Genomic DNA, 72,089 nt, shown 5'->3' with positions numbered 1-72,089 from the left:
AGTTCATTATTTGTGAAAAGTGCAAGGTTTAAGTCTTGATATCCCATAAGGGATTATAGACACAAAGCACTCAATTATCACAATAGCTATCACAACAGATTAGTTTATAGGCAGAAAGAACACGCACTACAATACGGATACATCTCCTTTACACGAGGGTATACATAAAGTGAAGTAGCCTTCACTTCCCTTGGGCGTAAGTGGGAAAGCTGGTTAGAATTACTTCTAGACTTTTAGCTTCGGACTGGAGCGTCTTCATTCCTTGAGGTGTCTGAGTGGCTGATTAGATCATTCTTCTGAGGTTGAAGGGTCTTCTAAGGGGATGAGAGGAGGGAAAGCATCATGTTTTGGCGGTGGATGAGTCAGAGGGAGAATTTCTTCCCTCGGTAGAATCCGTGCCAGAAGTCCCATGGGAGACTTCTATAGGCGGGGGTGCTGGCAGGGCGTCCATGAACTTCCTTTTGCCTTTTTCCATCGTTGCAACTAGGATTCCACATAGTATCGGGCACTCTGTGTCCTCCAAGGCAAGGGTCCTTCTCTTGGCCCTAGTGACAAGGTAGGCATCTTTCAGCTGTTGAGTGTGGCGGTCCTCTACTTGTTGCAAGGATTCAATCGCAACGGCCTTATAGCTCTCGGCTTCAGTGGCTTGGGCCTTAGCCTCTGCAAGTTGCACGCAGAGTCTCCTGATCTGCTTATCAGCTTCTTCTGCCCTATGGATGCACTTTGTCAGCTTGGTTGCCTACTTGTCGTATTGCTCGTCTAGGGTAAGCAAGTACCCGGACATGAACACCACAGCCAGGTCATCTTCTCATAATTCAGGTCCTTCCAGGTCTTCATCTGGTCCATCCACTAGCGGTTCCTTACCAAGGGTGGAAAGAACCTCATGGGTGTACGACAGATGACCTTCTCGTATATCTAGCACAGGTATCTCAAAGCCTTGCGGGCGATAGCCTGGTAGGTGTCCTTGAACTGGAACCCTGTCGTGGACACCCTCCACGGCTTTATGTCAGGGAAATCCTTACTTGCTCCGACATGAATGATCACTTCACGCCGTTTTGTGCCATACTCTTTGTACTCTCTGTCCACGTATTCCAAGTGGTCCAGAATACCATGTCGTACCATAGAGGCATACAGGAGCTTGGGAAAACCTTCTATGTTCAAGCAGTAACTGGTGGTCCATCATTCTTCTGCCATCTGTGAGAAAAAGGATGGGTAAAAAAAAATTCAATAGATAGGAGAGGGTAAGAGTTTTTGGAGGCTCTCACCGGCTGCTCACCTTGCCGAGGGTGTGGCCGAAGAGGGAGATCGGCCTGGCGGCAGAATTTATCAGTGTGAGCTAAGGGAGAGAAACTGGAGGGCTGAGGCTCGATGGAAAGGTAGTGGAGTTGGGTGAGCTTTGGGATGGCCGGGGAGCTCCCTAGCATTGCATTTTATAGGCAGGAGGAGGGAGCAGGGGCCTCGCGTATGGGTCATTGCTGATGTGGCACGTGCGGTGACCATCAGTCTGTGTGAGTAAAGGAGCGGTAAAGGTGGGTGTTGGGGCATAGTGACATGGGCGGTGGTGAGGTGACAGTGTGGCAGCGATGGTCGGATGCGGAAACGGCATGCTCTGTGTGTCACGATCACGCGTGCGTATGTGTAAGATGTGCACAGGTGAGAGGACGTAGAAGATAAGGAGAGGGAGGTGGAGTTAGGATTGGTTGGTGCGAGCTAGGCTGGCCCAAGAGAGAAGAAGTTTGAACATTTTTTGAAATTAGATTTTGAAATTAGGTTTTAGAATCGGGTGACTTTTGGAAAGAAAAACATTGTACTTGTTTTTAATCAATTAGAATATAATAAACCATGTACAATCTCATACAAAATGTATGTAAACTAGTTTACTCTTTTTTGCAAATTATGCACATACAATAACTAATTGGTGCCCGCGCTTTGTTGCGGGTGACCAATTGGTAAAGTTAGTTTTATTTACCATATCAAGTGAAAGGGCATGGCTAAACAATATTTACCTCATACCAGAATTAATGTTGAAAAACTTGTTTATAAATGAATGAATAAAATGGAAATTTATCTATTTTTTAGTTTAAAGTTGCAAATAAATCATTTCGAGTTAAATATCAGCTAACTCACAGACATACCTATATATTATATTTATTTATTTAGTTCTAACCTCAAGTTAGTCGTTGCACAAACAGAAAATATAAAGAAATTAGCCAACACATCTGCAGATATCAGGTCAATAAGTGTACCCACTCACTATGTATGCCTACCATGTGAATGTGTGGCAGAACATCAGTGGATCTGATAACAAGGTTCAATATAACATGGGCCAATAGACCTAGGGTTCACAGTGATCGAAGCACTTTCCCCTTCCTCTTCCCAGTTAACCCAACAATCTCTTTCCCCTAACTTCATCCCCCAGATGTTGACGATTAAACCAGTGGTGATCATGGGTGCTATGGGCACAGGTAAGACGAAGCTATCAATTGATGTATCCAAGGTGATTAGTGGCGAAGTGGTGAATACTGACAAGATGCAAATCTATGTTGGGCTTGACATCGCAACCAACAAGGTCCATCTGAATGATCAATATAGTATTCCTCATCACCTTCTTGGGGCTATTTTAGCAATTACCGACGATTTTTCTGTATCTTTCTTCCGATCTATTGCAACAATTACTACAAAATCTATTGTAAGGCATGGTCGTGTACTAGTTTTGGTAGGTGGGTCATACTCACTGATCCATGGATTCTTTGTTGACCATTTTGAACCCTCCCTTGTTGATCCTTTTGCAATCATGAGGTATCGACCAACTTTAAGGTTCCAAAGCTGCCTCTTGTGGCTCCATGTTCATGAGTTTGTTATTAACGAATATCTCAACTATCGTGTTGACGATATGGTTGATGCTTATTTTGTGGAGGAACTCAAAGAATTTTTTAATTCTATGTCCATTCGCAAGCTTGCCGAGCACACTGGGCTAGCTAGATCAATCGATGTGTCAGAACTAAGTGAATATTTTGCTAGACGCAGAGACTTTGTGTTTCCATAGATGAGATGAAAGCCAATACGCATGCTCTAGCAAATGCACAGATTGCAAAGATTCAACATGTTGCTAATGTTTGGGGTTGGCTTGTTTGCTCCCTTGATGCCACATAAACCATACGTGCGCATCTCACTGGATCAAACTATACTGCAAAGGCCATAGCATGGGAACGCAATGTGAGTGGTCCTGCACTTACTACAATAAATGAGTTTTTGAATAGCTGATGTCTAGGTTGGCTGCTCTTGTGAGTTGCTTAGGGGTATTAATACACATAGATTAGGTTGCATATCAGTATCTATAGTGTTATTGTATTGATTGTAGTATGCATTGCTATTTTGAGTACCTCTTTCCAGACTTGTATAAGTATATAATATGAAAACCTCCTACTTACCACGAATGTATCCTATGTATTACTCCCAATGCTTGATATAGTTTTATGTACCTTAACATCATCCCTACATTATTCACTAGAGATTGAAGTCTCCAAATCTTAATCATCAGTTCATATGCCAAAGTTATAATTGGACACTCAGTTTTGGGTGTGGGAATGTGAGGTTGTGCCTATAAACTTGGTGCTATACACAAGTGAGTTTGCCCATAGTGTCAATGATGGGTGGGCTGGATTTATTCTGATTTGTCGCTCAAATTTGATAATAGATTCTGTTTAATAGATGCATCAACTCATGTAGTGTCATTGACTATGATATTTATGATGTTTGAATTCTACTCCTTCCAACTAAAATAGGTCCATGCTATTGTTTTGAACCATGGTGGTGCGTACCTAAGGTGAATATGAAAGTAAACTAATTTTGCCGTTTAATTGCTTCACCAAGCGTGCCGTAAATTGTTCCTCCATTTAGGTAATCTTGGTCATAGGTAAAGAGCGAATGTGTTCTATTGCTATTATTCATATTATCAAGGATAGCTAAAACTAGGTATTAGGATGAATTGTTCATATTATCATAATTGATGGCAAAAAAAAACACTGGAGTCCTGCATGCTAAGGTAGCATCCTGGCCATGGGAAAAACAATTTTGGATTTTATAACTCTATTAGATATGGGTAGTAAAGTATGTAAGCAAGAGCATATTGCACAAGTTGTATGGCCCAAACTACTTTGCGTATCACTATACGATAAAGTGATATTGGAATAGGTGACCTGGAGTACCTTTAGTAAAAGGGGCAAAACTTTTGCATGCGGACTCCGATTTTGATATTTTTTTCGTCTATGGATATCTACAGAAAAAGTTACATCCGATACTACCCATCTTCATTGGGTTTGGAGAATTTTGGGTATCGGATGTAGCTTTTTTTGTAGTTGGCCGTAGAAAAAAAACGTCAAAATTGGAGTCCATATGCAAAAGTTATGCCCCTTTTACCAAAGGCACTCTGGGTCAGCTATCAAATTGCGATCGTATGGGCACCATACTTATCTATTTACTATACTTATATGTCATTTTCCTCCATTAGTGCTGACCATGCTCAGCCGACCAATACACATGGGTGCCTAAGCACCTCAGCCAAGCCTGCAGATGTGTTGATGTGATGAATGTGAAATGTGTGAACTGATTGATGTGAACAATTGTGATAGATCTGGATCACGAATCAAGCAGGACAGTTCAATGCAAATTTCAAGATTCCAAAATATATAACACCTACTAAACTACATTGTTCTGGTGATTGGTAAGTGCAGCTCTAAAAGGTTTTGCAATGCGGTGATGCATGTATCGAGGGAGCATACAATAAGAACATGAGGCAGGAAAGGAACAAAAGTCATAGCATAGTGAAGAAACAACACTTGCTATTTAAAGAAGTCTTGTTTTTTTTTCAGAGCAACTTTCAAGAAAGGTTGATCATTTTCCTAGGAAGTACAACAATTCTATGGTCTTTCCTACAGTTTCATGAGGAAAAAGAGCTAAAGCAAATTTATACAATAACAGATGTGTTTAAGCACATATTCATGTGTTCCAAAATCTGTGCTGCATATAGGATCCCCCATATAGGATCGAATTAATAGGATTAAGAACATACATTAGAAAAGCACAAAAACAATCATGCAATTATGACAAATGGTATGCACTATGAAAAGCACTATTATCCAATCTCTGCACTTACATAGTTGATGACAACCAAACATCAAATAGCCATTGAAACCAACGAACAAGGGCCTACAAACTATATCTTCTTAGTTTAATGCCTTGCATGACTAATAGGAAGGTACCACTTATTACTACATGAAGATTATGATACCAACACATACACATACAACAGTCACTATTTTACTGAAAGCGGAGATGTAGTAGCAGATAGCTGATGCTGCTGTTGGAGCAAGAGTTCGTCTTGCCTCAGCAAGTACGACGAGAGATTCTTCTAAGGAGGAGATTCAAGCTTGGAGACGAAGTTTAAGAGGAAGGAACACCACAAATATATTGATGGTAGAAAAAATGGGTCAATCTGGGAGAGTATCACAACATGACTTGGTGTTTTTTCACCTATATGTCTTTCTGCCATCTAGCCATGTTTCTTGCCCAGGAGACCAGGGCTCCTATTTATAGGGCCATGCATAGCTTAGCGTACAAGTTATCACAATATACAAATATCTGGGATCTGACAGAATTACTGGGCCTTATCCCGGATAACTACTTTCTACCCTTCCTAGGAGATAAATATCCACGTAGTAACTATCGTGGTGCCTGCCCCTTGAAGGAGGCGAGCTGGTCGCCAATTGCGACTCAGCGTTGCACAGTCAGGGGTGTCAGGATAGCCTCCATTACACCAGGGTATCAGAGCGGCGTCTACCAGCCTAGGCATTTAAAGCCGGTCACTTCCTTGCAGGCAAAGCATGACCGGTGCTCCCCTTCTGGTAGATCTTTCCTAAGGCTTGCTGACTCACCCTGTAGGCTCCGGGAAGCCAGCCCGAGCAGCTGGAGACGGGGGCCTCGGGAGGCATGGCTTCGGGAGGTGAAGGCTTCGAATGGCAGGACTCCGAAAGGCTGGGGCTTCGGGAGGCCGAGGCTTTAGGGGACTGAGGCTTCGAGAGACTGAGGTCTCGAGGGGCCAGGCTTTGGGAGGCTGAGCCTTCAAGACACCGGGCCGGTTAAGTCAAGGGAAGGCTTCGGAGGTACGAAGAAGTACCGCGAAGGAGCCCGATGACTTTGAAGGTTGAGCCTTTAGCTGAGGGTCCAGACATCAAGGCTCCGGAGGGACCTGGATAGTAATGTTCAACCATTATCCTTAGGTTAGTTTATTTTCTCCCAACAGTACCCCCTCATTCTTGGGCCCTGATGTTTCGGAGGGGGGAGAGGATGTGGAGGATAACCAACCCTAGCCTGGTATAGTATCAAGGATGCCCGATGGCAATTCTCTGTCCTTAAGAAGTTTTTTTCATCAGGAACCGTGGGCGTGGATGGCGAGGCCCAATGCTAATGGCGTACTGGTGGTGGCGATCTACTCCAGAGCTTGTTGGAGCTGGCATGCATGGTGTTAGGACCCCAGGCTAGAGGGGCATCAATGGATGTGGTGTACTCGGAGGTCCGTGCTGAGGCCGATACAGGTTATCTGAATTCCTTTGGTAATGGTTCTTCCTGCCCTTTGAGGTCGCTGGAGTAGAGGTTACGTGTAGGATTGGGGGACCCTACGCGTTTGCCTGGCAAGATGAGACATGCCACTGCCGCAGTCTGACTAGACAACATAGGGGGGCGTTTAGGGTCTTGTGCCCAACCCCTTGTCATGCATCGAAAGGAGTATGGGTTTTTAATATGATAGGATGTCCGTGCGAGAAAACGAGGCATTCGTCGTGGAGTGCTGCCATGTGTTAGCGGAACGACCAGGGTATGGCCATGATCCCCTTGGGCATTCAATGGGGGACACCGCTGCATCGGTTCCGCTTCATCTCCCGAGGTTACATGGCTGCTTGGCCTGGGTATAAAGTTGGGGTCACCCGGCTGGATTCTGCACAGCCCTACAAGCGAGCAATTAACCTTGACTTGAGTATGGCGTCGTCATCCTCCTTATCCTCTTTGGAGATGTTCATGATCTCAATGGCTTCTTTGGGAGCTGGACCATTTCGTTCATTGGCAGAGGCATCGGTGGCAACACTGCTTCCATCTCTGCAGGGAGGCGGCTGCCTGCTGCTCCGACCCGACCCTTGACTTGGGAGGCCACGCCCATCGAGATCACCGATATCTCTGATGACGATGAGGAGATTGATAGGGATCTCCTGCGAGGGGAGAGTGAGCAGGCGTCTGCGGAGACGACGGCGACTTTGACGGCGAAGGAGGAGGCCAGGAAGGCAAGAGAGAAGGCCCCGTCGGTGACCTTTCGCAGAATCTTCTTTGTCCTCTGACAGCTCAGGAGCCGGCTACTGATCGGCTTTGGCAGCGGCAAGCCGCAGATGATGTGCATATGCTGCCCCATGCGTGGCCCCTGCTGGGACCTGTAGGAGGTGAATGCGGTCTTCTGGAGGGAGTTCTTGGTGAAGTCATGAGGCATTCATGTCTCACGGTTGACCATGGCCTTGCTGTGGGCCCATGGCTTGACTTAGTTACCTTGTACTCTTTCTCACCCTGTTTTGCTCTGTCGGGGTCTATCTTCTTTGTAGCAATTTTTGTACTGTTGCTTTTTTTGTGTCCTCTAGATGTACTAGTTGTTTAATAATATAATATGGACCTTCGGGGACGGTCGTGTCTCTTTCTATATTGGAGTGCAAGGGGATCTTTCAAACGGGTGACCGTATGTGTGTGTGCCTTCGTCCCTTTGAGCCGCACTTCTTCGTCCCCTTCATAGGTGATGGCTAGTTTTTCAGATGACCGAGGTACCGAGCCTTCGCATATCGCCGGTTTTGTTTCTTGTGGGGGAGAGGTGACCTCGGGAATCTGGTGGTAGTAGATACATAGGGTAACTAAGGAGCGCAGGGTGAAGCAGGGGTGACCTTGTTGTTCCTGGTTATTGCGTACTCCTCAGGCTCGGCACTAGTAGGGCCTTCTTCCAAATTTGTTCCAGATTTTTGACCCAGCGAAGTCCATCTGGAACCTTTGGAGATAAGCTTCAGAGGTGTTCCTCGACCCTTCAAGTTCCTTAGCCACTACCCGACTTTGGAGGCGATCTGTTTAAAGCATGGCAACAGTGTTGTTGGAGGCGAAGTTGAAGACTAGGCGGGAGAGGTGGTCCGCGACCCCCTTAGCCCTTAGCTGCTGCCTGGCTTCGGCGTACTACGTCTAGAGCCTGGCGACAACATGCGGAGGCAAAGCCGAATGGTAGGTGGGAGAGGTGGTCCGCGAACCCCTCGGCCCTTAGCCGCTGCCCGACTCTGGAGGTACTCCGTCTGGAGCCTAACGACGGTGTGTCGGAGGCGAAACCAAAGGCTAGGCAGGAGAGGTGGTCCGTGACCCCCACGGCCCTTAGCCACTGCCCGGCTCTGGAGGTACTCCGTCCGGAGCTTCGCGATGGTGTGTCAGAGGTGAAGCCAAAAGCTAGGTGGGAGAGGTGGTCTGCGACCCCCTCAGCCCTTAGCCGCTGCCAGGCTCCGGAGGTACTCCGTCCTGAGTTTGGCGACGGCGTGTTGGAGGTGAAGCCGAAAGCTAGGTGGGAGAGGTGGTCTACGACCCCCTCGGTCCTTAGCCGCTGCTAGGCTACGGAGGTACTCCGTCCAGACCCAGGCAATGGTGTATCGGAGGCGAAGCCAAAAGCTAGGCGGGAGAGGTGGTCTGCGACCCCCTCAGCCCTTAGCCGCTGCCCGGCTCTAGAGGTACTCCATCTGGAGCCTGGCGATGGTGTGTCAAAGGCGAAGCCAAAGGCTAGGTGGGAGAGGTGGTTTGCAACCCCCTCGGCCCTTAGCCGCTGCCTGGCTCTAGAGGTACTCCATCCGGAACATAGCGACGGCGTGTTGGAAGCAAAGCCGAAGGCTAGGTGGGAGAGGTGGTCCACGACCTCCTCGACCCTTAGCTGCTACCCAGCTCTAGAGGTACTCCATCCGGAGCCTGGCGATGGTGTGTCGGAGGCAAAGCCAATGGCTAGGTGGGAGAGGTGTCCGCGACCCCCTCAGCCCTTAGCCACTGCCCGGCTCCGGAGGTACTCCGTCAGAAGCCTGGCGACAGCGTGTCAGAGGCGAAGCCGAAGGTTAGGCGAGAGAGGTGGTCTACGGCCCCCTCGGCCCTTAGCCGCTGCTCGGCTCCGGAGGTACTCCATCCGAAGCCTGGCGACAGCATGTCAGAGGCGAAGCCGAAGGCTTGGCGGGAGAGGTAGTCCATGACCCTCTTGGCCTTTAGCCGCTGCAATGAATTTGTAGCTTCTGCAATGGACAATCGAGGGTTACACTCTATGTCTCGTGCCATGCAGCGTGGGCTTTTATTAAATGTCAGTATAATTTTCACAAAATGACGTATGAAATATGTCTTTTAAAGGAGATGGTAGGGTAATGGTTTTACCTTTTACCATACGTGTTTGAGTCACGCGGGTCATTCCTTTCCCTGTAGGGACAGGGATTTTTATACCCCTTTGATCTGTGTGTTGTGCCCTTTGGAGGCAGCGGTTTCATACCCCTTTGGCACGAAGGCATTTGCCTTCAAGATGCCAGGGTACTCTTCCCGTCATGTCCTTTCAGAACCTTTCCGCCTGATGGAGTTTTTGGAAAACATCCCCATTTCGGCAGAGGTTTTGGTATGGCTCTCCATTGTGTGGAGGTTTTGTTAAAGCTCTCCGTTTTTGCTGAAGGTTTTGTAAAACTCTCCGTTGTGCTGTGGTTTTGTAAGACTCTCCGTTTTTATTGGAGGTTTGGTAAGACTCTCCATTTTTCTCGGAGGCTTTGTAAGACTCTTCATTTTTGCCGAAGGTTTGGTAAGACTCTCCATTTTTGCCGGAGGTTTTGTAAGACTCTCCGTTTTTAACGGAGGTTTTGTAAGACTCTGTGTTTTTGTCGGAGGTTTTGTAAGACCCTCCTTTTTTTGTCGAAGGTTTTCTAAGACCCTCTGTTTTTGTCAAAGATTTTGTAAGGCTCGTTGGCATGTATTAATGCCGAAGGCCCTAAGCACTATCGGAGCTACGCAATACCTTCCAAAAAACCTAGGCAGTCTTGCCTTCCAGGTGACCAAGGCATGCTACGTGCGCGGTGTGTAAGCTTGTTGTGCTCCCGAGGAAACGCCCGGGGTGCACCGCAGCACTATCCACCAAGGATGTGCCCTAGCGCATGGTATTTATATGACTAAAGCTATGCAATACCTTCCAGAAAACCTAGGCTTGATGCCTTAGTGGTGACCTAGGCATGCTGCACCCATGGTATATAAGCATGTCGTGCAATGAAGATTCCTTGCGATAGCATTCCTCAGAGCACTGCATCCTCACACCAGGGTAGTGCCCTGATATGCGGCGTCCACACACTATCGAGGCTACACAATACCTTCCGGGAAACCTAAGAAGTCTTGCCTTCTAGGTGACCTAGGCATGCTACGCCCGTGGTGTCGGGGCTCCACTGTCTACCAGGGCAAAGCCTACCCTCCGGGAAACCTTTTCAGGTGACCTTAGGTTTAGAAAAGCAATGCTTACTGGTGCGTGGCCCTGTCATGCCTCCGAAGAAATCCCTCGGGGCCGCCGTAACACATTACCAAGGAAGTCCCTTGATAACCGACATCTACACACTATTGAGGCTACACAATACCTTATAGGAAACCTTGGCAGTCTTGCCTTCCAGGTGACCTAGGCATGTTATGCCTGCGGTGTGTAGGCATGTCGTGCAATGAGGATTTATTGCGACAACATTCCTCAGAGCACCGCATCTCCACTACTGAGGACATTCCCCGAGGTGTGGCTTCGACACCCAAGGCTATGCAAATGCCTTCCAAGGCACCCTGGGCATAATCTGCCTTCTAGGTGACCTAGGCATAAGCGGCACCCATGGTGTGTGGGCCTCATTGTCTACCGAGACTACGCAATGCCTTCCAGAAAATCTAGGAGTCTTGCCATCTAGGTGACCTGGGCATGCTACGTTTGCGGTACGTGGGCTTGTCACACAACCCGAAGATGTCCTACGGGTGGTGCCGTAACATAGTCTATCAAGGAAATCCCTTGATACGTGGCAACTACACTTGCGAGGCTGCACAATGCCTTCCAGGAAACCTGGGCAGACTCGCCCCCTAGGTAACCTAGGCATGATGCATCTGCGGTAGTGTAGGGATTTTGCATGGTTATACTAGCTAAGTTTTGCAGTCCACAATTGGTAATAAGAAGCTGATTGCAGTATAAAACATAGCTAAGTTATATAGCTATTCAGGCTAAATAAGGATATAACTTAAGTTCTGCTGCTTCCACCTAGTGGCTATCTATTGCAAACGACTTCTAGCAATAAGGTTGGAGGCATCCAACACACTCTAATCGCCACCCCTGCGACGCTCCTCGCGCTCCTTCTGGCACCGCTCTATGAGGCCCTTGACCGATCAGCACTCAGTGAGCTCGTGCCAGTCAGTTTGGTGGATTTCACAAAAATTTCCTGGCTCAAGCCTCGCGGGAGCGGGCTTATTGTCGAAAGCCGCCCGACGTGCCGGCCTTCGGGCAACACCCTCCACCGGCAAGACAGGGGTAGCATCGTACTTCTTCCTCTTTCTCTTTTCCCACTTGTCGGAGCTGGAAGGACCTGCCTTGTCAGCAGCGGATTGCTCAGGGCGCGGGACGTGCCACGTCCGAGCCTCCACCGCCTTGGCGCACTTGTCGGCCAATGCGAAGAGCTCCGTGGTGGTCTCGACCTCATGCGTACCTAGCTTCTCGAGCATCCGCTCGTCGCAGATGCCCTGTCGGAAGGCGACAATGATGGCATGGGGGGTGATCCGCGGGATGGTGTTGCGGACCTGGCTGAAACGCTGTATGAAGCGCCTCAACGTCTCCCCCTCTTGCTGCTTAACGGCATGGAGGTCGCACTCCAAGCCGGGGCGTGTGAAAGTGCCCTGAAAATTAGCCACAAATTGGTGACACAGATCATTCCAGGAGCAGATAGATCCTGGGGGTAAGTTCATAAGCCAAGAGCGGGTAGAGCCCCTCAAGTCCACGTGGAAGAAGTTGGCCATAACCTTTTCATTCCTGCCCATCGCTTGGACGGCGGTGGTGTAGATTTGGAGGAACTCGACGGGGTCGATGGACCCGTCGTACTTCTTCGATAGCTCTGGTCGGAACTTTTGTGGGCCAGTTGATGTGGCGGAGCTCACTGGTGAATGCACGGTAGCTCGTGCCGTATCCCATGGCACCGGCCGTGCCCTTGGGGTCGAATGCTGGCGCGCCGGGGAACCCCGGCGGTCGCGGGCCGGCATAGAGGAAGCCTGGTCCTCTGCCTCAGCCTCGCACAGGGACTCTCGATGGCGCTCGAGATTAACGCGCGTATCCTCGATAGCCCTCCGCTCATTGAGGTGTAAGCGGAGATACTAAGCATTTGCCGCTTGCTGAGACGTCGATCTTGCGGCAGGGATGTTCGCCGCTTGCTGAGGGTTTGGTGGCCCGCCTGCGGTGGTGACGGCCCTACTGGGCCCAGCGCTGTTGTCCCCGATGTAGGGAGGCACCGTGCGGGCTGACTGCTGCTGTTGCTAAGGAACAGCAGGAGCTAGGGACTTCTGGGCCACGTGCTCCAATTCCTCGCTTGAGTTTGAGCCAGTGCGCTGAAGACGATGTCCGCCCGCCATTTTGCCTGCAGAAAACAAGGCGGATTCAGGGATGCTACCCCCCTACCTAGCGCGCCAGCTGTCGGTGAATGAACACCACAAGCAAGGATCCTAGGGGACCCCTTTTGAGATTCGGCCGGGGGGTTGATTTTGGTTCTACCTCGTACATGGATTTAATGTGAATATATGAGATCTAGGCGGGGCGGATGGTTGTTGGCTAGTGAGAGTAAATGCTCAAGGGATTTTAAACAAGTTCGGGCCGCACGGAGCGCAACACCCTACTCCTGTGTGTATGATATGCTATTAATGCTCTTGGAATGCCTTTCTTCTGATCTCTGAGTTAGAAGGTTTTTTGTCTAAGTCTAGAGCTTCGGTCTTGCTTTGAGCTGCCCTATCTCAACTTGACCTCTATCAGTCGCCTTGCTCTTCAAAGTCTGCCTTTCTACGAAGTGCACCCCCCCCTTTTATCCTGTAAGGGGAGGCTTAGCGTGCCCAGAAACGGGGGCACGAGTTCCCATGAGCCATAAATGGAAAGCAACTGTCATGGGGCTACAGTTCGACGTTACAAGGGTTGAAAATATGCGTTTGGCCTGTCCCGTCACCCATTACGCCCAACTTTAGCAGGTGTAGGGGGCCCACTGGGCAACCGCTGAACTGCCCCGCATGCCCGCTCGGTCAGAGCGGATCTGACACAGCAGCGGCGTAGGCGATACGCCTCGAGCCCAGCGACTATATCTCCAAACCGTTTCCCTTATGGACCCCACAGGGTGACGTGCGATGGGACCCGTCGCATTAAATGTCCCCATGCCTTCCTGTCAGGCGGTGGTAGGGACTGACATACTTAGTACGACAGGCGTGGGGGGAGTGGTTGGAAATGACAGGCCATGCTCCCTCTTAAATGCAGCATCGGGCCTCTCACCAATTGACACCTCATCATTGAGCCCTTGTGGGGTCCACTAGCAAGGGGCTTCTCAGGTCCTCGGGGAACTCTGAGCTCAGGATCACTGTTCATGGCCCTGAGTGCCCTCTCCCGCATAAGTCTCTTCTTGGGTCCTCAGGGAACTTTGGGTACTCGGGGACCACTATTCATGGCCCCGAGCACCCCTCCCGGAACTGGCTCTTCTCGGGTCCTCGGGGAACTCTGGGCTCGGGGATCATTGTTCATGGCCCCAAGTGCCCTCTCCCGGATAAGTCTCTTCTTGGGTCCTCGGGAAACTCTGGGTACTCAGGGACCACTGTTCATGGCCCCGAGCCCCCTCCCGAAACTGGCTCTTCTCGGGTCCTCGAGGAGATGGTCCCCGAGGAAAGGCGCCAAGTGGCATTCTGCTGTCCTGGCCTCGGGACTCGGGGACCCCTGGTTCCCATGTCACCGACAGCGATCATGTATTCTGCTTGCCTTCCGAGGTATTCCTCCCGGAAGGTCATGAGGGTGCTGCAATCGTTGGTGTTGTGGTCGCACCCTGGTCCATGAAGGACGCACCCGTGTGCCTCCCGGGGCACCGAAGCTTGGAGTTGTCGTTAGGGTCGTTGCCGAAGGTGGTGTGTCCTGGAGCCTATGGTTTCCCCAGGGTGTGCTTCCCCCTTGGGAGACCATCGAGGCTGCCCGGTGCATCGGCCTTTGGGGCCGAAGTGGTTCTGACCATGCCTCCCCAGACGAGGTGGGCTAGGGGTTCCCTGTGCGCGGTTGGCATTACGAGGGCAGCGTCGGAGGTGCTGGCGGGGTCCGCACACCCTGAAGCCCTCCGTCTCCTTTGAAACCTCTTTCGCTTGAAGGGCCCAAGGAGGGCACTAGGTGGACAGACTTTTCGAATATGTTGGCTCGCTCGAGGCATCCCAGGTGTGGTCGAATGGGATACCTAGGGACCAAGTCCAGGTGGGAGCACTCCTGGGTTGGACTGCCCAGAACCATTGGAAGGCGACCTACTTGACTGCTTCGACCGCATCCTCTCCTGAGGCAGTGAGGTCTTCGTCGTGCAGAGGCTGGAAGGCCTCCGTGCCGTCTGGAGCTCCTGTACCGACCCAGGGTTATGAGTTGGCCACGGTTGGAGGAACGCCATCCCGTATGGCAACGGGGCTAGAGCATGCATATGGTGTGTATGGCTAATGCAGCCATGCATATGGTTGCATGCTTGCAACGGTGGGTATGGAAGTTTTAGCAAATCCTTTTGTGGTTTCCTGGTGGATTCCTACCTCTCTTAGCACTTCTGTGTTCGAATCCCCACGGACGGCACACTGTTGGAGCACGAGTTCGTCTTGCCCCAGCAAGTACGGTGAGAGTTTCTTTTAAGGAGGAGACTCAAGCTTGAAGACGAAGTTTGAGAGGAAGGAACACCATGAATATATTGATGATAGAAAAATGTATCACTCTGGAATGAGTATCACAGCGTGACTTGGTGTGCTTTCACCTTTGTATAATTTTTTGTTGTATCCCTGTCTGTGTCCGTTTTTCTCTACAGAGGACCATGGCCTCCTATTTATAGGGCCATGCGTAGCTTGGCGTACAAGTTATCATAATGTACAAATATCCAGGATCAGACCAAATTACCGGGCCTTATCCTGGATAACTACCTTCTATCCTATCGAGGAGATAAATATCCACCGTGGTAATTATCGTGGTGTCTATCCCCTGAAGGGGGCGAGCTGGTCATCGATTGCGGCCCGGCGCCGCACTGTCAGGGGTGTCAGGATAGCCTTCATCACGCCAGGGTGTCAGAGTGGCATCCATTAGCCTAGGCCTTTAATGCCGGTCACTTCCTTGCAGGCAAAGTACTAAAGACGGAATTTGAGTTGAAGGATTTGGGTGAAACGAATTTTTTTTGGTTTTACAACGCGAGCACCTTCCCTCATGAATTCTAGTACACTAAGCTGCTTATATCTAGAAAAATATTAGAGAAATTCAATATGGATAAATCATATCCATCTAAAAAACACATATGGTTATTCGATCTCAGATATGGAGAAAAATCTATTTAGATCACAGGATGATGGAGAAGAGATATTGGGACTCGAGATTCCATATCTTAGTGCTATTGGAGTACTCATGTATCTTGCAAATTACACCAGACTTGATATCACATTTGCAGTGAACTAAATAGCTAGACACAGTGCTGCTCCAACTAAACACCATTGGGCGGGAGTCAAGGCACAAAAGGTTTTGGTATATCCTTTCAATTTATGAGAAACTAGGATCCAAACATGATTGGATACACTGATGTTGGCTACTTATCAGATCCTTATAATGCCAGATCACAAACAGACTTCATGTTCCTACATAGTGGGACAACCATATCGTGGAAGTCTTCCAAACATACTCTAGTGGCTACATCCACCAATCATTCTAAAATAATTGCATTATATAAAGCATCACGTGAATGTGTGTGGTTTCACAGAATGATTAACAATATACAACAGTCGTGTGGTATTGGTTCCATTGAATCACCCACCATTATCTACAAAGATAATGCTGCTTGTGTTGCTTAGATATAAATGGGTTACTGTTGGAACCGATGTCTCGAACAAGGAGAACCTTCGCTTATAGGGAAAGTTGAAGGGTTTTAGGTGTGACACGTGTATGGGGTAAATTGTCTCAATTGATTCTGCCCCTCTCGGATATAGTATGGCCCTATTTATAGCCCGTACTCAACCATTCTATACGAGGTTTACAAGTTTCCCCCTTACCTGCTACATTCTTGGAATATTCGGGGGCATTATGATACAATCAAGCGTATATACAAAATTACAACTCTGCCCCGGGCAGTTAAGTGGGCCTTGACGTCCAGTCACGGTCTTCGGTCGACCCCGAGATTCCACCGAAGGCTTCTCAAATATCAGCAGGAGGTTCACCACGAGCTTCGCTTCCCCCTTTCGGCGCCATGAGTCGATCTTCGGTCTCAGTCCGAAGACGCGCTGCTACCTTCGCCCATTCCGATCAGCAAAACTACCGGTGTAGTCTTAGGCTTCCAACTGAAGGCCCGCTGTCGCATTCATCGACACGGGTAGCTGGGACCGTGGGCACGCCTCCGGTCCTCGACCGAAGGTACTTCATGATCTTCGCTTGCACTCCCTGAAACACCCCTGTAATCACCCGAATGCGTAGCCTCTGGTAGACTTCGAGTTATCCTACGAAGAGGGAGGGCGAGAGATCATCCCCAACAGTAGCCCCCTATGGATATGGTTCATCTTCGATGAGCCAAACCTGTAGACTTCAAGATGTGTCTCAACGTCGTCCCCTTCGGCCCGTCGAAGGCTTGCGGGGGTGAATGCACTTCGGGAAATTGCCGGATGAAGTTTTTTTTTGTATGACCATGGTGCCCCTGAGTAACTGTTTCATTGACATGAATTAAATGCCTTCGATGTATACCGAGACGTCATTTTCCACTTCAATTCGAATTTCGACGCGCCTCGTTTTAACCGCTACCTCTTTGCTATAAATCACGGTTCCATTTACCGACCGGAGCTCGGTTACCGAGCTCCGGCGGTAACCGAAAATGCGCGATAACCGCGGTTATCGGTCAAAAATTCAAAAAAATTTGGAGAAAATTCAATCGGCAAATTTTAAATTTTTGCGAAAAAATCATGTTTTTGCCCTCTCAGTAACCAAGCGGTTTGGGTCGGTTACCGAGCGATTTTCTCGTATTTTTGATTCGGTCGATTACCGAGCGGTTTGGGTCGGTAACCGCTCGGTTTTCTCGATTTATCGAGCGGTTTTATCGAATTTCAGCGCAGTTCAACAAAAAACCTAAAAAAGGGTTCAATCTTGTAAAATCAATAACTAATTCATCCGAGCTTCAAATCAAGTGAAACAAATTTTGTTGGCTTCCTTGTAACATGATCTACATGATAAAAGTATTTATACTCATAAAAAAGTTCAAAATTTTCTGTGAGAAATTTTATTTGTTAAACCAAGGTAAATGCATAGTTTACTCTTTGCTAATCCAAAAATCATGAAACTAATTTTGTTAGTCTTCTTACATGATCCTATATCGTTTAAAAATATATGAACTCATGAATTAGTTATTGTAACATGCATGATTGTGTAAATGTGTTGCGACTAGATTAATTCATAACTGACCCATCACACCTTAAAAATTAGTGAAACCACTTTCATTAGCTTATTTATATTATTATTTACGTAGAAAAAATAATATTAGACATGAAAAAATTAATTACAGTGATGTTTCTTAACATATTCACTTTATGCTTGTGAACTTTGTAAAAATCATAGAGAAATTAATAAAACTCTAAATAAAGTGAAATCAATTTTAAAGATTCTCTTAAAATATGTTTTATACAAGAAAAATATGTGTTTGCATGTTACACTTTTCCTTAACGTGAGTTAATAATTGAGCCGCGCGCTTCAATTTTTTTCATTTTTTTCAAACTTTCTCCCTATAGAATATGATGCAAACGACATTATTTTTGAAAATTTTTTTCACAGAAGTTCTTAGAATTATGTCTAGTTTTTTTTAAGATTTGTTTTGAATTTTTTTTAAATTTTTTTATTTTTTCGAATTTTTTGAATTCAAATTTCGGTTACCGAGCGGTTTTTGAAACCGGACCGGACCGGGAAGGTCGGTAACCGCGATTTTTGAGCGGTTACCGACGGTTTTTTGAACCCTGCTATAAATACTGGTCCATGGTTGTTTCTTTTTACCGTGCGCCATTGCTTGAGCTACTGCTCTCATACGAAGCTCCGCACTCTCTCCTCCGAGTCTTTCCCCGTCCAAGAATTTTCAGGTCAGCCTGATGGCACCGAAGGCTAGGTCTACTCACCCAAATACATATTGGATTGGACAGTCGAAAGTGGATGACGAAGTGCTGGTCGGTCTCGTGAAAGAGGGATTGATCAACGACGTCTCAAAACTTAGGCTCCCCGGGAACCAGAAGACACCGGAGCCTTCTGACAATGAAGCTATTGTTTTCGTTGACTATTTCCGAGCAGGCCTTCGCTTGCCTTGCGATGACATGGTTGCCAAGGTGCTGAAATTATTCAAAGTGTACATGCACTAGCTTACGCCCAACGCCGTTGTTTGGCTGGGGCTACTTTCCTGGGCCGCTCGGTCTGAGAGAGCAAAAGCATCGGCCAAGGCCTTCGCTACTGCTCACCGGCTTCATCATCATCTGAAGCCAGTGTTCGCCCGAAGCGTCCAAAGCGAGGAGCATTATGGGTGCCTAAACTTCGCTTACCGCGCGGGTTGTCCACGCCTGCCATTGTGTACAAAAATAAATGGCCGAAGGACTAGACGCAGTGGTGGTTCTACCACAAAGTAGATCCACAGGAATTTCTCATTTCGAAATGCGAGGAGGTGAAGGGGAACCGCGCTCCGGACGTGCAATTGAAAGCGTCCCAGCGGACTACTCTTGAGGCCTTCGCTAGGTGTGCAAAATATTTATCCACTCAGAACCTCATAGAGAAGTTTATAGCCGCCGAAGTGTGGTCCCTTAGCCGGGACTAGAGCATCCCGGAGTTTGGGGACAAAGGGCCTGAGGGGCTCTGCCGTCCCTATCCTTCCATGCATGGCTTCATGGGTACACATTCATTTACTATTATTAATGTTTCTGGATTTAACTTCGCTGTCATTTGCTTACGTTTCCTTATCTTCACCAGACTTGTCGGTGTCTGAAGTTGAAATGAAAGCTACAATGCTTGTTCGGACGTTTACGCTGGGCGAAGCCCAGTTGTGCGCTTAACAAGGTCTTGGCCAAAGGCTCAATCGAGTCTTGGAATACAGGGGCCTTTCCTACAGAGAGAGGCCGAAGATTAGAGCGCTCCTGCAGGGGTGTGGAGAGGGCTCCCCGGCGGACGACATCAGCGAAGAGGTTCCCACTGGCGCCTCGAAAAAGCGAAGATAGCCCGAACACTCGCCGCGAGGAGGCCGGAAGAAGAAGGCATTGGCCCTTCGGAAAAGGCCGTGTGAGGTTGCCACCGAGGACGCTCGCAAAGAGTCATTTCCAGAGGGTGCGGTTGCACTAAGCATCGTGCCTTTAAGGCAAGAGGTTCCAGAGGGGACCCAAGAATCTCGTCCCTATCTGAAATCAAGGTTCTGCTCTTACGTGGACCTTCCCATGCTAATCCTAAGCGATGACGAGGAGGACCTGGCAGAGACACGAACTATCGTTGAGACTACTGCCAGGGAAGCCAAGGTCAAAGAGGGTGACAATACTGAAGTTGTAGCCTACTCTTCACCCTCATCATCCTCGAGCTCATCCTCTGGTATTGAGGAATCGACTCCCAGTGCGCCCCACTGTGGCGGGTGTTGGTGATATGCCCTAGAGGCGATTGAGTTTGCGGATTGGATCTGCTAATGGGCTTTAATATTGATTAAAGGACCATTAGGGTTTAGAGTCATAATGGGCTTTAATGTTGATTAAAGGCCCATTAGCGTGCTCTATATAAGAATAGGCAGGGGCCAAGGCGCATTGAGTTTTTCAGAAACCCTGGCCGCCTCCTATTCCCGAACTCCCTTCGAAACCCTAGCCGGGCGCGCGGTGCTAGCACACCGGCGCACGGTAATTCCATCCTTGTACGTGTGGATACCGTAGAGGCGCTGCTACTATTGCGGTGCTGATCTGCTCGGGAGTACTCGGGACGTACCCGCGAGTACTCGGAAGGTGCTCGGGACGTGCTCGGGACGAGGTTGACGATCGACTACTTGACGCGCACGACGTTGGATTGGTCTGCTCCAACTCTTCTTCCGCTGCACTGCTCGTCAAGTGGTAACGATTCATGATCCCCTACTCGCATGGCTTCCTGGTTGAATGCGGTAGAGAAAATTTATTTTGTGCTAGCGTAGCCTACCCGCAACCCTTCAGTGGTATCAGAGCCATCCTGCGTAGTTTTCGATCTACGCTTAGATTGTTGTAATAACATGATCCCATCACGACATTAGAATTCGATTCTACGCTTAACTCGTTTTTGCAGAGAATGTTGTGACTGGTATGGCCTTGTGATATGTGATGCATGTGTGTAATTTTTCATGGCCTGCGTGTCATGGTTAATTGCAGCCCAAGGCTGTCATGTTATTGTATAACGGCCTGCGTGTCGACTTGTGATGCTTCTTCTCATGTAATTTATCTAGTGCTATTAGGTGTAATAGACTAGAACAAGATCATGGAGATTTGAAGCATGATGACCCGGAGGACAGGAACCGTGGCGATGAAGATCACCATGTGAAGGGGCCATACTATGTCACAGTTAATATGATTGCCTGTGATGTTTTTATGTTCCTGTCATACTATTCTTTCATGTTTTATATGTGGTGGATATGATTTTCATGATAGAGTAGTTTCCCTCAGAAAAATCAAGAGTAATTGATGCCCTTCCAATAGCTGCACCTACAAAGGTTTTGATCATTGTGTGGTAGGTCTGCCAAAGCAGGGTGCCATCATTTATCTTAACCAGTTAGAGTGGATGTCGGACATCCACACACATAGTATTGGTTTACTTGATAAAGCTATCAAAACGGTTTTGGGCTTTGGGGCATGATGTTGGGCGCCGGGGCATTCGATGCCACCCAGCAAACAAGAGTCACATAGGGATGTGATTAGCAAGGCGTTGCTTACCTATGTCACTAAGTTTCTAGCAGTGATGCCAAAGCTCACTAGAACTTAGTTGAATATGGATCTTGATCCTCTATATGTTGTTAGAGGGAAAACACATATAGTGGAGTATCTTTTGTTAAATTGTTTAATAGAAGATTCACATAGGCATAGTGCTGAACCTGCATTTTCTGTTGTAGATCATGGCACCGGCCGCTAGTAACACTTCCAGTTTTAATTTGCGATCGATTCTTGAAAAAGAGAAGCTTTCTGGAACAAACTTTATTGATTGGTATAGAAATCTGAGAATTGTTCTCAAACAAGAGAAAAAGAAATATGTTCTAGATGTCCCCTATCCTGATGAACCAGCTGATAATGCTCCTGCCGCGGATCGGAGGGCTTATGAGAAGCACACCAACGATTCACTGGATGTTAGCTGCCTCATGCTTGCCTGTATGTCCTCTGAGCTTCAGAAGCAATATGAGAACAGGGATGCCCATGATATGATTGTGGGACTCCGAGGCATGTTTGAGAACCAAGCTCGGGCCGAGAGGTACAACACCTCAAAGTCCTTGTTTGCGTGCAGGTTAACAGAAGGCAGTCTAGTCAGTCCTCATGTGATCAAAATGATTGGTTACATTGAAAGCCTGGAAAAACTTGGTTTTCTCCTTAGCCCTGAGTTGGCTACGGATGTAATTCTCCAGTCGCTCCCTGCGAGCTTCGAGCCGTTCATTTTGAACTTTCATATGAACAGCATGGAGAAAAGCATGGCTGAATTGCATGGGATGCTAAAAACTGCTGAGGAAAGCATTAAGAAGAGCTCTAGTCATGTGATGATGGTTCAAAAGGATAGCAAGAAGAGAAAGCGCAAGGACAAGGCTAAAACTTCGGATGAGATCTCGAGTTCTAAGCCTAAACCTGTTGGAAAGCCCAAGGCTAGCCCTGCCGCTTCTGACACTTGCCACCACTGCCATAAGACTGGTCATTGGCGGAGGAACTGCAAACTGTACTTGGAAGAACTCAAAAAGAAGAAGGGAAGTAAGACTTCATCTTCAGGTATAAATGTTATTGAAATTAATCTTGCTACTCGTCCTGATGAGTCATGGGTATTTGATACCGGATCAATGATTCATACTTGCAAATCGTTGCAGGGACTGAAAAGGACTAGGAAGTGTGCAAGAGGCGAACTGGATGCTCGCGTCGGCAATGGTGCAAAAGTTGCTGCGTTGGCCGTTGGCGTTTACTCCTTATCGCTACCCTCAGGATTAGTTTTGGAATTAAATAATTGTTATTATATTCCTGCCTTGGGCAAAAACATTATCTCTTCTTCATGTTTGGAAGAAGATGGTTATGAATTCATAATAAAGAACAAGTGTTGTTCGATATTTTTGAATGGTATGCTCTATGGTAATTGTCCATTAGTAAATGGATTATATATATTGAATCTTGAGGATATAACTATCTATAACATTGATACAAAGAAGCCTCGGCTTAATGATTTGAATCCCACTTTTGTTTGGCATTGTCGATTAGGTCATATAAATGAGAAGCGTATGCAGAAGCTCCATAAAGATGGTCTTCTACATTCATTTGATTTCGAATCATTTGATACATGCGAGTCTTGTTTACTTGGCAAGATGGCTAAGACGTCTTTCACTGGTCAAAGTGAGAGGACAAATGAATTATTGGCCCTAGTACATACAGATGTATGTGGACCGATGAGTTCTACAGCTAGAGGTGATTTTCAGTATTTCATTACTTTCACCGATGACTTTAGTAGATATGGTTACATCTACCTAATGAGGCACAAGTCTGAATCCTTTGAAAAGTTCAAGGAGTTCCAGAATGAAGTACAAAATCATATAGGCAAGACAATTAAATTTCTGCGATCAGATCGTGGAGGCGAATATTTGAGCCATGAATTTGGTGATCATCTAAGGCAATGTGGAATCGTTCCACAATTGACTCCACCGGGTACGCCACAATGGAACGGGGTGTCCGAGCGGAGGAACCGAACCTTGTTAGACATGGTCCGGTCGATGATGAGCCAATCTGATCTTCCATTGTCCTTCTGGGGATACACTCTAGAAACTGCTGCTTTCACGTTAAACAGGGTTCCATCTAAGGCTGTAGAGAGGACACCATATGAGATATGGACCGGGAAGCGTCCCGGATTGTCTTTCCTTAAGATATGGGGTTGTGAGGCTTATGTAAAACGTTTGTCGTCTGATAAGCTCACTCCCAAATCTGATAAATGCTTCTTTGTGGGGTATCCTAGGGAAACCAAAGGATATTATTTCTATAACCGGGAAGAAGGCAAAGTGTTTGTCACCCGGAATGGTGTCTTTCTTGAGAAAGAGTTTCTCGCGAAGAGAGTTAGTGGGAGTATGGTGCAACTCGAAGAAATTCGGGAACCACTTGAAAGTGTTTCAACTCCTATTGAACCACAACTCGGTATGCAAGATGTTGCAGAACCTGTTATCGAGACACCAGCCCCACGTCAGTCGGAAAGGTTCAGTCGTGCACCCGAGCGGTTTATGTTCCTAACCACGGGGCAGCGCGACATATTATTGTTGGACAATGATGAACCTAAGACTTACTCGGAAGCAATGGTGGGACCAGACTCCGAAAAATGGCTTGGAGCCATGAGATCCGAGTTAGAATCCATGCGAGAAAACCAAGTTTGGAACTTGGTCGATCCACCTGATGGTGTGAAAACTATCGAGTGTAAATGGGTTTTTAAGAAAAAGATAGACGTTGATGGAAATGTTCACATCTATAAGGCACGATTGGTGGCGAAAGGTTTCAGGCAAATTCAAGGTGTTGATTATGATGAAACGTTTTCGCCCGTCGCAATGCTAAAGTCTATTCGGATTCTCCTAGCAATTGCTGCATATTTCGACTATGAGATATGGCAAATGGATGTCAAAACGGCTTTCCTTAATGGAAACCTAAGTGAGGATGTGTACATGACACAGCCTGAAGGTTTTGTCAATCCGAAAAATGCTGGGAAGATTTGCAAGCTGCAAAAGTCCATCTATGGACTAAAGCAAGCTTCTCGGAGTTGGAATCTTCGTTTTGATGAAGTAATCAAAGGGTTTGGTTTCATCAAGAATGAAGAAGAGCCTTGTGTTTACAAAAGGACTAGTGGGAGCGCACTTGTGTTTCTGGTCTTATATGTGGATGACATATTATTGATCGGAAATAATATTCCAATGCTCGATGCTGTCAAATCTTCATTGAAAAAGAGTTTTTCAATGAAAGATTTAGGAGAGGCAGCATACATATTGGGCATAAAGATCTATAGAGATAGGTCGAAAAGACTAATCGGATTAAGCCAGAGCACGTACATTGACAAGGTATTGAATCGGTTCAATATGCAAGATTCCAAGAAAGGTTTCTTGCCAATGTCACATGGCATCACTCTCAGCAAGAATCAATGTCCTAAGACATCTGATGAGCTCGAGAGGATGAGTGCGATCCCGTATGCTTCTGCTATCGGGTCCATCATGTATGCTATGTTTTGTACACGCCCAGATGTCTCCTATGCTCTAAGTGTTACGAGCAAATATCAATCGAACCCAGGTGAATGTCACTGGGCTATAGTAAAGAGTATCCTCAAGTACATGAGAAGAACTAAGGATATGTTCCTAGTCTATGGCGGTGAGGAGGAGCTCGTTGTAAATGGTTACACCGATGCTAGCTTCCAAACCGACAAGGACGACTTGAGATCGCAGTCTGGTTTTGTGTTTTGCCTTAATGGAGGTGCGGTGAGTTGGAAGAGTTCCAAGCAAGAAACGGTTGCTGATTCCACGACAGAGGCCGAGTATATCGCAGCTTCGGAAGCTGCAAAAGAGGCTGTTTGGATCAGAAAATTTGTTTCTGAGTTGGGTGTGGTCCCTAGTGTGTCCAGTCCAATGGACCTCTATTGTGACAATAGTGGTGCCATTGCACAAGCCAAGGAGCCTAGGTCGCACCAGAAGTCCAAGCACATACTTCGGCGCTATCACCTCATTCGAGAGATTATTGATAGAGGTGATGTAAAGATATGCAAGGTGCACACGGATTCGAATATTGCTGATCCGTTGACGAAGCCTCTCCCACAGCCCAAGCATGAGGCACACTTGAGCTCTATGGGTATTAGATACTTGCGGGATAGACTCTAGTGCATGTGAGAGAATGTGTTCTGTCTATGCTAATGTACTTTTGGATAATTGTTATCTGGTTCCATGAATAATTATCATTTACATTGATCAGCAAGTATGTGACTTGTTTGTGAAACTCTTTGTTTTTATGATGTTATTCTAAATAGTCCCTAATCTCATATCATTGTGTGGGACAATAATGATTTATAGATTAGCACATTTGACTGAATGATGATCATGTTTCACGGATCATAGATATGGAGATATCAAATCAGTAATGTGGACACATGTTAGAGAACATGATGTTGGATAGACCCACCCTGAGATACTGCTGGGATTGTTATTTTTAATGTGCCATCAGTTGTTATCTCAAATGGTGTACCTACAGAATCCTTTGACCTGAGATCATCATTGATTCCAGAATGTGTAGTAACACACTTAGGGGCTTCCAAACGCTATTCCGTAACTGGGTAGTTATAAAGGTTGCTTTCGGGTATGTTATGAAACATGTCGTGGGATGTGAATGATCAAGATGGAATTTACCCCTCCTAAATAACGGGAGAGATATCTCTGGGCCCCTCGAGGTAGTTGGATTGGAAAGTGCATGGCCATGCCAATGTGATTAAAGAGTTAATCATGGTGAATCCACTACTTGATCGAGTGAATGGTCGAGCTATCACAAGGGTGGCACGAATCTCGCCTTGAGCTTGACTGGTATCGTGTGGTAAAGGGATTGGTGCATGAGTATATCAAGGTTCAGCCGATATGATCTTTGTGTGCATTCGGGAGTCAATATGTCCTGCTAGGTACCACTATTGACTTGCAATTCGGAAAAGGGTTTCCGGATAGCGGCCGTTTACACATGAACCTAACGGGTCACACACTTAAGGGGATGGAATATAAAACTTGTACTGACTCTAGTGCAAGTGGGAGATTGTTGGTGATATGCCCTAGAGGCGATTGAGTTTGCGGATTGGATCTGCTAATGGGCTTTAATATTGATTAAAGGCTTTAATATTGATTAAAGGACCATTAGGGTTTAGAGTCATAATGGGCTTTAATGTTGATTAAAGGCCCATTAGCGTGCTCTATATAAGAATAGGCAGGGGCCAAGGCGCATTGAGTTTTTCAGAAACCCTGGCCGCCTCCTATTCCCGAACTCCCTTCGAAACCCTAGCCGGGCGCGCGGTGCTAGCACACCGGCGCACGGCGATTCCATCCTTGTACGTGTGGATACCGTAGAGGCGCTGCTACTATTGCGGTGCTGATCTGCTCGGGAGTACTCGGGACGTACCCGCGAGTACTCGGAAGGTGCTCGGGACGTGCTCGGGACGAGGTTGACGATCGACTACTTGACGCGCACGACGTTGGATTGGTCTGCTCCAACTCTTCTTTCGCTGCACTACTCGTCAAGTGGTAACGATTCATGATCCCCTACTCGCATGGCTTCCTGGTTGAATGCGGTAGAGAAAATTTATTTTATGCTAGCGTAGCCTACCCGCAACCCTTCAGCGGGAAAGGGCTGATGAGCCACGGCGGGGCTGATTGACGTGAAGGCCATCGATCCTGAGGTGTTCAAGGTTTCATCCTTTGTACCAAGCTCTGGGGAGGTCAGTGATGCGAAGAAGATTTTTAGTACCTTCGTCCTGCCCGAGCTTGAGATTTCACTCACCAGGAAGCCTGCCGCCAAACTTCTCGACGCCTCCGATGTGGCGATTGCGAAGGTATATTAGTGTGTACTATTATGTTTGCATTTCCTTGTCATTTTATTACTCGCTCTCATATTTGCGCTACATCCTAGGCTGTGCTCATCCCGCGGGCTCAACGCAAACAGGCAGAAAATTACGAAGCCCGCGCCCGAAACGCGGAGGCGCAAATAGATATGCTGCAAAAGCGTGCTAAAAGAGCCGAAGGCCACAAACACGAATTTGCGTGCAGAGCGAGGGAAGCCGAGTCGCGCTTGGAGCAGCTCGAGAAGGAACTTAGCGCCATACGCTTGGAGAAACAGGGCACCGAAGAGGAGGTCAAGTGCTTGCACCAAAACTTGCATTCATTCGAAGAGCAAGTCTCTGACCTGTAGGCGCTCTGCACCGCAGAGACTGCTAAAGCATAGCGGTTACAAGAAGAGCTGAACAAGACAAGGGCTCTATCCGAAGATGCCTTAACTGCGCTTGGGGAGCTGGAGCCGTAGGCTGTTGCCGCATGCGAAGCCATCAGTAGCACCTTTGAAGGGATCGGTGCTTCGGCCACGCCCCCAACACTTGATATTGTTGGGCTGGGCGGTCTTACAAGTTGGATTAATTAAACCAGCGGGAGCCTTCTCCCAGCAGCTCAGTTATATGGTGACTTCTGTGCGATGGTCTCAGCCCGAAGCCTTGTCCAATCAATTGAGATGACAGGCTATGACCACTACACTGCGCTCTAGAAGCACATCTTCCGATACCCAACGGACATGTCTACTTCAACCGTGTCGAGGGCGTCGAAGGCCACTGCCCAATCATTCACAACCAATTATTGGTGCAGACACGGCCGTGATCTTGCCCTCCGGGAGGCGGAGATGAACCACTAGCGAGTATGTTTCTTCATACTACCAATTTTGTTTAATTTTTCCAGTCGTGTGCACTTTGAAGAAATATTTCTCTTGCAAGCGAAGGCGAGGGACGATCCTTCGGCTAAGGCTACGACTGCGGCGGCCGAAGAGACTGGGAAGGTGTGATGAATTAGCGCGAAGCGTCACGTTGTTTATTGAAATTTTGTTATAAGCTGGGATGATGCAACATACATTAACGATGTAATATATACTATTTTTATTTGTTGCAAAATGTCCTTGACTTTTTGCGCTCCCTGCGTAGGTCCTCCCTTCGAACACTGCGCATGTAGCCGAAGAGGTTGTTCCTGTTACTACGACGAGAGACAATTTTTTTGTCTCTGGGTTTTGCTGGGACTCCTTTCACTGTCGCCATCCAGATATTGAGTTCGAGCGGTATTGGAGGCAAAGTGTAGAGCATACGATGCGATGAATAATAGGACCAAAGCATTTTGGAAACCTTTTAGCCCTTTGGCTTTGGTTACCTGCAGAGTGAGCGCAACTCGCGCTGAATTGTGCGCGGAGACGTTGAACCTTCACCTATGCTCATTGAACCAAAGATTGAGCCCAAAGAGGATGGACTCCCGCCTCGCCAGCCTCAACTTTGCTACCGCCATGGGCCCTCTTCGCAGCTGGTTCAACACACCGAAGGTGAGGGCCCCCTTCATGCATCTCCCTCGGCTTTGTCTTATGTTGGGTCCCCACTGGACCCAACTATGCCTTTTCATGCTAGTCAAGGCATAGCCTTTCAATTTGGTTTTAGTCGGTGGTATAGGGATTTTGTTGATCCTAGCATTGATCGCTTTGCGGAATAAAAAGAAAGTGCTTTTTACAATTGTTGTTACATTGTTTTTGGGCGTTTGAGTTGTTACTTCGGCGGCACCGCGCTTGAAGTGTGACTTTGAAAGATGTTTTGCAATGCTTTCATAGGTTAGGAACACCTCGCAATAACTTGAGCAAAGTCTCCCTCGGCGAACGCGTTCACCCGACTTTAGCTATGGGAACCAAGTACGCTCTGCGAAACATTTTCTCGAGTGTCATTCCCGATAATTTATGTGGGGTGACGCTTCGGCGGCGATGAATGTTTAAGATCTGAGAATGTCACCCCGCCCCCCTTCATGATCTTCGCCTGCACTCCATGAAACACCCCTGTAATCACCCGAATGCATAGCCTCCGGTAGACTTCAAGTTATCCTATGAAGGGGGAGGGCGGGAGATCATCCCCAAAAATTACATAAAGAGCAATATCACTAAACATATTGCCCTTAAATTATTTTATCCTCATGAGTTACAAAAATATGGGGAGATAAATATCTTGCAAATTAAATCTTGTGATAAACTTGCAGATTTATTCACAAAGTCCAAACCAACTTCGACATTCCAAAAATATGTTCATGGTAAATGTATGTGACAACTTTGAGATTTGCAAGGATTAGGGGGAGTCTCCTTCTGAATTTAATCCGCTCATACATCATATTATACTATTGTCCCTTGATGAGTTTTACTTACAACATTTCTCATAAAAGGCTTTTAATGAGGTAATACCTACACAAGAACATATGTCATATCTTCTATTTTCTCCTCCAAAGTTTTAAAGGAGGTATCAAAGACTAAAGATGTCCAAATGGATCGTGCCTACAAGGCCGGCTTGAAGCATGACATTGTAGGCATGACCCAAGCACGGCCCGACCCGAGCCTAGACGGGTCATGCCTGGGCCGAGTGCGCACCATGGTAGGCCAGCCTGGCCCAGCCCGGATGTCTCGGGTCAGCACAGGTATGGCCCAAACCAGCACGGCAAAGCCTGAGCACACGGAGGCCCAGGAGGCACGGTCGGCTCGGTACGACACGACACGGCGCACCTACTCAGCACGCGGTGGCCCAGGCGTCACGGTCGGCCCGACACAGCACAGCCCGATCAGCTCGCTCGAGCAAGCGAGGCACGGCCTAGTAGGTGCACAGCGGCACGACCGCCCCAGCATGGCATGGCCCAGTGGCTATGCCTGGGCCGATTATAGCCTTGCACGTGGGCCCAGCATGCAGGGGCACGAATGACACATGAGGCACACGGTTTAAGGGGTTAAACGAGCAAGGAACAACCCGTTTAACCTGTTAACCCGATATTTTTGAATTTTGTGACCATTTTCTGACCGTTTGAACTCCAAAAAATTCGATTTTTTTTGAAAAAATCACTATTTTTCACCTATAAATAGAGGATCACCATGCTCTTTCATTCCACACTAGCAACACCATTTGCTCTCTTGACTCTTGTTTCCTCCTCATATTCTTGTCTCAAAGTTTCTGATAATTAGCGATAATTTGGAAAAATTAATTTGAATTGTTGCCAAAAATCCGAGAAATTCCAAAACTGTCATCCTGCTGTCTTGAAGTTGAAGAAATCTTGGTGATTTTTTGTATCGTTGTTCATTCTTGTTTTATTATTAGTTTTATTACTTGATTATTTCTAACTTTGAATTTTCGCATTTTTTTAGTGCCATTTGACATAGATCATGGATGTTGGTGATCATGATCATAATATATCCATTGATCATGATTTTATTCTCTAAGGACTCACAGGGGATTACGGCACCTTTGATACCAGTGCTGCAGGTGATGATGGACCCGACAGCGAACCTCCGATTGGTTCACATGCAGGTGATGCAGCAGCACCTCCATCGTCAGGCTCTACAAGTGCACACGTATCAGCAAGCACTGACTCTAAAAGATCAAGAGCCGGTACTTCCAAAGTTTGGCAAGACTTTGAAAGATTCTACAGAGAGGAAAATGGGGTAAGTGTCTGATATGCTAGGTGTTATATTTGCAAACATGAATTATCTACAAAGCCCTCAGGTGAAATGGGACATTTTAAGTGGAACGCCACAACTTGCAAGCAAAAACGTGGAGCAGCCATGAAGCAGATGGTGTCGTAGTACAACCCTGACGGCTCTGTTCGTCATTGGGAGTATGACTCTGCCAATGCTCGAAAAGAGTTATGCCGCTTCATCGCAAGAGCGGATCTACTACTCCCTATCGATGAGTCTCCTACATTTGAAGATTACATTAACCAAGCTCATAATCTTAGGTTCACGCATGTTTCTAGACATACAACTATTAGGAATATGGTGAAATAGTATAATATGTGTCGTAGCAAGCTTAAAGAAATGTTGCAAACATGTACATTTTTAGTTGCTTTGACCTCAAACATATGGACAAGTAGGGCTAGAGAGAATTATCTTAGTGTTGTTGCTTATTTTGTTAATAATAATTGGGAATTAGAAAAGAGAATAATAGGTTTTAAGTTGATTGACAACACGCATATCGGTTAATAAATTGCTGAAAAAAATATCTCAAGTAGTTGAAGACTTTGGTCTCACAAATAAAATATTTTCTATCACTTTAGATAATTTCAGTACAAACTCTAGAGCCATAGATTTTCTTACTGCATTATTTAGTACATATGCTAAATCTTTCTTGTTACATCAACGATGTGCTTGTCATATTATCAATCTTATAGTAAAATCCGGTTTGAAGAGGTTGTCACAATACCTAGTCGATTTTCGTACTACAATACTTTTGTAATTTTCTCTAACCAAAAAATTGCAGCATATAAGCAGTACTATGTTGCAATAGGTATGCATCCACGTAAGTTTTCTGTCCGATAAGATGGAACTTTACTTTCTTGATGCTCGAAAATATTATACCATATAAGAGCACATTTGATGTGTTTATTCATACACACTATCATAAGCATGGCGGTCAAACTTTACTCACGGAAACGCATTGGTATGTTGCCGAAAGGAAACTACAGTTTCTTGAAAAAAAATTTATCATTCAACTGTGAGTTTATCAAGAGTTTATTATCCAACATGTTGTTTAGTAGTGCATAATATTGTTGAAATTGCTACTCATTTAAACATGTATAAAAATGATAATCTTCTAAGAGATTGTGTAGTTCCTATGTAATCTAAATTTTTGAAAATATTGGAGAGAAATTCCTTTGTTTATGCATTTCCCTTTATTTTAGATCCTAGAGCTAAAATCACAGGTTTTTATAGAGTTCTCACGATTCTAGGTGATACTCTTCGCTATGATTATTCTACTTATTATACTAATTTTCATTCTAAGTTATTAGATGTTTATAGTAAATATGAAATAAAGTATGCCAAAGTTCGCATGCAACGATCTCCACTAGCATTCACAACAAGTAAGAAAACGACAACATGGGGAAAAATATATGGTGGAGGTTCTTCATGAAGAAGTTCAGACTCTTCGTCATGATCGTCTACGACTACGAGCGTTGGAATTCCAACATCTAGAGGGGAGCTAACTACCTTCATCGATAGCGATGTTATCATCCATGAATAAGAAAAATTCAATATACTGCAATAGTAGCATGAGCACAAGATGAAATATCCAATGCTTTCACTGTTAGCACAATATTTGTTAATTGTTCCTATATCTACAATTTCTTCTCATTCTGTCTTCAGTCTTACTGGAAGGATAATCGAGAGAGAAGAACAAATCTCACAAGTGAGAAGACTAGGAATAAGCTGAAGCGCGAATGCAACACACAGCAGATAACACTGAACTTCAAGCTTCATTCAAAAATTTGTATCTAGTTGTTGATGAGAACGTGTAATTTCCAATTTTCTAAACTAGGTTGTACTCTTTTTTCCTTTGCTAGAAAGGTTTTTAATGAGGCAACCTATTAATAAAGCTCTTTTTAGAATTAATTATTTCTCCCTATTATTTTTGAATTTTTTTATGATTTTTCTTTTTTTTAAAGCGCTCGGGGACCTACCACCCATCTCTTATCTTAGCCTATAAATAGCCACTATCTGTCCATGCCAAACTTCCACTGATCCAAACTCCAAAGCCACTTGTCCACTTCAACAAATCAGTTCTATATTTTCAATTTTCCATTCATAGATCAAAATGTCAAAAACTCGTGTGCATGGCTATGGGTGTGGCAACATTTTGAGAAGGTCTTTAGAGAAATTAATGGGGAACATGTAAGATTTGCTAAGTGTAATATATGCAATAATGAATTAGGTGTCATGATTACAAATGGAACGGGGCACTTGAGTAAGCATGTTAAATATTGCAAGTAAAACTCTGGAGTTTCTAATGAAACCATGGAATTTTCGAAGCATAGTCATAGATTGTACTCTTTTTTCCTTCTAGTAGAAAGGTTTTAACGAGGCAACCAATCAATAAAGCTTATTTTATTTATTTTCTATATTTTTTATTTTAAAATTTTATAACTATTATTTTTTTATTTTTTTCTATTTTCGAAGTGCTGCCGAGCCAACATGCCCAACCGTGCCGATGGGCCGGTCGTGCCTCCACTGTGCCCGCCGGCTCGTCGGTGTGTAGCCGTGTCGCCGGGCCACCCCTGCACCGTGCCTCCGTCGAGCCAGCTGTGCCAGCCGTGCCGCCGAGCCACAATCGTGCCGAGGCCGGCTCGGGACAGCACGGTGGATGACGGGTCATACCGTGGGCTAAGAGAGCAGCACGCAGGCCAACACGACACGACTCGTAACAATAGCTGGGCCTATCGGGCCGGACCGTAGCCATTTGGTCTGGCTCGAAAGGCCCATTTAGTCATCTCTATCAAAGACATATCTATTGTTCTCTTAACTCACTTATAAGTTTTTTTAAAAAAAATTCTCATATAAGTTTACAATTTTCTCCTTATTTTTCACTGGATTTTTAAAGGAGTTTTAACAGCATATTTTTCTCACATGGCTCTTAGAGAAATTTTTAAGATGATATATATAGAGAGAGAGCGGCTTTGATGAAAGGAGAGTGCTGAAAACCGAATGATCAATACCATCAACCGGCAAGCTACTGCCCTGCGATTGCTCATGTCCATTAGGTAATAGACAACCGTTCAGAATGAATATTCATCATGTATAGATATGTACATGTATCAATGAGAATAACAGCAGAAGCAATTCTATTCCCTTCTTTCTATCTTTCATTTTCTATTCTCTATAGTAATTACGATCATTCATGGGCTTAAAGCTGCTATCTATTTGGGTGTTGGAAATATTGTTGTGATGTCAACGCGCTGATGGTGGCTCAGGCAGTGCTTTCTGCAGCTTACGATTCATCTTCTGGTGGCCTTGTGTAGAGTTGAAAGTTTGTTGCAAGCGCAATTTATTAGTCCTCATATTCAGTATAACCCTAGTGTAATAGAGTGGCGCATTATCTTGCGGCGCTCAGTTTCAGTCTACCAGATTGTCTATTTAGGTTTTGGCTGCTAGCGATTCATCAGAACCTTCAGTTCAACAGTTTAATAGAATTATTCCATTTCAAAAAAAAAAAAGATACCAATAGCACGATTGGCGCAAGAGCAGCCTGGTGACTCGCACTCGGTGTGCCGATGGCTGGTGGGACTGGGAACGAGATGAAGAACCATCACCGGGCAGGCCGGCGTAACATTGCTCGTCAACAACATCAGGTTAGGCGCAAAGCAGGTTGCACCTATCTTCTATCCCTGCACTCGTTCCACCACAAAACGGCATAACCATCATAAACCGTTTTACAAACATCCTATACACAAGGGCAATACCAAGGCAAGCAGACAGCAATAATATCATGAACAGCATCACAATAACAACGGATATTCTGTATTGGGATTCACTATGAAATTTCCATCGCAAAACATCCACAGAGAATAAAGACCATGCCACCACAATCAAACTAAAGCTCTTAGGGAAGCAGCCACCTGAGTCATGATATTTAACTAGATATAAGTGACTCAGAAGTACGGAACTGTGATCACATCAGTTTCACCCATAAAAATACTTACAAACATTATGCGGACACATAAATGCAGACCATACCAAGGTAGTAGATACGACGAAATCTAGACAACAAGGAGATCAAGCCTTGAACGCTTCCCTACTCAAAGGCCCACTGGTTCTCCCTGCGGATCTCCTCTTCCTCCTCGGGGGTGAAGTCATTCTTGATGTTAAAGGTCTTGCGGATCTCCTCAGGAGTCTTGCCCTTGATCATGTCAGCAACGGTCTGGCAGGTGAGGTCGAGCAGTCCCTTGATGTTGAGATAGTTTGCAGCCTGAGAAAGTGGAAAGGAAAACAAAAGGAGGGTGTCAGAATCAACAATTACTGTCAGGAACGGCAAATAACAGCAAAAGCAGATTGATAGACCATCATCAAAATGAAAGAAAGACATAAGGCCTGTTTATCTTAAATCTATGCAAAAGAAGGTGTGCATAAATACTAGTTCTAAAGAACAAGCCAGACAAGAAACTTTCCCCAGGTTAAAGAACACAAATAAGCTAAGTTGAACAGATACCACCCATTTTTGTGAAAAGAATAGAACTATACCATAAAAATTCTAGCACCAGGTGAATAATGTTATCTTAATTACTTAACGGGTGCATGTTCAGTGCAATCCAGGGAAAATAAGTAAACAAACAAACAAGTAGTACACATGCAAAGAAATAGTAAAATATACTCTTGCAAGTAATAAAACAATAGCTATAAGTTTAACAATTAAAACAAATGCTCAAAACAAAAGTGAGCAGAACATAACTTTTTCGACTAAAACAAATCAACACAATGGTGCCCTGTGCTGTAACTCGGCAAATTAATTCTCACCATGTAATAAAGTTAGTCAAGCCAAGCCAATCACCTATGAACAAGCTCAAAAGGGGTATCATAGCCATAATTTCCGTAACTAGCACAATAAAGGCATCTCTAATCTACCACAATGCTATAAGATTGTGAAATATGCACAAAAATAACAAGCATTAACAATAAAAAATAATAAAGGAAATGCATCTAAAGAGTCTGATGTGGATAGACACAAAGGCCGAGTGGCACACGGAACAAAAGTGAGGGAGACCCTAACCTATTTGATAAAAAAAATCAAGAGACAATAGTGCCATGTAGCTATGTTCCTAATAGAAGGGTAACAGTGCAACACCATAAACACGAACTTCAGATCCATTGCAGTGACTCACTGTCGTCACAGATAATAGCTGTCTACAAGGATGACTGACAAGAAAAGATAACCAAAGCAATACAACGTCTTACCAACAAGCACGGGAAGAATATAACACCACAAGAGTACCAGTTAATTTATTACTAGACGGTGGCAATCATACATCTAATAGATATCATGTTCCTTCCTGACATAATCTCTATGTACACAGTTTCTATAATTAGCATCATACATTAGATAGTCCTAATCCAATCTACTATAATGCTGTACTATTGTGTAGCAATCGAGTAACAACAACCTACACTCTGCAATCTGCACAAAGTAATATGCTTTGAACCAGAAACAGATCCAGATCTGTATGAATACATCTGAACCCTAACGAATCTCAGATCTAATTTCTTCCGATACGCAGACAGATAGCACGGGAAGAGAAGGGAGGGGAGACGGGAGGCCGCACCAGGATGAGGTCGAAGAGGGTGGCCTGGTCGACCTTGACGAAGTCGGCGTCCCAGTTCTTGAGGTCCTCGCCGGAGGCGGCAGTGCTGTTGGTGGCCGGGGCGGCAGCAGCGCTCGCGTCGTCGGAGCCGGCCTTGGAAGCTGCGGCCGCGGCGGCGGCGGCGTGGACGTGCTTGTTGCAGTACTCGATGACCTTGGAGAGGATCTTGGAGTTGACGTTGGGGAGCGGGATGCCGTTGTCAGCGCAGTCGTCCTCGATCATGTGGCGGATGGTCTGCGACTCCATCGCCACCGCCTCCTCCACCTCGAACTCCTCGCCGTCGGAGCTCTTGAGCGTGATCACCTTCTTCTCGCCCTCTGCCGCCATGGGGGTGGATGGAGCCGCCGGATCGGGACGGTCGTGGAAGGGGACGAAACCCTACCTTGCTCTACGGCGCACCGAGATTGACGAGGGCAGATTGGGAATTGCAGAGATGGGTTGAGTGGGTGGGTGGGGATATTATTATATAGATATGCTCGGACTCGCGGCGCTCCGTCTGCCGTTCGATGCGGAGCATCTTGCGTGCGGCGTGCGCCGTGCATCCTATGTTTCTATTCTCTATATTATTTATTAAGCTCAGGGTTGAAAAATGAGTCCGTTACCGTTTGAAATGCGTGGTAATCGATCACTCGGTCCGGTTCGGTTTTGTAACTGGTAATCAAATTTTAATTAAAAAATTTAAAATGATTTTGAAAAGATTCAAAAAATTTATAAAAAAATCATAAAAAACTAGAGGTAATGCTAAGAGTATCTGTGCAAAGAATTTTTAAAAAACATATCGTTTGCATCATCAAATAGCTGATCAAAGTGCGGTGATCGGTTAAAAGGGCTGAAAAACTTAAAAGGCCAAAACAGGCCGAATGCATAGTAAAATCGGCCCGTTTCGACCCAGCTGGAAGGGATAAGGTTGCTCAGCGTTCTGGTCAGCTCTGTGCTCAGAGAACTTTCCCCGCGCTCCTCTCTATAGCCAAAAGCAAAGCAACGGCGCCCGGTCGGCCAAATCCGTGGCACCCCGACAGAAATCAGACGACCGAGTGGCGATTCTCGAGCGAATAGGGTCGGTAACTGACTGCATCGCAGCGGTTATCATCCAACTTCGAAGAGCAACGTGGACTCCCTGACACAGAGCGATTATCGACGACTCCTATTCGGTAACCGCGTTTTTCCTTACGATTTCTCGTGTAATTCGATCAGTAATCGTGGCGAGGTGGGCGGTAGTTACTTGTGCGCTTGATTATGACGATGTAGTGCTTGATTCGCTCGGTTATTGACTATTTACTAGCGATTTTTCGTGTAATATGTTCGATAATCATTATTAGTAGGACGTCAGTTCTTTGTGTAGTCGATTAGGAAGATTTAGTGGTTGATTCGCTCGGTTATCGACCCTATTGTGTCGGTTATCTTGTACTGGTAAATGTTGTTAATATTCGTTCAAGTTAATGGACCATTTACTAGCGGTTTTTCGTGTAATAAGTTCGGTAATCGTTATTAGTAGGGCGGTAGTTCATTGTATGGTCGATTAGGATGATTTACTGGTTGATTCACTCGGTTATCAACCATATTCTATCGGTTACCTTGTACTGGCAAATGTTGTTAATATTCATTCAAGTTAATTGTTTCATGAGATATTTATGCATGACTAGCAACATGACAACACATGTTTATCAATTTAACATGTATGGACATAATTATTAGTAGGTTAACCATTGAGTTTTCTTCTTCCAACAGAGACAATACAAACTAATCGATGGCAGATAGAGATGTGGTGTGGCAGCACGGGGATAATTTTGCCCTGGGGTTTAGGTGCAATTATTGCAATTAGGAAAACAAAGGCGGTGGTGCCACAAGGTTGAAAGAACATTTAGCAGGCTGTGGATCGAATATTATACATTGTGATAGGATGCCTCCAGATATGTGTGATTATTTCAGACGTGAGCTGGATAGGGCAAGAGATAAGAGGAAGAAAAAGGCTGAGAAGAGGTTTCGAAGGCAAGAGTCAGCAAGAGTTCAAGTAGATTTGACAAGTGATAATGAGGACACGGAAGAGAAATAGGTGCAGCGTGTCATGGCTCGGTCGAGGGATGAGGAAGAGTTCAAGAGGAGAGTAGGTGAGTCCTACGAGCATGGAGGTGGCAGTGGTAGTGATAGAGAATGCAATGTGTTAAAGAGGATGCTTAGAAGAGCATCTTTAACAAGGAAACCACCACCAAGTGTCAGAGATTACAATATTACTGTAGCAAAAGCCCCAGCGGAGCCGAGGATTGACACCAGGTCATGGAGTGCGAAGGGAAAGAAAGTGAAGGAAGCTATTGGTTTGGTATGGTCCAAATTTTTCCACACTTCAAGCATTCCTGGTAGAAGGGCGGACGATGCATTCTTGGTTGTTGTAGTGAAAGAAACACAGAAATAGGGTGAGTGATTAAGTTTGTAATGAATTTATTGTTGTCATATTTCTTTCTTTTTGACTTATAATCATTTGTTCTGTACCAGGTGAGAGTGTACCATCTCCAACTGACCGGGATGTAGATGGTAAGTATCTGGATGAGAATGAGAGTGCATTGAATGGCCAGAGTATGATATGACCATCATGTGTGATTCATGGACTGGACCAACGCACATAAGTATTGTTAATTTCCTCTTATATTGCAATGGTCGTATGTTTTTTCACAAGTCCATAGATGCGACTGGCTACAGTCAAGATGCAAAGTATTTGAACAAGGTACATTATTTCGCTAAGTTGGTCACATAGTATTTTAATTGTTGCATATTTATTTGGTTGATTCTTTTATGTAGGAGATAAGAGCAGTGGTCAATGATTTGGGGTCACAAAATATTGTGCAGATCGTGACTGATAACGGATCTAACTATAAGAAGGCCTGTCAGGTTCTCAGAAGGGAATATCCTGCTATCGCGTGGCAGTCTTGTGTGGCTCATACGATAAATTTAATTTTGAAACCAGTTGGCGAATTTAGAAAACACGACATGATCATTCAAAGTGCAAGGTCCATATCGCGATGGCTGTACAATCATTCAAAGCTACATGAAATGATGAAGGCCGCGATTGGTGGGGAGTTGGTGAGGTGGAATGCCGAAAGGATAGGTTCATGCAATGGATGGCATCTAGTGAGCTCCAGTAGTCTCGCTACATTAGTTATGATATTAGGAGATATGCACATAGTTGCCTATCCAGCTTACCATGGTGGGATAATCTTAAAATAGTTGTCGATTCCGTTCAGCCATTGTATGCATTCCTTTGATTTGCTGATCAAGATAAGGTGCCAACATTGAGTGAGGTGCTCCTGAGATACACCGTTGTCAAGCAGAAGTACAATTCGTTGCATCGCAATGATAGGGATTCTTTTGAAAAGTACATGGCAATTATTGAGCGCAGAATGCATGACCTAACGAATGGGACCTACATGAATGCTGGTGATACACTCTACCACTTGCAGTCTTATTGTACTAATGCTTATGGTTCTAATGCTTATGGTACTAATGCTTCGATCATCAACTTGCAGCGGCTGCCCTGAACCCCCGCACGCATTATGCGTATAGCACGGGTCCAAACTTGTTCGAAGATCTCCGGGCGACATTCGAGAGGATGACCGATGTTAGTACTACCGCGAAAGCACTTATTGAAGTTGAAACATATCGGACAAAGTCTCTATCGTTCGCAGGTCTGCTCGCTTCACGGATGGCTTGTGATGGCAGGACTCAACCTGGTATGAATTGCGTTGACATATCTAATCGTTGCATCACTTTATCTACTTTTCCAACCCTTATATCACTTTACCTACTTGCAGCGCAATGGTGGTCAATGTATGGATCTTCTACACCTACACTAACAATGCTTGCCAGGCACCTAATCTCTCAGTGCGCTTCATCTAGTAGGTGTGAGAGGAACTGGAGTACATTTGTATTTATCCACACGGAAGTTCGCAACCGCTTAAGCTACAAGAAGCTCCATAAGTTGGTATATGTCAATTACAACCTGAGAATACAGAACAATTTGGATGCAGACATCAGGTTGACTGTTGATGATGATCCATTTAAGCGGCTTATGGAGCTCACATTGAATGAGGAGAACAATCCGCTCCGAGACTAGATGGAGACCGGTAAATCAAATGCTACTCCCTGAACTTGATGAGGAGGACACAAACAGCAACATACCCCTGCCAACTCACCTGGTGACAGACACAACAAATCCACAAGATTTACAACAGTGAGCTGCTAAAGTGGTAGGTGACACACATGGGAAAGAGAAAGAAGCAAATAGCGCATACAAAGAATAGCAAGAAGATTAAGGGTAAGGTCAAAAGATAAGTGCAAAGCACTGAGAGTACGGATAGTGACCCAAAGAGCCAAACTTACCAAGAATCGAATGACAGTAGCTCAAAGACAGATAGCTGTGACGATGATGGTCAAGGCGACGATGCTCCTCCATGCCCATCCTCTGTCGTTGTTCCCGTGCAATTCACTGGTGAGAGTCAGTTTTCACATGCCACATAGGACCAGGACCACGGTGCCCCATCCTCACAAAGGCATATCATACAGGGTGGCCACGATGGACCATAAGATAGTGGGAGCTATTCCAGCAACTATGGCATGGAGAGTAGTTCTGGATCGTATCTGTACCACTATTCTGTCTCCGATACTCAGTCAGAGCCTCCTATTCAGTGGGTCTGTGAGTAGCAAGACCCAGAATTTTATTCCATATTGCAAGGATATGGTCAACCACTTCTGCATGGACGGGGCAAAATTGGGCGGAGTTTAAGGCAGAGTTGCTATCTACACAATGGATAATGCTCATGTCCACCGAGGAGTACAATATAGCCGAATGTAATCGCCCCCCAAGCTGGTGGTTCTAAAGGTGATGAAAATTTACTTTTTGTAACTACTTTATTTCCATACCATGGTATTATACTAATTTGTTTTTCATCTCGTAGGTTGCACGTGGTGTGGATATTATGCAATCTACACTTGAAGCATCGACCATCACCTTAGTAAGTATTGATGGATGGCATGTGATTGTGTTTTTAGCATTAGTACAGACAATTCGACATATGTTTATTAATTTGAGGCGCTACATATGTAATGTATGCATATATTCGATGAAACAATTATATGTTCATGCTCATATTACTATCAGTATTCCAAAATATAGCAAAGGTCATGCCAAATTTTTTTTGATTAAACAAAACATAGCAAATCTCATGCCATATTTATTACTATTTGTTTCCTGATTTTTGGCGATTTTTTGTGTTTTTATATTTTCCTACAAAATCATTGATTACGAGTTCATCCGGTCGGTTACCGCTTCAAATCGCTCGGTTTTCAATCAAATTCACTCAGTAAATTGGTCTTCGGTTATCGTGTAAACTGCTCGGTTAGTCGCCCAAACCGCGCGGACCGGTTTTCGAGAGGTGATTCTGATAAATTTTTGACGAAATTTCAAATTTTAGCAAATGAATTTTCTACGAATTTCAGTCAAATTTCGAGCGATTATCGCGATAACCGCACATTTTCGGTTACCGTTTAGGCTTTGTAACCGAGCCTCAAATGGTAAGCCAAACCTTGATCCTGCTTCTTACTTTAAATTTAATCTAGCTCGAGATTTCTAGTTTTAGTTGTTGGATCTAAATCAGAACATGATCTTCTTCACTTGGTCGTTAGGGATTCTCTTATTTTTCTAAGAATCCCTCCTTATATAACTAGGACAGAGAAGTTGTATGATACTTGGAAATTTCGAGCGTAACCTTTCATAATTGTATTTTTTTTGGATATGCGGAAGATTCCTTGCTAGAGATGATTTCCTTATAGAACATGATAAATTGTCTAACTTATGATGGTAGTAAAACCTACAAAGATATACCATATTTATAGTAAATGCATAAGTATTAATTAGACATTTCTCATCAGTTGGCTCTCAACTCTGCTTAGAAGAGAACAAATGGGTTATGCCTGGAATTTAACCATATTAGAACTGACCTAGCTAGAGACGGTCCTAAATCAAGAATGTTTTCGTTGAACTGAATAGAGTTCTTGGCCTACCTAGTCGAGAAATTACTTCCGACCACAGAAGCTCAAAGGTCACCTCATCTTTTTTCTGCATCCTCAGGGAATATTGCATTAAATGTGCACAACCTCTATGGGGAGTTGAAGTTATGACGTCTAAAAAGGTGCTAAAAAGATATTTCAAAATTTGAATCATCCTAAACACTGTTAACTTAGAGCGATAACATCGGTACCCATTATGGAATAGTCGCAAAACCTCCACTCCTTATAAACAGGAAAGGATTTGAACGTCATCTCCATCCCTCTTTTGCGCCTCACAAACTCTTGCCTTCAAACTATATAAGCTCTTCATCTTCCTTCAACCTTCGGCCCCTAAAGGTTAGAGGCATGCATTCGAAAGTTGGAGAAGGATGAGATGATTGCTCTCAGGAGTCTAATCCCCTAGAGATCAACAGAGGGAGAGGAGATTCCAAGCCCGAACACGTGATGTTTGAGGCCTTTTTCCATTGTGGCTTCCTTGTCCCTCCCTTCGATTTCCTCAAGGAAATCCTCACCTTCTATAACATCAAGCGAATATGTCGACATCATGATGAAGTCATCGTGGTTGGGATGGCACATGCAATGGTTCTATTGTGAGTTCCATGCCATGGGCACCCTCGAATATAGAGGCATCTGGGCAAAGCTGAGTCCTTGCTGGCAAGAGCCTTTAGAGGTGAGCAAGCAACTTTAGATGTTTGTCAACCACATAAAGGGCCTTAAGGACCGTGGATTGATGGTCTAGGATGTGGCACTAGATTTCATCCAGCGTCGCATCAATCCTCTTAAGGCTTGAGTACACACTACATGGATGTACTCGGGACCTCTGGTCCCAACTTGGGATAGCGCCAATGGTAAAATCATCGCACTTTTTGGCATTTTTACTTTACACTCATAATATCTAAGTGTACTAAACTTTTTTGCAGTGTTGTCACTGGAGGCTATGAAGAAAAAGATCAAGTTCCTCCTCAGTAAGGCCCTAGAAGGCAACCAGGAGGACGTCTCAGTTGCATTGTGACCTGCCGTCCAATGTAAGGGTGACAGAAATCTGAGTAATCGTTCTTGTAACTTCTTCGTGCTTCCTCCCTATTATTCTTCCAAATCATGACTAATTATCATTTTATGTAGATGCTTCTGTGGGTCTACTCTCTAACCAGGGAGCCAGCAGTAGGGTGAGAAAGAGTACAAGGCCTCTCCTGGACCAAGATGCTCCAACCCTAGCAAGGGCTAGAAAGAGGGATCTAATCATCTCGTATGACTCAAAGACAAATTGCAAGGACATGTTCATCCATACTTTTCCCAACGTCCCCTGCTTTGAGTAGGGGATGCCAACATGAGGTAATATTCAATCTCGAGTCTCATGCATTCGAGACTCATCCCCATCTTATTAAAAAGGTTGAACGACTCGCTTGGTTCTCAATGATAACACAAATCTACAAGGACGCAAGCACACCTTAGGCAAAATTTTTGGTAGAAGCTCAAAATGCGCTAGAGGAAAGGTTGGAGACAAGGGACACCCTCATGGTGATCCTTGCTTATGGGTCCAGCAATTGATTCGCCAACTCGGACCTCCTTCTCTAAGGAGGGTAAAATCCTCCCTTATATTTAGAATCAAGCCCCTGTGGTAAAACACACACTTTGCTTTTTAGGTCAGAACCTTTTTTTCTTTCTTGTATTCTGATTGATGTTTTCTCATCAACCACATGGCTCCAAGCTCGAGGGGAGCCACCCAACGTGTCCAAGAGGAAATAGTGGTTGTCACCACCTATGATGTTGTCACCTTGATTGTTGCCGCAGACGAGCCTTAGAAAATCCTCTTGGGAGTCGTAGAAGAGGTTGTGGTGGTCACCTCCAAGAGGGGTGCCATGACGATTACGATTGAAATTCCCACTAGTCTGTCAACGATCGGTGGTGTATCCAGCACCAGCCCACTTGAGGGCACTCGTCGCCAGTCAATGAAGGGATGATTGGAGGTCATTGAGCACATAGACTTAAGTTTTTTACCAGCCCATGGTGACAAGGCCTTGATAGTCATCAGAGTAAGTTATCCTTACTTGGGAAATACGTCAAAGAGTTCTTCTTTTAGCCTAAGAAACTCTTTTTATCTTGTAGGACACTCGTGATTGTGCGACATCTTTTGAAAATGTTGTAAAACCAATATGCTAAACTTGAGGCCTCGGCCTCACTCGCTTTCTGCTAGCGAACTGTAAAGACATCAACTCAAACTGGCAAAAGTGAAAGCCCACACCACACATCTTGAGAAAGAGGACTCCTAGAATAACACATCCCACTCAGAAAAAGTGGTGGTGCTGAGCCTTAAAATGTTAACAAGCCATCAAAATGCATTGTCCATGTTTCATGGATTTCCTGGTCGTGTTCACTCTTGGTGATATGCCCTAGACGCAACCATAGAGATGATTGTATATTTTTGTACTTTTGAATAATGTGTTATTCGGTTCCTTGGATAATTATCATTTACATTGATTAGCAAATACGTAATTTGTTTGTGAAGCTCTTTGTTTCATTGTGATGTTATTCTAAATAATCCTTAGTCTTATATCATTATGTGGGACAATAATAATTCGCAGACTAGCGCATGTATTAATTCATTGATGATTATATTTCACGAGTCATGGATATACAAATATTAAATCAATAATATGGACATATGTTAGAGAACATTGTGTTTGATAGATTGTGAGATCATGTGATGAAAAATTGGTTTGATTGATGAAATTAGTGATTTAGCATAATGATATTTGATTGGTGTTCATGAGTTGCTAAGATATGCTTATGTTAGCGTGTTGGTTTTGCTTGAGTTTGCGTGGTATTGTGTGAACTGATCTTGAGTTAAGTCGGGAAGGACTTGTGCTCGTACTTGATTGTTGTTTGATTCATGTGCAGGTGTTGCTCGAAAGCGAACACGGTCAATGATGGATCGACGAACTAAGTTTAGGGAGGAACTGAGGTTCGACGACTAGGTTCAGGAGGAACTGAGGTCGTGGTGATCGAGGATGTCCTGCGGGATGTTCGAGCTGAGAAAATAATGAATATGGAGACAAGGCTTCGCGATGGACGTAGGAGGCGATCTAATCGTGAGGGGACGTGAAGGCTAATTCGTGTTCAAGTCAGAGCAGGGCGATCTAATCGTGAGGGGACGTGAAGGCTAATTCGTGTTCAAGTCAGAGCAGGCAAGAGGGAGTCATGTGGTGGCTAGACTTGTGACAAGAGTTAGTGTCGAAGACGGACTCTAAGTTGGTTACGTATATGCATGTATGCATGGGAGATGTGCATGGATGATTACGTAAGAGTAGTTAGCTAATTAGCTTAATTAGTAGAAGTTATTTGTACTTTTGTGATTAGAGGAGGATAGAGACCAGATTGAATACGATAGGGAGTTGTAGTTCGATTTGATCATGTTTGTGCGTGTGGTTACCCTATAAATAGAGAAGTCTGTTGTATTGGGTAAAAAAGCGCAGAACGGGCATCACAGAAACTTGAGACAGAGCTGTTTTGGTATTTCGTGAAAATCTTGTTCGATGCTTTGGAGAGGCATCATGTAAACTCATCTATATAATGAAAATCAAGTTTCGTAAGTTGATGAGTTGTTGCTTCGAATTTTTCTCTCGGTTCTATATTCTACATACTCGGTTTTTGGTTTTTGATTAATTTCATGTTTTTATGAAGTTTCATCTTGGTTTAAATCATCCAAAATCTTGCTAGAATATCTAGTGTTTGTTTTGAGAAAATTTTGAGTGGATTTGGTTTGATCTCGAGTAGCTTTTTGTCAACTCGACTAGGTTTTAATCTACTCGATTCTAGTTGACACGGTCTACTTCAACCAGGAATAAGTTTTGATCCGCATATCCGATTTACTCGATTCTTGTTGGGTTAATTTTTTATTGGAATCTAGTTTCTGCTGACCAAAATTAAGAGCAATCCGACTAACAGATCTTTCTTTATATCATTTTTACTAGAGCTTGTGCAACCTGTTTCGAGTGGAATACCGAGTATAAATCGAGTTTTGTTTTGGGTGAGTAAATCTTTAAATTTAGTTTCCACAATCATTCACCCACTCTGATTGGGTATTTTACGCTTATTCAATCCTAAAATTCGTATCAGAGCTTTAATCTTTTCTAATTTATCTTGATCGGTAATTAGAAACATGGCTTCAGATAGGTATTTCACAAAACCTTGTGTTTTTTATGGTGTTGATTTTCAGTTCTGGAAGGTGAAGCTGGAGGCGTACATTCAAGCACATGGCTTTGCAATTTGGGAAAAGGTCTACAAGCCATATGTGGTCCCTAAGAATAATGAAGTGACATCACATAATATGTCTCATGTAGATTGAGGAGAAAAGGAGAAGTAGCTCCATGGAATGAGTGAACAGCAAGGCAATGAACCTGATCATCCAAGACTTAGGAAGGAGCGACTTTGATCGAGTAATATATCTCAAATCAACGTACGAGGTATGGAAAGCACTCTGTGATTATCATGAATGTTAAAATACTATTAAAGAGGTATGTCAAGATTTATTTAAGAAAGATTACATGCGTTTTGAGATGAAGCCTGGAGAGTCACTAGATGATTTCTTTGCTTGGTTTAATAAAATTCTTAGTAATTTACGTGCTGTTAATATTATATATACCGATGCTAAGAATGTACGTCAATTACTAGGAGCTTTAGATATGTCAGTGTGGGAGATAGAAGTTACATCTATTAGAGAATCTGCTGTCATGAGTTCACTTACATTAGATATACTTTATTCTAAATTGAAAACTCATGATGATGCAGGAGAGTTGCCCGATCTTCTCGTCGTAGAATCGTGGGGGATAACTTGACCCGTGCAACCTGACGAACCGATGGCACCAACCACTGCTTGAGCAGCAACCTATGACAAAAGAATTCGCCCAACCACACGATTCGGTCTTTGTCTACTTGACCACGGGAAGTAGACGCTGTTGCAGCTGCAAATCCAAAGGAATACACAAGAACAACAGATATAACTAGCAAATCTCTCAATCTCCAAGGGGGTGGCTGCTGCACACTCAAACCTTAGAGACAAGAAATGGCTGCTGCTAGTTCAAATTCGTGGTTAACCCTAGAAGGGAGGTTACAGGTGGGTATATATAGTGAGGGCAACCCCTGCCCTTAGTTCTACATGGGCTGGACTTGGCCCAACAATAAAAACAACAGCCCATGTGCAGTTTGCTTCATAAAAGGCTGAAAGACTCTAATTGTTTTCAAACATAACATACAAACCAACCAAAATGGTGTGGCCCAAAAGGAGTCATGTAGGACCATCTCGCCTTGCCTTGTCGGGTTCTAGAGTAGTCTTGGCTTGTCAGGTTCCCAAGTAGTCAAAGGCGAAGCCTGACTTGTCGATGAGCACACCAGCACTGGTCGGCATGACTGGTCGAGGAGGTCGTTGGACTGGTGGAGAATGGTCGAGAAGGTGGTCGGACTGGTCGAGGAGGTGGTCGTGTCCATGGTAGCGCTATGTCCTCATCAAATGCACAACCAAGCAGTTATGGACAGTAGCGTCACCACACATGTCCAGCTCATCCTTGTTCTCCCATGTGACATGTGATTCAAACCTGAGAACAAGCAATGTATTCCCATTAGGTAGTAAACAATTCTCACTAAAAGTATGATTGCAATCATTAAGGAACAGATTCACCTCTTGTTGCATTTGTTTCAATCGAGCTCTTGTCATAGGACCTTTATTGGCATCAACAGTTTGTGAGGGACTTGTAGCGTCAACCAAGTCTGCCCCATGACCAAGAGAATGAGTGTTGTTGGGGATGTCCTCATCACATGAGCTAGATGTTTTTGCTAGGAAGAACGTTAATAAATCAATTACTTTGGTCTCATGTCTCATGTTGAATCTTCTTCATCAAATTTTTTATTATCTTCTATATCTTCACTAACCAATGATCAGCTTGAGTTGATTCCTGAAGAAGATTCTGCACTACTTTCTACTCAGTTCTCTAAAGCATTGCAGAATGTGCGTATGAGGAAGAAAGGAAGTGGAGGTCCTCAAAGATGTTATGAATGTGGTGATCTCAACCACATTCGTTCCAATTGTCCTAAGCTTGCAGATAAAGCATCAAAAGAGGAGAAGGAGAAAAAGAAGCGATTGTTCAACAACAACAAGAAAAAGAGCTTTCTCAACCGCAATGTTGTGCATCGAGTTTTTTCAGCGCTTGAACAAATCAACTTGAGCGACGTTGATTCAGAGATCAACAAGGATGACACAACATCTAAGAGCAAGACATTGCATGATTTGACTGGATTGTGTCTCATGACAAGCAACAAATAAAGCTCAACCAAGGATGAACTTAACAGTGACGATAACAAGGTATTACCTACTTATGATGATCTATCTAATACTGTTGTTCGTCTTGGTACACTCTTAGAGAAACATAACAAAAACCCATGAGTGCTACTTACAATAAATGCTCATCTCTTTCTAAACAGGTTGATTACTTGAAAGTAACTTTAGAATATTTTTCTAGGGAAAGAAAAATCCGAACCTGATTTTAGATTCATCTAAGTTAAGTACATGTAAACAAGGTTTAGGTTTTGATCCGTATGCTCGTTCTAAGACAAATGCACCCACTATTATTAGAGCTCTTGGCTGTGGCAAATTTGAAACTCTTGCTGAATTGGAACTTAAGAAGGTTGTTTTTAGGTCTGTTGGATTTTTATCCTCTACAATGAATGCAAATGTTGCTTCTTCTTCAAAATTCATAAATCGGGTTAAGTACACTTGCACTCATTGTAGTAGAGATGGACATTTAGTAGATTTTTGCTTTAGACTAGCTAAACAACAAAAGAAATAAAAGTCTAAGGCTAGGTCTTATTTGCAAAAGGCACGTTTTATCCCTCGTGAGGTTGTGACACATCATTTTGCGCCTCAGGTGAAACAGTCATCACTTTTTACCACTCGTGTAACTCAAGTTGAACCTACTTAAGCTTCTCGAGTTGAGATTGCTCGAGCTGCTAGTGCTTTTCAAGTTGAACTCACTTGAGCTTCTCGAGTTAAGTCTACTCGGGCTACTCGTGTTGTTGGTCGAGTGAATCAGTATTGGATTCCTAAAAGCTTTATTATTAACCCCAGTACTGAGCCCTCGACATCTTCTGTTTACTTGTAGGCTTCTTGAGCGAGGAAGGAGAACATTTGGCTAGTTGATTCTGGATGCTCACGCCACATGTCCGGTGATAAAAATGTGTTCTCCTCCCTTGTACGTGCATCTCATGCTGAAAGTGTTACTTTTGGAGATGCTTCTTCTACCTCAGTTGTTGCAAAAGGTACAGTGCAGGTAAATGACAGGTTTATGTTCAAGGATGTTGCTTTAGCCAAGAACTTGAAATTTAACTTGCTTTTTGTCTCATAAATAATTGATGAAGACCTTGAGGTGTGCTTAAAAAAATGAATGGAAAGTATTAGATGCTTCAGGTGGTCTGGTTTTTAGAATCTCATGTTTTGGAAGAATTTTTAAGGCTGATTTTGATGCATCACCTTCTTCTAAGTATGAAGACCTTGAGATGTCTCGTTGCAAATATTTCTAAAGATTTATTCTTTTTGGCATTGTAGACTTGGTCATGTTGGTATAGATCATCTCACTCGAGGGACCGCTGTTGATTTTAGTTCAGAAAAAAATGGTTTCCAAGTTCTACCGTTTATACATGAATCTAACGGATCACATACTTAAAGGGTTGGAACAGAATATACGAATTGGATCCTTGTGATGAATAATGGATAATTACCTTATCCAGGCACCTAGAGTTTCCTAGAATTCTTTGGGTATATCTTTATCTCTGGGAAGCGAATCCCTGGATGAAAGGAAACCACCAGTAGGTACCCCCTGTAGGTACCTAATGTGTTCCGCAACTAGGAAGGTTTATCTCCAAGAACATTAGGAGGAGTCTAGAGGATGTACAACACCCCTATATATATACGGAGCTAGAGGACCCTGTGGAGAAGAAGCTAAGACAAAGCAACACAAACCCATAGAAGTCAAAGAAGTCATTCAAACCTTTTGACAAGCCAACAGAAGCCAAGCAAAGAAGTCACCGACTAGGTTTAGATCCATCTAGGCTAGCCACACACCCTCTTATAACAGGCTCAAATAAATACAAGACAAACATGATATAGGGTTATTATCCTTAGGGAGGCTTGAACCTGTATAAAAACCCCTGTGTGTTCTCCTACAATTCGTCTACTCATAACATCCCTCAATTCTTCAACAAATTGGTTAGATCGATGGTTCACAAATCATTGACAGCTAGTGCCGTCCGTGGGCATCATGACAAAAGGCTTGAAGAAAATACGTAGAAGATGTCGTCGACATCGCCTAAAGCTTCACCGAGAATCGGTTTTTTAGATGAGGGGTTCTACGACAACTTTACCCCCCTCCCTAGAGAACCAATGATCAATTGGGTGAATTTCGATGATGAACTTTCTGGCGATGATTTAAGCAACGAGTAAGTCGATTTATGGATCAATATGCTAAGGATTATGACATCGAGTTTGAACCACTCGACTGCCAAGACAATTGTGAATATTTGATTCATAGCAAGTTGGGTTCAACCCATGCATCTTTTGACAACATGGATTCACCAACCCAGAGCAATCCGATAAAACATCCATGATGGATCTGGACACCTCCTCCAACAGAGGTTACCCTCAAGAAGTTTTCACTATTAGAAACAGGGGTGACAATCTGGGTCATCATGATGACGATCCTACACATAGACAGGGTCCTTCGGCTCTGACTACAGGCAATGGTCAACCCTAGGTGAGCACACCACCCCTGGCTCTTAACGGAACGCCGGTCTTACCATCTCATGAACATCTGCAGGGGGCTGACCACTTTAAATCCGCAACTGCTAAGAGGATCCTCCTTCTACAAGAGGCCCTCATGCGCCCTCTGACCACAGATCTGGATACCCTAGCCAATAATGATTGGATGAACTCAATGGTCAACTTAACAAAGGAGATCGTCATCCAGGCTGAGAACTTTCATCAAGCCCTATCCGAAAACAGTGCTAATCGGGGTAGGCTAGGCAATCCCCTATCAAGAGACGCATCAGACTCGGTGAGGCATAACCCTAGGAATAAGGCTTTCCGGGATGACAATCGGGCAAACAACCGTTGCCGAACCTCACTAGTCAATGGTCATCCAATCAATGACTTGCGTGAGTTATCAACGACCGGCGAAGGCACCCAGGGGCTTCTGAAGAGGCTTCGTCTACCCCTCATCGATCTAATTAGGGAACATTCTGACACCGATCAAATCAGGACCGATCTCTGATCTCCATGGGAAAGACTCTCATGGATGCTGAAACCAAGCAATGCGCCATCAATGGATGGCTAGCCTTCTCTCCAGATCTGCAAAACATAAGCTAGCCGATAAGGTTCCGTCTTGGGACGATTGAGAAATACAACAGAAGAAATCACATTGAGTTTCTCCAGATCTACACCACAACCATCCAAGCAGCTGATGGGGACAAGAAGGTAATGGCTAATTACCTCTCTACTGCCCTTGAAGGGGTAGCTAGGACATGACTCACCAATTTATCACTGGGAATAATCTACTCGTGTGAGCAGCTTTAGAATGTATTACAACCAATTTTCAAGGTACATACGTTTACCCCAGCATAAAAAATGATCTCTACCATTGCGAGTAGATGGGGAGAGAAACCTTGTTCGAGTTTGTATGTCGCTTCAACAATATCCGAAACAACATCCCTATGGTTAGCAACTACGACATCGTACTAGCATTCACCCGAAGGGTTAGGAGCCACAGATGCGTTGAAGATATCACACCCGGTTTTAACGGACAAAACCAAGTGCGGCTTATGTGTGCTCAGGAAGTTTAACACACATAAGGACGTCATAGGTGAAGTAGCAAAAGCAATACTTTAATTAAATAAACGTTCACTTCTTACAAATAAAATACTTCACCTAAACAACCTCAAAAATTAACCTAAACGATAGCATCTAAATGACGGCAGCGGGACAAAAACATTGGCGACCAAACACTCTACAGGCACTGACTGGAAGACACGCTCCTTAGAACACCAGGTCGTCATCTTGGAAATCCTCAAAGTCTTCCACTGAGCAGCATATGTTTTTGTAGGAGAATGCAAGGGTGAGCACATAGAGTACTCAGCAAGTGTGGGAAAATAATGACATGCAGGCTTATATCAAGAATAGGCTAACACATTGTAACACCCCAGGGCCACAAAAAACCTGGGATGCCACTAAACTACGCAACCTACAACTTACCATAAAAAAAATGGCAGCATCTTCTCTATAAAAATAAGCATCGCGGAAGTATTAACACAGATAAACAAGATATGCAGAATATCACAATAACGGATAGAAACATCCTAACATGAACACAAAGGAAAATATTAAGTTTAACTTCACCACCACACTTTAAACTTCAAACGTACGACTCTAAGGACTAAACTTTATTTATTATGACAGCACAATGATAAAAAGAATATAGGCATGAAGTGCAAAACGTGCTGCTATATTCCCATCCCTTCACGACGATCATCAAATACCTGGAAGGAGTAATGCAAGGGTGAGATATAAAATCTCAGCAAGCAAACTTGTTTTGACAAGTTATTTAAACCACAAGTTGATTAAGCATTGATTTAATACAGTTTTCTCAAGACATAAGACATGTTAGGATAGTATTAACAACATCAAAGAATAACTCCAAATAAAGATCACAACCACATGTGTAACTTCATATCCACAATAACATATAAATGTTATTAATCTCCAAGAATGCATATGAATGCAATGATATGTCTTCTTTTACATCGCACCCCTCCTCGGGAAACGTACGATGTGTACCGGTCCAGTCGTGATCTTTACGACATAACTTCCAATGCATATGCAAATGCAAATGCACATGGTAGAATATGCTGTAATTGCATTACAGTATACTACCAATAATACTTCAACTTCATCCTCAAGTCAAATAACAATATAGCTCACAAGAATTGTAGCAACGTAAGGATGGATATAAGTCCATGATTAAACATGCTTAAACATAAAGCATAACATAAAGTTCAGATCACCGTTAAATTGACATGGTTCTGAAATAAAGGTGTAGGTGATGAAAATAACAAGTCAAAACGGTAGCAACAATATAGCTACGTTTACTTGCCTTCTACCGACGATAATGGCCAACTTCAAGTGTGAGACGAAGAACCACCACCTAAACATAACCATAACTCAGCACCAACACTCCTCATAACATGCAAAAACATAAAATAAAGTACTCCTACGCCCGAAACCCTCAATCAAGACATATCGACCAAAAACAGCACACACGCATTAGTTTGACAGGAGCAGCAGTACTTATCTTTTTCGTAACTATTTTTCTACCACAGATATAATAGCAAACGAATACATGTTCGGAAACTACAGAACAAGGGCTACAACTTTCGTTGAGACGACACAATTTTCTCATGCCTCTAAGGTCTCCTAAATGACATAGCAAAACAGCCCTAGAAACCTGTCGTTAAATTCAGACAGCGGCCACCCAAACTTGTTTATCTCCAGAAATACGCAACGAAAAAATTTCTAAAATTTTGTGGACATGTAGATCATAACACAAGCTTCAACTTTTGTATAATTTTGATCTACAGAAAATATCATTATCATGGCCTAATCGAGCTCTGAACATTCAATACTGAAATCTGTCAATTGATCAATTGCAGAAAATTCAGAATAGCATAACCGGAGCTATATCAAATGAAAAATTTCATACTACACACCATTGGAAAGATTAACAAATCCTCTACAACTTCCTAGTTATTCTGAAAAACTGGTTTGGCCTCTAAGATGCCCAAAAACTGAATAGATCTATTACTGTTCAGAATCTCGCCAGAATCTGACAGCCAAATTTAAAACTTCATATCTGCTAGTCTACATGGCCAAAACTTCTGAAATTTCACTGGTAGCTAGGTTTCGAAGTTAGCTACAACTTTCTAGTTGATCACTTCCATAGAAAAAATCATCTAGGTCACCAAACCATCAAGAACACGCACACTGCTCAATCAGCCTGCGCGCAGAAACTCAGTTCGACCCCAAGCCACAAATTCCCTAACCAAAACCTCTCAAACCAAGATCTACCGGCCATAATCATCAACCAAAACATCTAGAGGAATTGTTACCTTAGGGCACCACAGCAAGAAAACTCCAAAATCCCCTAGCTCCAAACCTCCTCTTCCCCTCTTCTCCTTGATTTCCTTGCTGCCCTTCCCTTCTCTTCTTCTCCTCTTCCTTTCTCTTCTCTCTACCGCACAAGAGCTACAGCAGGGGGGGGGGGGGTGCGGCGGCACAAGAAAGGGGGATGGCTAGGGTTTGGCGGGGTGGAGGGGGAAAAGAAGGGGGGCGCATGGGCCTTTGGGGGAGGGGCTGGGCTAACCGGCCCAAGCCCAGGTTGGCTCAGCCCACTCTCATGGTTAAAGCTTCTCTATTTTAAAAGAAATGCACTGCTGCAATTTGCCTCACTTTCTTCTCTTTTCTTTCCCGACGAGAGCGATTCAATACCCAAAAAAATCGGAAACGACGACTTCCAATTTCCTCCAAAATTTTAGGGCATTACATTCTCCCCTCCTTTAAAGAATTCGTCCCCGAATTCAGCTATACTACGACCGCTACGGAAAAGAAACATACCAACTTAAACCAAAACTTGAAATTGACCTTCCTCGAAGAGCGCTGGATACCTCTTACGCATTTGCTCCTCAAGTTCCCAAGTAGCTTCACGTTCCGACTGATTAGTCCATAAAACCTTCACATATTTGATCATCCTCCTCCTCATGACTCGTTCTAACGTGTCCAAGATACGCATTGGGCGACACTCAACAGACAAGTCCTGTTGTACTCTGATAGGCTCAAGATCAATCTTATGCTCTGGATCCCGCAGATACTTCCTCAACATGGATACATGGAAGACATTATGCACACCACTCATAGAATCTGGTAACTGTAGACGGTAAGCCAAACTACCAACTCGAGCTGTGATGACAAAAGGTCCAATGTACCTCGGGCTAAGCTTCCCTGTAGTGCCAAATCGAACAGCACCCTTTGTGGGCGATACTCTGAGGAGAACCTGGTCACCTACCACAAACTCCAGCTCACGTCTCCTCACATCGGCATAACTCTTCTGTCGGCTCTGAACGGCCAACATGTTCTGCCGTATTTTCCGCACTTTCTCGGCAGTCTACTGAACGATCTCAGGACCAAGCATAGCCCTCTCACCAGATGAATCCCAACACAGGGGGGAAACACACTTCCTACCATACAACTGTTATTATAGGCAAACTCCACCAAAGCAAGGTGATCCTCCCAACTACCCTTCCAAGAAAGGACACAAGCATGTAGCATATCCTCCAAGGTCTGAATGGTCCGCTTGGACTGCCCATCTGTCTGAGGATGGAAAGCGGTACTCAAAGAAAGCTTAGTGCCCATAGCACTCTGAAGACTCTGCCAGAACTTTGATACAAACTTAGTGTCTCGATCTGATACAATCGACTTAGGCACGCCATGCAACCTCACCACTTCCTTGATATACAAGGGAACTAAATCCTGAGCTGAACTCGTCATCTTCATAGGAATGAAATGCGTGGACTTAGTGAGCCTGTCCACAACAACCCATATGGCATCCCTACCACGAGGCGATCGAGGTAAGCCAACCACAAAGTCCATAGTGATATGCTCCCATTTCCACTCGGGAACCTCTAAAGACTGAAGCAACCCCGCAGGCCTCTTATGCTCAGCCTTCACCTGTTGACATACCCCACAAGCTGCCACATACTCGGCAATATCAACCTTCATCCTTTTCCACCAGAAGCTCCGCTTCAGATCTCTGTACATCTTAGTCTCACCAGGATGAATTGTATATGGAGTCCGATGAGCCTCTCTCAAGATGTCCATCTTCACATCCGACTTCTGTGGCACACAAAGACGTCCTCTGAAACGGACTACATCATGCTCATCGATACTGAACTCCCGAGGTCTGCCATCTGCAATCCTTTTGCGAACCTCCCGAATCAAGCGGTCATGTTGTTGTGCCTCACGCACTCTCTCGAGTATGGGTGACTGAATGATCAACTGGGTCTCCTCTCTTGTAGTGCCTGCATAGCAAAAGGAAATACCCATACGATCCAATTCTGCAACCAAAGGCATCACTGTCTTAGGAACACCCATCCTGCTTAGGGCATCTGCCACCACATTAGCCTTCCTAGGGTGATACTGGATCGTCAGATCATAATCCTTTATCAACTCAAGCCATCTACGCTGCCTCAAATTCAGCTCCTTCTGAGTAAAGATATACTTGAGGCTTTTGTGATCAGTAAAGATATCACAAGACTCACCATAGAGATAATGCCTTCAAGACTTCAAAGCAAACACCACTGCAGCCAACCCTAGATCATGGGTAGGATAGTTCCTCTCATGGTTCTTCAACTGTCGGGAAGCATAAGCAATTACTTTGCCATCCTGCATAAGCACACAACCAAGACCAATACGGGAAGCATCCGTATACACCGTGAAGCGCTTGCCGCTCTCAGGCAAAACTAGAATAGGAGCATTCACCAACTTATCCTTCAGAGTCCGGAAACTGGCCTCACAATCATCAGTCCACATAAAAGGAACACCCTTCTCAGTAAGCTTGGTCATCGGCTTTGCAATTCTAGAGAAGTCCTGCACAAAACGCCGGTAATAACCAGCAAGACCAAGGAAGCTCCGTAGCTCCGTCACACTGGTTGGCCTTTGCCATTCCACCACTGACGCAACATTCTTAGGATCAACAGTAATACCATGCTGATTAATCACATGCCCAAGGAAGCTCACTTCAGGAAGCCAGAAAGCACATTTCTTCAACTTTGCATAGAACTTATTCTTCCAGAGAGCATCCAAAACAAGACTAAGATGACGCTCATGCTCCTCATCGGACTTGGAGTAGATCAAAATATCATCGATGAAAACGACAATGAAGTCATCCAAGTACTCATGCAATATCTTATTCATCGCTTCCATAAAGATAGCAGGGGCATTCGTTAGTCCAAAAGACATAACAACATACTCATAATGCCCATACCTCGTGATAAAAGCAGTCTTCTCAATATCCTCCTCCTTAATCCTTATCTGGTGATACCCAGAGTTCAAATCAATCTTGGAAAATACCTTAGCACCTCTTAACTGATCAAAGAGAGCATCAATACGATGCAGAGGATACTTATTCTTGATGGTCACCTGATTAAGAGCACGATAATCCACACATAGCCTCTTAGAGCCATCCTTCTTCTCCACAAACAACACCAGGAAAGCCCAAGGTGACTTACTAGGTCTGATGAATCCCTTAGCAAGAAGATCATCTAACTGCTTCTTCAACTCCACCTGCTCCACTGGAGCCATCCGATACATAGTTCTATAGATAGGTTGCATGCCAGGAACCAACTTGATCTCAAAAACTGAATCACGCTCAGGGGGCACACCTGGAAGTTCATCAGGAAAAACATCAGAGTAGCGACACACCACTGGGATATCCTCCACGTGCAAGGCAACCTTGCGATCATCGACCATCACCAAAAGAACGCCAGACTTTCGAGTCCAACGATTAGGAAACAACTGGCACAACAAAGAGAGAGTGTACTTCACCGCACTCCCTTGAAAGACCACCTCTCGACCCGACGGTGCCTGTAAAGAGACTGTCTTCCAGAAACAGGAAATAACAGCTCGATACCGAGAAAGCCAATCCATGCCAAGAATAACGTCAAAAGGATCCAAAGGAATTACCACCAGATTAGCAACAAAGGTTTCATCAGCAAGATGAATAGCACATCCGGGGCAAACAGAAGAACTGGAGATGAGACCTCTAGCAGAACTGACAACAATAGACTGACTAATCTTCTGCATAGAAAGACTAGCACGAACCACAAAACCCTCCGAGACAAACGAGAAGCTAGCGCCAGAATCGAAAAGAGCATGCGCATCAAACGAATCAACTGAAATAATACCTGTCACCACGTCTCCACGGTCTCTGCCGTCAACACAGGGCATAGCATAGGCCCTTGGAACTGGAGGTGCCGAAGGAGCAGTAGCCTAGGTTGGTCGAAACAACCCAGACTGAGGCATCGAAGGAGTAGTCGGTGTAGTCGGAGGTGCCATCAAGTACTGAGGGTAGACTGGCATGGGCAGGTACTGCTGAGTGGAAGGCGCTGGCAAGCACTGCAAAGTGGGCGGCGCAGGAAGGTGTTGCTGTGCAGAGGAGGTCGCCGCCATCATCTGGACGGTGCTACTAGAATGTGAAGCTGAAGAAGAAGACACTGGCTCCCAACGCACCTTCCCATTGGGATTCTTCCTACAGACCACGTCCTTGTGATCCATGCCACAGATAGAACACCTGCCGATCCATTGACACTCCACACGACAGTGCGCATAGCCACACCGGAAGCACACCAGCCCCAAGCCAGGCTTGGGAATAGCCCGGTACTGAGGTGCGCTCCCTCCTGAAGCACTGGACTGAGAAGACTTGCCGCGGTATGGCTGGTGACGCTGGAACTTCCCCTTCTTGTGAACAGGGCCACCAGAATGGCCCTTCCTATCGCTCTGACCGCGAGACTGCTCACCACCTGAAGTCTTCTGCAAGTCAGCAGTGTACACCTGCTGCATCTCCACACCTAAAGCCTGTTCGATTGTAGTGCGGAAGTCAACCACTGGAAAAGCACCCAACACTTGGCGGATCGAATGCTTAAGACCTTGACAAAAGTGTTTTGCCTTCTCTACCTCGTCATGCGCCACGTGTGGGACGAAGCGGACAATCTGATTGAAGCCTACTTCATACTCTGCAACTGACTTCTTATCCTGCGTATAGGCATTCAGATCAATCTTCATCCTATCCAGGAAAGTCACCGGGTAGAACCTCCTCTCAAACTACATGACAAACTCGTGCCAGAACAACGGGCCATGTGCAGCCGTGCGAGCTGACTGCACACCCTTCCACCATATCTGAGCCTACCCTTTCAGCAGTTGTACCCCGTAACGAACACGATCGTGAGCCAACACATCAAAAGCCTCCATCTTGTCCTCCACATACGATAGCCAATCAGCAGCATGAACCGGAGTACCACTGCCGTCAAAACTATCTAGCTTCATGCCAACCCACTGCATGAGAGAAACACCGCTGATAGGACCATCTGCAATAGGAGCAGTGCCAGAAGCAGCGCCCGTAGGGGCACCAGCAGCAGAGGTAGCCTGCCTCAACGTCCTCAACTCGTCCTGCATTGCCCGCATCGCGGCTACTAGCTCAGCCTGGCCATCACCATCTGGTGTAGCCAGAGCACGCCTCTTAGGTGGCATAACTACTGCCACCAAAACATACAAACAACACAAACATCCATTTCAAGTAATTAAGCATAAGCACTAAACAGAGCAAAACATAACATGATAGGAGCAAAGATATGCAAACCCTTACCCAACCTACATGTGCAAGTGTGTCAAATTAAGCCTTATTTCACCTAGAATCTAAAGCCTAGACTCTGATAGCAACTGTAACACCCCAGGGCCGCAAAAAACCTGGGATGCCACTAAACTACGCAACCTACAACTTACCATAAAAAAAATGGCAGCATCTTCTCTATAAAAATAAGCATCGCGGAAGTATTAACACAGATAAACAAGATATGCAGAATATCACAATAACGGATAGAAACATCCTAACATGAACACAAAGGAAAATATTAAGTTTAACTTCACCACCACACTTTAAACTTCAAACGTACGACTCTAAGGACTAAACTTTATTTATTATGACAGCACAATGATAAAAAGAATATAGGCATGAAGTGCAAAACGTGCTGCTATATTCCCATCCCTTCACGACGATCATCAAATACCTGGAAGGAGTAATGCAAGGGTGAGATATAAAATCTCAGCAAGCAAACTTGTTTTGATAAGTCATTTAAACCACAAGTTGATTAAGCATCGATTTAATACAGTTTTCTCAAGATATAAGACATGTTAGGATAGTATTAACAACATCGAAGAATAACTCCAAATAAAGATCACAACCACATGTGTAACTTCATATCCACAATAACATATAAATGTTATTAATATCCAAGAATGCATATGAATGCAATGATATGTCTTTTTTTACATCACACCTCTCCTCGGGCAACGTACGATGTGTATCGGTACAAGAAGGGGGATGGCTAGGGTTTGGCGGGGTGGAGGGGGAAAAGAAGGGGAGCGCATGGGCCTTTGGGGGAGGGGCTGGGCTAACCGGCCCAAGCCCAGGTTGGCTCAGCCCACTCTCATGGTTAAAGCTTCTCTATTTTAAAAGAAATGCACTGCTGCAATTTGCCTCACTTTCTTCTCTTTTCTTTCCCGGCAAGAGCGATTCAATACCCAAAAAAACCGGAAACGACGACTTCCAATTTCCTTCCAAAATTTTAGGGCATTACACACATGGTATAATTGCGTAAATGCAAGTAATGAAAGCACATTTGGACTCAAAAGCATTAATCAAGTATTAAATGAATGTAACCCAAACAATCCAACATCTAGCATACAAGGCTCCCCACCCTGCATACCACAACCGTTTAGTACTCCCTGTACTATAACCAAAACCACACCATCTAGTACTCCCTGTACCAGACCCATAACCATCCACCCTCTAATCATGTGAGGATCCAAGTTTCTCATATCTGTGAGCATGGCTGTTATAACAGTTTTACACTCTGCAGAGGTTGTCTAGCTTTCCCCACGAGTCAGTAAATTCCATGTTGCCGTGTTTGCAAGACACTTAACACACGCCAGTGGTGTGCCGCCAAGAATCACTGTATGACACTTTCCACTAACCAGAGACTAATCCAGTATGTGTCTGCCCACTAGGTTTCACCGCCAGGTTTTATGCAAGGAAAGCTCCTACCCAGAAGCCTCCTTTTGTGCTGACCCAACACACACTGGACAGACTCTAATCAGTATGTCACGCCTTACCCATATCAGCCTCGTGGTTGGTACATTATTTCTTGGGTTGTTGCTCCACGAACCGGTCCTTACTTAGGTTACTTGAGCAAACACTAAACCAACATCATAACCATGACAACCATCAACACCACTTTGCTCAAGGCCTAAGGTTCCATGTTGCTAGACCATTAACACATTAACCATCATTATTGCATATGTTCATTAGTCAAGATTATGACACTTTTCAACATCCCAAAAGCATGGCTAAGCAATCTACCCATAAAAGACACCTAACCATAAACCATCTAGGTTCCAAGGGATGATATGGGAAAATCTAGGGAAAACCCTAACATAGGTGACTAGCCATCATATTGACACTACATGCAATTTTGTAAAACAAAACATTTAAAAATATAGGTTCAATATGGATCAAGGATACTTGCCTTTTTCCCAGTGCTGCTCAGTGTTGTCGAAATCTTGGTCTTGAAGTCCCGCGAACTGCTCCGGAACGTTATCGACTAATCGCGAGAACTACCGACAAATAACACAAAGAAAACACTAAGAACAACATATCAAACATCATTAAAACACTTTAAAAACACTATGGTTGGATAGGTAAGATTTTATAAATGTTTAGACACAAGAATCGCCTAAATCGGAGTTAAGATGAAAAGAGAACAGCTTTCGGGAGATGAATTAGGTTGAAAAGGAAAAACTAATTTACTGGAGTTATCTTCCTATGGGAAAGGTTTTATTGCACAATCACTGTGTCAGGCTTGACAACATCCTTATGCAAGATTCAAGAAGTGTAGGGTAGACTGGACTTCACTAACTAGGCTAAGGAGAATGATGTGGCTCTGACTTGGCATACTATGCAAGTACCATCTTGGATTAAAGAAGGGATACGCTGAGATCTAGTATCAACCACCTATGATGGATCAAAAAGGTCGAAGGTTGCAATTCTAGGTTAAGGATACTATTAGTGACTCTATGTAGTGGTGGTGGTTCGGGTTTCGTCGGAGATGGCGATCAGGCGTGTGGCCACATACATTGATATCGACTTCAGTGGTGTTTCAAAGAAACGAGGGAAGTATGGCATACAACGCAGAAAGAATAACTCAGCGGTATGGTTGGTTTTGGAAGGGGTCATCCGAGGTAGCGGCAAAACAACGATGACTGCTTCTAGGTTTGGTAGTGACCACAAACAGATGCAGGAACAAAGATGCTCGCGTTCCCAGAGATTGGCTATAAAATTTATGAAACAGTTTGAACAAAGATGTTCATATAACCCGGGAACACAATGCTATGGCATAGTTTTAGGTAGATCATCCACTGAGAGGAAGAATGATCAGCAGAGATGAGACGGGTGATGGCTGCGACATGTTGTGGTTGGCAATAGCGTTCTGATCGTGTCGCTGCACAAATGGCGATGGGCTCCTTGGGTCACGTAGAAGACTCAATGGGACACACCGTGACGTGGTTGATGCATCCATATGGCTTTCGGATTGACGAGGAACGCGAATGCAAATCCGGTGCACACGTAGAACGTGTCCAGAAACCGGACAGCAGGTATGTCGACCTTGATTTCGACGGTTTGGCTACTCTAATGGCCGACCTGGTTGGCGAGGGCGTGGGGAACATCATGGGACATGCACCAGTGAAAGGGCTTGGTTATTGAAATCTGATCGGTCGGGAACATCGATGCCAATCGGCTACAACGCGGCTGTCTCGCGGCTGTCCGCGATGGTGACGACCGTGGCGGCGTAGATCGGGCTTTGATCGGGGCTAGGGCTTGGCTAGTGACTTAGTATGATGCTAAAACAGTAGTAAGAGAGGAGAAGAAGAGGTCCTCACCTTGCTTTGATGGTCAAGAAAGGAGGATTTGTAGAGAAGACGACGTAGCGCATCACAGGAGGCTCCGGCGAACGACGGCGCTCCGGCGACGTACGGACAGAGCAGGAGCAACTTCTAGGGATTGGGGTGTGGAATAGGGGTAGGAGAGAGCGTGCAACATATATATAGGGGACTAGGGGCGGCTGGTTGAGGTGGAGTCCAAACCGAACACGAATCAAATTCGAGTTCGAGTCGGTTATGATTTCCTTTTTCGCAGCTCTCTATTCTGAGGATGATGTCTCCATCGTCCGGACAAATTGGAAGTTTCTTGATTCTAAATTGTAGTACTCAAAAATATCTACAACTTCTGAAAACATCATCTTGATTTCCAAAAATGCGCCACAAGATAAACTGTTTGAACTCGGACTTATCTGCGCAGCACTGATTTCGGGGGCCATAACTCCTAGCTCCATTATCCAAAAGAGGACTTCCATAGGTTCAAATCAAAGCTCTCGATGTGACTTACAACTTTGGTATTGTAAAGATTTACATTTGAGGACGTTTTGAACTCCGAAACATCATGCGAAGATGAGGCTGTCCAGGGCTCCACGAAAATTTGCAGATTTCGTGGATCCTTTGTTGGGCCATCTAGAAGACTTGGCTAAGGGTTTGGACTTGAGCAAGATTGAGCCCAAATATACTTTAGATATATCTAGGGTTTAGATAATAAACTTTTGCAGAGAAATTTTAATAGGTTTTGAATTTGAATTGAGTTCGGAGTGAATTCGAGAGAAACGAAAAATATGAGGTTGAACAAGAATAGGACTAGATAAGGAATTTGCATTTAGATTTTGGGTAGAATTTGAGAAAGAGGAGAGATTGACTTTAAACAAGAATTTGGATAAGATTTGAATTGACCTGGCGAAGGATCAGGTATAATCAAGGATTGAATAGATGATGAATTCAAAGATTTTGAATTCCAACCATTAAGATCCTTAACTTATTCACTACTGAGTTTTGTAAAAACCTTTTCAAAATCTTTTTTCACTCAAAACACCAAAGAGAAAGAAAAGAAAAGAACTCTAATGCATTTACCTGGCTTCTAACAAAACTCAGCATGCAATGCATAGAAAATAATAACCTATATTGATTGATTGATTAAGAAAATAGGTTTTAAACCTATACTACTAGTGAAGCTATTCAATAATGTTGGAAAATTTTAAAAATTTGAGAAATCTGAAAATCAGTGTGTTACAGAAGATATCGCCATTCAAGAGCCCTAGACGGTTAATGAGCTCATGAAGATCATTGATGAGTCCACCAAGGCTAATGATGCACTTCTCTTCATTAAGGAGAAGACTTAGGGCATCAAGCGCCCTCAACCCAGGTTCGAGGGCGATAAGGCAAAGGCCAAGCGCAAGAAGAACACCAATGGAGGTAAGGGCAAGAAAAATAATTCTGAGGAATTTTTTGTAAATCTGCCTGACACTCGTCCCGACAAGCGTCTTGGTTCCTCCTGGGGCAAGAGCTCTACACCATGCCTTGGCGAATGCAACAATAAGCCCTGGTGCGACCTCCACTAGATCAACAACCATAGCCTCCACGAGTGCCGCCTCTAGAAGAAGATGGTCAAAGCAATGGTTGAGAAAGTGGCCAAGGGAAAAGAAGATAGGTCACAAGCCAAAGCAGCGACTCCGACTCGGATGGCAGTGAGGATGATACAGACCTAATATCTTTTGAATCAGACAAGAGGACGATCAACCACATGTTCAGTGGTTCCATATCCTACGAGTCCAAACGACAGTACAAGACTGTGGCCTGAGAAGTCCTATCAGCTATCCCCAAGGGTCGCTAGGGCGTTAAGTGGTCGAACACGAAGTTTCCTTCGGCCAAGAAGATTGCCCTGATAACTTTGTACGACCGTGTTGCTTCCTAATAGTGGTCGAGCCTACAACAAATAACTGCAGGGTTACCCTAGTTCTTATGGATGGAGGGAGTTCCTTGAATATCCTCTTCGCAAATGCACTCGAAGGGATGCAGATTTCCCGATCTGCTATCAAGCTAGTTACCTAAGCCTTCCATGGTATAGTACCCGAATCTTTGGCCACTCCCATCACCTAGATATCGCTACCCATTACTTTCAGGAAGCATGACAACTTCTGGACAGAAAAAATTATGTTCAACATGGTCAACTTTGAGATGGCATACAATGCCATCTAAGGAAGACCTACCCTCACCAAATTCTTGACAGACGCGCATTACACTTATCAGTGCGTGAAGATCCCAGGACTCGAGGGAGTCATCATAGTCCAGGGCTGCATGAAAACAGGCTTGTGCTGTGACAAATGGAATCTGGACATGGCCACGCAGCATCAACCCGATAAGGAGATGAAAAGCTTGAGGCCTAAGGTTGTCGTTAAGTCCCATGGCGTAGTCAAAGCAGTTCCTTTAGACCCAATGGAGCTATCCAAGACCGCTCAGATCAGCTCCAACCTAGATCCCAAATATCACACTCATCACCTTCCTCCGAGCAAAAACTAGCCCAAGATCCCCAGGGAGGTGATTGAGCACAAACTAGCTATCTATCCCAACACAAAACCGGTCAAGCAAAAATTCTGATGGTTCGCACCCGACTGGAAAGAAGTCATTAAAGAGGAAATCGAAAGGCTTACCAAGGTAGGTTTTATTCGGGAGGTGGATCACCTCGAGTGGTTCGCAAACCCTGTCATGATTAGAAAGTCAAACGGCCAATGGTGAATGTGTGTTGACTTCACTGATCTCAACAAAGTCTGCCCTAAGGATGCTTTAGATCAGATAGTTGACTCCACCTTTAGCTGCGACTATCTAAGCCTTCTTGATGGCTACTATTGTTATCACCATATTAGCATGCATCTAGAGGATGAGGAGAAGACCTCCTTTATCACTTCATTGGAGTCTATTGCTATGTTAAAATGCCCTTCACATTGAAGAATTTTGGTGCCACATACCAACAAGGAATGCAGATAACACTCCATGATCAAATTGGCCAAAATATCAAGGCGCACATTGATGATATCGTCATACAAACCAAAAGGAAGGAGGATCTCATCTCTGATCTACAAGAAACATTCAACAACCCGCGCAAGAATTGAGTTATGCAGAACCTAGAGAAGTATTTGTTCAAAGTTAACACGGGAAAACTGCTTAATTACCTAGTGTCCTACCGAATAATAGAAGTCAATCCCGAGAAGATCAAAGCTTTGTAAGAGATGCGACCTCCTAAGTCTGTGCAAGAAGTTCAAAGACTAACCGAATGCATGGAAACCCTCAGCCCATTTATTTCCTTGCTCGGAGATTGAGTACTTCCCTCCTTCAAGTTGCTTAGACAACATGACAAGTTTGAATGGTCAAAAGAAGCAGATGAAGCATGCAACAATTTGAAGAGGTATCTTTCTCCGCCATATGCTAATTGCTCCCAACCATAATGAAGATTTGTTCTTATACATTGCGGTCAGAGCACGTGCTATAAGTGGGGTATTGGTGGTGGAAAGAGAAGCGAAAGACAAGCAAGAGAAAAGCCAGCGGCCAGTGTACTACATCAGTGAAGTGCTCCACAGTCCTAAAGAACACTATCCACAGGTGCAGAAGCTACCATATGTTGTACTGATGGCCTTTCATTAGTTATGACATTACTTCCAGACTCACAAGATCACTGTACCATCAATATTCCCACTAGACGAGGTAATGCACAAAAAAGATGCAATTGGTCGAATCACCAAATGGTCTGTTCAACTCGGAGAATTCGACATCCGTTTCATGCCTCGAGCAACAATCAAGTCGCAAGCACTTGCCGACTTCGTGGCCGAATGGATAGAACTAGATCAATCATAGGATGACCGCATCAACTTATTAGATGTATGTACCTTATTCTTTGACGGATCAGTCATGCTTCAAGGCACGGGGATTGGGATTATACTGATATCTCCAACAAGAGAAAGCCTACAATACACTTTGTAGATCGATTTTTCAGCCACAAATAATGTAGCCAAATATGAGGGTTTACTCGCTGGACTCCGAGTAGCTTTTGCTCTTAGCATCCGCCGCCTGCTTGTGAAAGGGGATTCACCGTTGGTGGTGAAGCAAGTTATCAAGGAGTATCAAATCTCGGATAAGACCATGATGGACTACCTCTCGGAGATGAGGAAGTTGGAAATGAAATTCGTTAGACTCGAGGTCAAGTATATCCCAAGGAAGGACAATTGCGTCACCGATAGTCTTGCCCACATGGCATCCTCACGATCTCTAGGACAACCCAAGATTTTCATAGAGAAACTCTCAAATCCATCTATGAAATCACTAGAGGATGCAGTCGAAGAAATGGTGGTCTACAAGACCTATAACCAGCTCAGGGCTTACCAGGGATTGACGCCCCAAAAGGAGTCGTGGGGAACTTGTGGCTCAGATTGAAGGCGAAGTTTCGTGGATGACTACAATCCACAAGTACCTTTAAGATCAAATTGTTCTTGATGATGATGCACTAACCAAGAAAATTTCCTATCGATCCAAGATGTATATCTTGGTAGATGGCGTTCTTTATCGAAAAGGCACTCATTTAGTACTCATAAAATACATCTCTCAGAAGCAGGGTAGAGAACTACTCAAAGAGGTCCATGGAGGGGTGTGCAAAGCTCACACTTCCTTCTGAACCCTGGTCGAAAAGGCATTTAGATAATGTTTCTATTGGCTTTTGGCTCTCCATGATGCAAGCGAGTTAGTAAAAGAGTGCACATGCTATCAATTTCACAGTAGAAGAGTACATCAACCCGTTCAAGCCCTACAGCAGATCCCTTTGTCGTGGCCATTTGTGACTTGGGAGCTAGATATTCTGAGGCCCTTCCTGGTAGTGCCCAGGGGCTTCAAGTTCTTATTCATCATAATTGATACCTTCACAAAGTGGATTGAAGCTGAACCCGTAAAAAAATCATGTCGACAGTCGCCAAAAAGTTCATCATGAAAAGCGTCATGACAAGATTTGACGTTTCGAGTAGGATCATCACCGACAATGACACTAGTTCTCTAGTGCGGCATTCATCGATTACTGCAAGGAACTCAGCACTACAATCTGCTTTGCATCTATGGCACATCCACAAAGCAATGGACAGGTCGAGTGGGCAAATGGCCTAGTATTTCAAGGAATCAAAACCCGCGTCTTCAACCACTTATCCACCTATGCTAAAGCCTGGGCTTCTGAGTTGCCTAACGTACTCTGAGCACTTTGAACAACGTCCAATAGGGCGATGGGTGAAACACCTTTCTTCCTAGTTTATGGGTCCAAAGCAATGTTGCTTGTGAAATAAAAATCAAATCTCCCTGAGTCAAATTATACACCAACAAGAATGAGATCCCGAGAAGATAGGACGACCTCAATGTTCTCGAAGAAAAAATGACACAAGTGTTGATATGATCCGCACGGTACCAACAAGCTCTCTGACGCTACCATGACCAAAATATCTGCATAAGATCTTTCAAACCCAGAGATCTGGTTCTAAGACTCATACAAAGCTAGAAAAACACTAACAAGCTATCTCCAAAGTGGGAAGGTCCCTATAGGGTGGTCAAATCCATCCGATCAGGGTTGTATAGGTTAGCTATGAAGGATGGTCAAGTCCTACAAAACTCTTTGAATATTGACCAGCTTCGCAAGTTTTATGTGTAAGTATTTAGCATATATTTTGTAAATATTAGTTGTCATATTATCAATATATGTCTTTTACCTATTTTGAGACAATGCCTTAAAAAAATCTAAGATAAGCCGCTATTCAGGCACTTACTCCAATACGCGCACTCGGAATTGTAAGATTGCCAATCTGGGAACCCTTCTCGGATAACCAGTCGGGGGTTTCACGTACACTAGTACCAAACTTGTTGCGCGCACCATATTTCTGATAAGAAGGGAAAAATGTCTTTAGGAACCTAGAAAACCTTATCGTGTCCTCAAAGTGCCAAAGAACTAAGACGTTTTCCACTCGAAGTCTGACCTAAAGTGATCACGATGAACATTTTGAAAGCTCCCTAACCTACTCAAAACAAACAAAGGCCGAACATTTGTTTAAAAATTTCCTTTTATCCATGAGAAGAGTCACAATCATACACAGGCATTGCATAAGAAATATAAACCTTTCATTTTATCAGATTTTGAGCTCTTTACAGATAAGCCAAGGGAAAGAAGATTGCAAGTGCTAAAAGATCTACTCGATGAAGAGAAAGGAGAGTGTTTGATGAATGAAGCTTCACCGACTCGGCAAGAGGAAGGAGAGACTTCCTTGTTTCTCTCCAACCACCAGTGTCAATAGGGAAGATCATGTCATACTTGCTGGTGTATCTGCCCGATCATCGACATCTCTGATGACATAGGGTTTGGAAGAGGCATTGGCTCTCCACCCTCATTGTCGATGTCATAGCTCCGGCTACTCCCCCCGACCGTCCTTGCTGGTGTAGGATCTAGGATATCGACTAGAAGGGGGTGAATAGGCAGTTTTAATACTAAATGCTAAGCGATCAAGAAAACTTGCGAAAATAAACTAAAGATCACTAGAATCATATGAAGACAACTAAAAGCTATTTCAAGGTTTGCAATCCTAGAGTGACATGCAACAATTTATATTATAGAAAGATAAATTGCATAAAGTAAATTTGTCAAAGTAAATTACTCAAGGATGACATAAGAAACTTTTCCCGTGGCATCGATGATTTGTTGATCACCCCTAATCCACGTTGAGGTGAGTTCAAGCTTCTAACCGCTTCTCTATCAAGTACCCAATTCTCAAAAGAGAAAAGGGCTCACACCGAGCAACTTGATCTTAAGACGGAATATAACAGAAACTACTCAATACCTCGATTCCACTAGATTAGCACTTTGCCTCTCTAGCAAGGCATGTTCAAAACCTCTCACAATCACCGCCGTGGCTCCTTCACAATCTTGTTTGAAGGGCTCAACAGCGCAACAACCTCCAAGTCGTCTAGGAGGCGGCAACCCCCAAAAGTAACAAGTCGATGATACTTGCTTGAAGGATCACTAGTGTCTCAATGCTCAAACTCTTCAAAGTTATGCACTAGATGCTCTCACACTGTCAAAAATGCAATCACTAAGACAAGAGAGGGAGATGGTTGAAGGCAAGAGCTCAAATGGGTTGCAATGAAATGTTAGAGAGGTTCCTTGAACCAGCCAAGCTCTTGTATATAACCCACACTTGAAAATGTGGCCGTTGTATTTGATTTAACATCTCTGCGCACTGGGCGGTCAGACCGTAGCTCAATCAGCGGTCGGACCGCCATTATTACAATGGCTATAAAAGGCGTGATGATGACACTAACATACGTCTGGCGGTCAGACCACAAGCAAAGAGCAGAGTGCCAAAAACTCTCTGTTCCCAGGGCAGTCAGACTGGCCATGCCGACGGTTGGACCGCTAGCTAGACCAGAGGGTCCAAACCTATCTGTTGGTTTGGTGGTCAGACCGACACACTCCTCGGTCAGATCGGGACTTAAGCATCGACCAAGTTTATATAGCGATCAAACCGGTCATGCGAGGTGGTCTGACCGCCACACATGAAACTCGAATAGTGCTGCCTTCCCTTGGTTTCTCTCAAACTAAATTTCCCACTCTATATGAAATGCAAGTTTGAGCAATTTTGGCACTATAAATATCTTCAGTAAACGCACATCAATCCCTCTTAATAGTACGGTGCTTATCCTATCAATCCGGTCAATTTCTCTTCTCTAATCTCCATTGACCGGCAAAATAAAATGCCCTACAATTCTATCTTTGCCTTGAGCTAGCCATTTTCATGTTTTCCACTCATGCATCTTCTAGCTCCGCATGATCTTTGTGACTAACCTTTTCACAACTGATTCAAACATGTTAGTCCACAAAAGACATATTGTCATTAATTATTAAAACACGAATGAGGAGTCTAGATGCTTCAATCTCCCCCTTTTTGGTAATTGATGATAATAACATTATGAAGTGATATGATTTAAGTTTTGAGCCTACTTTTAGCGATTAGCATAAAGAAGACTCGAAGTTGAGTTTCTATAGCAAGAAATTTGAGGAAATGAATTTAAATAGAGATAATTTGGTATAAAAACTTATGTCAAGGTAAGCTCCCCTACACATGTGCCCATAACATTTAGAGTAAATAAAATGGCACAAGTTAAATATTTGAATAAAATTTTTGACGGAGTTTAGCTTGTATATGTGGACCTGAGGAAAGAGATATGATCAATATAATCAATAAGATTACCAAATTAAGTATATCACTTAACAAAATTTTCCTCAAGACATCAACAAAATTTAGATCATATAGATAGAGATGAATATGGAGATAAACAAATGAACATATTTCATCACATTACAAAACTTAAACATAGTTCATCACAATGCAATACAAGATATGCAATGCAAGATAGCTATTTTCTTTACTTCTTCCAACATAGTTCTTGACTTCACTTCTTCCAACTTCTAAACATAGTTCATCACAATGCAATGCAAGATATGCAATGCAAGATAGCTATTTTCTTCACTTCTTCCAACATAGTTCTTCACTTCACTTCTTCCAACTTCTCCCCCTTTGGCATCAAGTACCAAAAGTTCTAGTCATCCTGAGGAGGAGGAGGACGAGGATAGATACAGTAGAAATGTTCGGAGAAGGTAGTGAACTGATTATCAAACTGCTGCTATCCAAGAGAGAGGTTGTTTAATATTTCATTCAATTCTTGGTTCTAAGCATTGAGAGCGGCAATGT

General features: G+C 44.4%; 2 protein-coding genes across 2 annotated transcripts; both read right to left on the bottom strand.

The window, feature by feature from the left end:
* Positions 1–34,561: 34,561 nt before the first annotated feature.
* LOC133886781 (SKP1-like protein 1) lies at positions 34,562–36,862 on the bottom strand. The gene is made up of 2 exons (XM_062326616.1): positions 36,375–36,862; positions 34,562–35,026 (listed from the first exon to the last, which is right to left on the bottom strand). The coding sequence occupies exons 1-2, from the start codon at positions 36,738–36,740 to the stop codon at positions 34,853–34,855; spliced, it is 540 nt and encodes a 179-aa protein (XP_062182600.1). The 5' UTR covers positions 36,741–36,862; the 3' UTR covers positions 34,562–34,852.
* Positions 36,863–57,193: 20,331 nt separating this feature from the next.
* On the bottom strand, positions 57,194–59,796 carry LOC133886356 (uncharacterized). Its single transcript, XM_062326085.1, has 5 exons — positions 59,539–59,796; positions 58,679–59,436; positions 58,300–58,465; positions 57,237–58,200; positions 57,194–57,204 (listed from the first exon to the last, which is right to left on the bottom strand). Exons 1-5 carry the CDS (start codon positions 59,794–59,796, stop codon positions 57,194–57,196), a joined length of 2,157 nt encoding a protein of 718 aa, XP_062182069.1.
* Positions 59,797–72,089: the final 12,293 nt, after the last annotated feature.

This window comes from Phragmites australis, chromosome 12, assembly GCF_958298935.1.
Source record: "Phragmites australis chromosome 12, lpPhrAust1.1, whole genome shotgun sequence".
Lineage (NCBI taxonomy): Eukaryota > Viridiplantae > Streptophyta > Magnoliopsida > Poales > Poaceae > Phragmites > Phragmites australis.
The sequence above is the reverse complement of the archived record's forward strand: the minus strand, read 5'-3'. Positions and strand labels throughout refer to the sequence as shown.

What these genes read in the sequence shown, in the direction of transcription:
- LOC133886781 (XM_062326616.1), bottom strand. Translation starts at nt 36,740, where the DNA reads ATGGCGGCAGAGGGCGAGAAGAAGGTGATCACGCTCAAGAGCTCCGAC. An exon ending in CCCTCTTCGACCTCATCCTG is followed by an intron (nt 35,027 to 36,374) that starts GTGCGGCCTCCC and finishes CCACTTTCTCAG; the next exon opens with GCTGCAAACTATCTCAACAT.
- LOC133886356 (XM_062326085.1), bottom strand. Translation starts at nt 59,796, where the DNA reads ATGCGGGCAATGCAGGACGAGTTGAGGACGTTGAGGCAGGCTACCTCT. An exon ending in ACGATCGTGTTCGTTACGGG is followed by an intron (nt 59,437 to 59,538) that starts GTACAACTGCTG and finishes TTTGTCATGTAG; the next exon opens with TTTGAGAGGAGGTTCTACCC. An exon ending in CCCATGCCAGTCTACCCTCA is followed by an intron (nt 58,466 to 58,678) that starts GTACTTGATGGC and finishes TTCTGGCGCTAG; the next exon opens with CTTCTCGTTTGTCTCGGAGG.